Below are 56980 nucleotides of genomic sequence, written 5' to 3'. Positions count from 1 at the left end.
CGTGATGGAAATGTTAGGGGTGTCAGTGTGGGCAGGCTGTGGAAACCCAGCAGGGTGGGGCTGCTCTGAGCCCGAGCTGTGGTGGCCCTGGGGGTCAGCCTGGTGACACAGCGCAAACCAGGGCAGGGCAGTGCCAGGGTGGCAAGTGCCAGGGCAGCAGTGAAAGGCCTTCAGTGTGTGGGAGGAACAGCCCTGCAGGGATGGCTGCTCTGAGGAGCTGTCTGGGAGCCAGGGCTCAGCAGGGCAGCTGGAGGCACCTGGCAGGAGGACAGCTCTGAAATCTGGACTTTGTGCCTTTATGGCACTGGACAAGTGTTGCTTTCATCCCAGAAGTGTTCCTTCACACCTGTCTGACCTGTTGAGGTGAAGGGGAAGGAGGTCAGGACAGCCTAGGTTGTTTTGTAGGGACATGGGCTTAATAATATGCCAGAACCATCTGAACAGCCACCCAGCCCAGGCTGCCAAAGGAATGGGATAAATATAAACTGCTGTCTTGGTTTGGAAAGACAGGTGCCTGCTAAGGAAGGCAGGAGCCTCTCCTGAAATGGAGAATGTAAACCCCCCCCCACACCCCTCCCAATTGGTATAAATTTTAAATTAAGGGGCTCTCAGGCAAAAAAATATGGGAGCAGGAAATAACAGTTCTTTAATAGGGAAGAAAAATAAAAGGATAAAATAAACAATGCAGTACACTAGAACAACACTGACAGAGTCAGAACCCAACCTGACACGCTGTGGGTCAGGCTGTTGGTGGCAGTCCCATTGGAATTGTGGCTGCAGCCCTCCTGCAGTGTCAGGGGTGGTTCTGCTGGAGCAAGGGGGATCTGTAGAGAAGGGTGGAATCTTCCCCTGAAGATCCAGTGGCAGAGGCAGCTGGTGTTCCTCTGGGGAATCCAGTGGAGAAGCTGTGCTGGTGTTCCAGAATCTCCAGATTATATCCGGGTAGGAATGCTTGGCTCCTCCCTCTGGGCTCACATCTCCCAATGGGATGCTGTAGTTCTTTTCAGCCATGCAGTGACATTCAATAGCAGATGTCCCCCCAGAGAGAGGAGTGGGTGTGGAAGAGATAAAGCAAACTGCCCACTGAACAGAAGACAACTGCCATACAGTTGGCAAATAGAATACATCTTGGCTTGCAGTCTGGGACAACTGGATTTGTTTAATAATGGAAACAACCTGAAATACACGATGAGGTATAATATGATAGATACATTTGTATATGTTGGCGAGAAGGATCAGTGGATTTTGGCTGCAGAAGGAACTAAAAGAGGTACATGGCTCACCTGTCTTGCTGTACCAGTAACAACTAGGTGCTGGAGGGTGGAATGGAGGCACATTAATAACAACTGATTACATACACACTTTTACATATCTCTGTGACCTATGTGTTTAATGGAAACATAGAGTATAACTTTCTAAACCTAACAAAGAACTTGCTAGAGAAAAAGAGCAATACTTATCCCAATAGCCCAGAAGCTGTATTTTCTCTTTATGTTGCAGATATTGGGGTTTGTTCCCCTTTAGCATGTCTCTATCTGCAAGGGGTGGGTTGCCTGTGCTTGTTGAGTGCTGGCTTTGGGCTGTAGAAAGGCTTCCTGGAACTCCCTGGTGACAAAGTAGTAGCAGACACTATCGAGACAGCAGTTGGATGTGGCAATGCACCTCAAAATGGAGGAGAAGTTGTTCATGACACAGAGCAGGAAACAGGTAGCTCCAAAGCTCTCCATGATGAACCTGGCGAGCAGCCCAAGGAAGGCTGGCAGGAAACATATCATAAATACAATCAGATTTGCATAAATTATGTGTACAGCTTTATGGATCGATTTCTCCTCTGGTGAATTTGTGTTCAGATGTTTCTTGAGGTCCCTGATGACTTCTGTGGAGCAGAAGATCAAGATGGCAAATGGGAGAGTGAAAACAAAGAAAATGGCCAGCAGGCTGAGAGCAACAGGCAGGGTGTCGGTCTGGAAGCAGAGATCTGCATGTCTGTGGTGCATCAGCTGGATGGTGGCACTGACTATCACCAGGACCCACAGGAGCCCACAGAGGAGGGCAGCCTTTGACGGGGACCTGAAGGCCCTGGCTTTCAAAGGGTGCTTTATGGCAATGTATCGATCAATGGAGATGAATGAAACGATGTAGATGCTCACTAACATGTTGATAAAATACATTGTCTCTGTAAATTGGCAGAGCTCCCCGCGGGCTGATTTATTCCAGAGCAAATAAACCATGGAAGGCAAGGTGCAGATGACAGAGAAATCTGCAAAGACTAAATTCATCACATACACCCTGGTTTCTGTCCACTTCTTCATCTTGCAGGAGAACACCCAGAAGGCAAGGACATTAAATAGTGCTCCAAAAAAGAAAATGAAGCTATACAGAGCAAACTCAATGAGGCGAACATGGGGGTGAGGTTCTAGATTTGTGGTGCTGCAGTTGTTGGACACATTCATTGTCCTGAGTTACAGATGTTCTGAGACCTGAAATAGGAAAAGACATGGTAAGACCTCTTAGTGACTGTAAAAAAAAAAAAAAAAACACAAAACAAACCACATGTAAGTACTTATGTCCTTTGTTAAAAATGTGAATTTGAGCTTTCCAGAGCTGCCTTTCTCAGTCAGCCTGTGTCATTCTTTGGCATCCTTTGTCAAGTATTGTTTATGTCCATTCAGTTTATGAGTGTCTCAGGGTACATTTCCAAGGGAACATGGCAGACAGCATTTATTAAATAAGGAGATCTTGAAGTGTGTGTGGGCAGGAGGCAACATGGCACTCAGAAGAGCCCCCGCAGGTAGTGGGCACATCCTGTGACAATGTGAACACAAATTCCTTAAACCAGGCTGTGCAGATGATGTAAAATTACCCTTAGCTTGGTGTTGAGCTAGTGAGGGTTTGCAGCAATGAAAACTAAAGCCCAGCACAACCCATGAGTGAAAGCTCTTCTGTCAGATAGACTGGGTTTGGATTCAGACTGGGGGTGAAGGGGTGGGAGCGCATAGCAAATGTCACTTGATAGAAATTCTCATTCTCTGGTTCTATCTGGGAAGGTTTCTGAGCCTTTGCACCACCTTGTGAACCTGGAGCCCCTCCTCCAAGCTGAGGAAAAAAGCTGAATCTGTATTCCTGCTGTCCCAAGGGAGAGAGTGAGGTATGCTGCTCTCCACCTCGCCAGGAGGGGAAGGATTTACCTGATTTTAAGTCCCTTTGTTCCAGGAGAGAGTAGGAGTCTGCAGATGCAAAGCAGAAGGTCACATCTGGAAGAGGGAACACCACTGCAGAACAAGGGCTGAATTAGATGGCTCCTGCTCCAGGCAGGCAGCCAGCCACCCTCAGAAATCCATGTTGTGGGTAGTACCTGTTGAGCCTCTGTCACACTAGCTGCAAGATGCTTTGCAGGAGTATTAGTTGTGTGAAGAGTGTGAGTTCATGGGCTGATAAAAATCGTCTTTCAGCAGAGCCCTTCCTGTGCACCGTGGTTTCATGTGACAAGCACATGGAAAAATTCTCTGAACCGGTGATTCTCAGTATCTGTCACTTCTGCTTGCATCTAAATTCATTTCAGAAAAAACAAACAAACAAAAAAAACCCCTTTCAATGTAAAGTAAGTTTTTTACAGAGTGAAGTGGGCAGGGATCTGGTGAAATCTCACAGCTTTCAGAGACCTGGGAAGGGACATCACCTCTGCCTAGTTAAGCAGTTATGTGCCTCCACCAGCAATGCAGACCTTGTGGCCAGTGGGTAAGGGCACTGCCTGCAAATGAGAATTCAGTCCTGAAGTGACTGAAAAATACACAAATAACTCAGTTTTTGGAGGGATGTGTAAGTGTCTTGCAATAGCAGACACTAATGTGAATAGTTCTTGTATGCTCAGGCCTGGCTTTCCCAACAGAAGCTTGCTGCTCATTGCCCGTACCCTGCAGGGAAGGGGACACTTGTCCCCTGAGGAAAACATCTCTGCACTATGGGCAGTAGCAGCAGGGAACTGTCACTGTTTATGGTCACTGGTTATGGCACAAGGCAGAAATCTGACAGCTGCACTGGGGCCCAGGCTTCTTTTCACTGCCTTGGGATGCAGTGCCTGCAGCAGTGCAGGTCTGCAGTGCCTGCAGCAGTGCTGGTGTGCAGTGTCTGCAGCAGTGCAGGTCTGCAGTGCCTGCAGCAGTGCAGGTCTGCAGTGTCTGCAGCAGTGCAGGTCTTCAGTGCCTGCAGCAGTGCTGGTGTGCAGTGTCTGCAGCAGTGCAGGTCTGCAGTGCCTGCAGCAGTGCAGGTCTGCAGTGCCTGCAGCAGTGCAGGTCTGCAATGCCTGCAGCAGCCTCTGCAGAGGTACAGCACAGGCAAACCACACTGCTGGGCTCTGCAGCATCAAAGGGCTCTGGCCAGCTCTGCCTTTGGAGCTGGAGACCTGGCCCAGTGCAGTTCCCAGCAGCAGGGCTCACAAGTGCACCAGCCCACAGGGCAGTCCAGAGGCTGGGAGGAGGATGGAGGAAATGAGTAGAGGGTTTAAAGCAGTCCAAAAAGCACTGAGAGGGGATGAATGAGCAAAAAAAACCCCCCAAACCTCTAAAGAGGTTCAGCTTCACCAGCTAGCATATCCTGTGGCTGTGTGGAAATGCTTCATGTGGGGTAGATGAAATGCCTGCAGCATCAGAGGGGCCAGGCAGCAACTTACAGCTGTGACAAAAGGATGGAGACAGCTGTGAAACAGCATCTTGCTGCTGCTGGAAGACCAGCAATTGGCTGGGGCTCAACAGACAAGGTCACCAGTGCTGTGCAGGGTGTCCTGCTGTCCCCACCATAGGCTGGGCAGAGCTGGTCAGCAGCTGTTCCCCAGCCCAGAAGCTGGTGACCATCTGGGGAGGAAGGCCTGGGCTGGGCTTGTTTCCTCCAGCATCTCAAGAAGCAGGAGGCTTCTGCCAGACCCTGAACAGAGAGGCTGGAGGAAGAGATGCAAGGCAGAGGCTGAAGGCACAGGGGATGTTGCAGCAGCACTGTAGTGGCTGCATCCAGTGTTTTTCCAGCAGGAAAGCAGCTGCACTGAAGGGGGAGTCTTGCATGGAAAATTCTTCTCCATCCTTCTGGGAGAGCTCAAAAGTGGGCAGGCACCAAGGGCTGAAGGGTGAATATGGTGGGTGAAATAAAGGGTGAATTTGGTGGGTGAAATAAAGGGTGAATATGGTGGGTGAGGTGGATAAGGACAGCATGGGGGCCCTGGTGGGTGAGGGAAGGAACCTGGAACTGAGCAGAGGGAGAGCAAGAAGGGAAATGGGGGTGAAGTCAGGTACAGCACAGCATCTTGTGCATGAGCTGCCCTCAGACCTGCCACCTCCATGGCAACAGCCCTGACAGTCACCAGCAGTCCCACAAATGGAATGGGTGGCTCCCAGCAAATACTCAGTGAAGATGCAGCACAGGTGTGAGAACAGGGGCAGGGCAGCATCTCCCAGAGGTTTTAATGTACCCACAGCACTGCTGGCCTGCCCTGGGCAGGAGCTGGGCTGGGGGGAAGCATGGCCAGAAAGAGTGAGCAGCAAAGTGTCCCCAAAGCAGAGGAGACCCAGGTGAGGGCCCTGCCATGGTACTGAAGTGAGGAGCTTTCCCTCTCTGTTTCCAAATAGCATAAAGAAATCTGCAAACTGCCTGCTCCAGCCTTGCTGCTGGTGTTCACACCTCAAATGCATGGATCTAAGGCACAGCAATTTATTCTCTTCTTTTTGAAACTTGTGTTCTTTCTGGCTCATCTATCACTGCATCCCTTGAAAACTGTAATGTGGTCACCCTAACCATGATCTGCTTTGATAGATGCTGAAACGAGTTCTCCTAGACCAAAAAAAAAAACTCTTAGAATCACTCATTTCCCATATTGGGATGAATTAACTTCCAGTTCTCAGAGCTGTGATATTCCAGGTAAAGTACCCAGAGAATACCTTAGAGTAAGAACAGAACCTGGAAGGCTCAGAGATCACAGCCCACCCCAGGGCCCAGCAGAAACCACACTCAAAGCCTCCTCTGCTCCCCCAGGCACAGCAGGACCCTGCTCAGCAGTGTTCAGCCAGCAAGAGAGGAGAAACAAAGTGATGTTACCTGCAGATTTAAGGTGCCAGAGTCAGCAGCAGGTGCCACCCGAGGCAGGGCACGCAGGCTCTGTGCAGCCAGGCAGAGCAGGCTGGGCACAGGCTGCCAGTGCGGGGCAGGGGCCTGGCACCAGCAGCTCCCTGCTACTTGAGGCTTTCCACAGCACCTCCTCCTCCTGCGTAAGAGCAGATTTCACATCAGTTAGCTTTCGAATGCCAGCCTCCTGGCCAAATCAATGCTGGCACTACTTTACAGTGAGCTCTGGTGCCTCACCACTGTGGAGACCTTTGGGGGCATTCCCTTGTCTAGGAAGACACAAGAAGCTTCCTTCAAAAAGCTGTTAGATCCCATTGGCTCCTTCCCCTGTTCGTGTCTGTTCCTATGTCCCTGAGCCACTCCTTCCTTATTTCCTGATTGCCCTCATCTTTGTACTGCCCAAGACCAGGGTCAGCCCCCAGGCTTGACCCTCTCTGTGTGGCTGCTGGGACCTGCACATCTCACCACGCAGCTGAATAAACATCTGTGGATATTATGCAAAGGTCCTTTTTGCTTCCTTTCCCTGGACTGTGCTAGCAGCAATTCAGACTGCTACACACCACTCTGCAGTTTCTGAAACAGGGTGTTCTATGGCCAACAGAGATGTTCAGCAAGTGGGGGTTTGAAATGCTCACTAGTGCTGAAGTCTAAGCTAAGTAAAGCCAGGAAGGTGCAATACTTGGTCTGGATGGCCCCATGCAGCTCATGGTACACCTGAGTGTTGAGTTGTGTTTGCACAGCTCTGGATGTGAAGGTTGGCACAGGGAGCAGCTTGGCATGTAGTGTAGGAAAGCCTCCCCAGCCCTCCTCAAATGCTGCACTCAGATGGTGCCTGGGGCATGGATGGAGCAGGAGAGGGTCATGATGGGGCAGCATTAGGGCTCTGGCCTGCAGCCCTGTGTGAGCACAGGTACAGCCAAACCATGGGGAGCTTCAGCTGGCACCTAAAGCAAGGCCTCAGCATCTCACATGGGTGGCAATGAGCCTCACTTGTCAAACTCTGCATTAACAGAAGTGGAGGGGGCAGGCAGAGCTGTAAGCCCCAAAGGGCTCAGTAATGGGTTGTTAATTGGTGTCAGTAATCAGTTGCTAGTGGGGACTGCCTCGCTGCACACTCAGGCTTGGCACTGGCCAGCTGCTGCACTGCTGTGTTGCAGGGATGCTCTGATGCTTGGTGCCCTTCAATCAGCACCATGGGTGCTGTCCTGGCTGGGGGAGCTGTGAGAAAGGAAGAAGGTGGCTGGAGCCCGGCTGAGTGAAGGGTGGAAGGATGCCTAGCTCAGGAGCACTGGGTGGCACCAGGCAAAGGAAGCTCTGCAGCACAGCTGCCAAACAGGGCAGAGCTCCAGGCACAGGATCCTGAAGATAAGCCCCACTCGCTGTGCCCCACCACAAGGCTTCTGCAGCTCGCAGCCATCCCATAACCACAGAGATGTGCGTGCTGATCACAGCCCTCAGGGGGCAAACAGGCATCCAAAGTCCTGGGTGTGCCTGTCACAGGAGGAGCAGCCCGTGTGAAAGGCAGGAGCCATGTCAGATAGCTCAGAACCACAGGCTGATAAGACCCTTGGATAGTATCTGGCATTTGTAAGGTGCTGTGCAGGAGGGGGGCAGGGGAGCTGGGTGACACGAAATGCTGCAGTGGCTCTGTGGGTGACAGTGTGAAAAAGGGACAGGAGGGTCACTGCAGATGTCCAGGGATGGGAAAGACCTGTGTGAAGAGAGCCACAAAGCAAAGGTGGTGGGAGCTGTTTGCCTGTGGTAGCTACAGCTGCATTCCCCGGAGAGGCTGGTGATGTGAGTTATTTTTGAGTTAGAACCCATGGTGACGGCCTTGTTCACAACTGGGGCTGGAAGGAGCCTCCTTCCACCAAAAGGAGGTTTCCACCAACCCTTTGCCTAGAGCCATTGTCTGAGGCCATGTCCAGTTTGGTTTTGAATAGTTTGAAGGATAACTCCACACATTCTCTGGGCAACCTGTTCTAGTGTTTGATCATTCTGAGAGTAAACTTTTTTTTATGTTTTAACAGATTTTCCTATATTTCAGTCTGTGCCTTTTGCCTCTTGCCCTTTCAGCTGTGTCAGGGAGAGGGCAGGAGGCAAAAGGCACAAACTGAATTATAGGAAAGTCTGTTTAAACATAAAAAAAAATGTTTAGTCCCTGCCACTGGGTGTTTATACACATGGATCAGATCCTTGAGAGACTCCTCCAGGCTGACTAGTCCCAGCTTTTTCAAGAGATATTCCAGTCCCTTAATCATCTTTGTGGCCTTTCCCTAGACCTGCTCTGGTAAGTCCAGGTCTTTCTTGTACTGGGTACAGTCCCAGCAGTGCTGGGCAGAGGGGCAGGGCTCACCTCCCCTGAGCTGCTGGCACTGCTCATTCCCCAGCAGCCCCAGCTGCTGTTCCCTCTCCCTGCTGCCATGGCACACTGCTGCCTCTCCATCAGCTGCATTCCCTCCTGGAGCCAGGCTCTCCTCTGCCAGGCTGCTTTCCAGGGGTCAGCCCCAGCCTGCCCAGGGGTATGGAGTCATTCCTCCTCAGCTGAAGGAATTGCAAGCCCTGACTGTCCTGCTGCTCTCTGGATGCTCTTTCCTGGAGGGTGACATTTGAGGGACACAGCAGTGTTGAAGGGAAGAGCACACTGTGAGTGTCAGCTCACTGCAGGCCTGGCTGTAAAAGGTGAGGAGATGAGCAGCACTGGAAAATTACTTTGTGCCACCACGATCTGCAGGTACTACAGCTGATGGTGGGGACTAAAACTGCCAGTGTCAGGAGATGGAACTCAACCTGTGGAGTTCCAGCTGATTTGGAGGTGGTGATCTAGGAAAGAGCCCCAAAGAGGGGTGTAAAGCAGGAGGATGAGGTGGCTGGGGAGAGAAGACCATGGATGGGGGACAGGGATGGATAGAGGGTGGCCAAACTGGTGTCTGGACTGATGAACTCCACCACTGGAAGGAGCCAGGGAACACAGAGACATGGAGCAGATCTCCTCTGGGATGGTGGCAGCCAAGCAGCACTGGGGAAGGTCAGGCTGTGACAGTGGCACTGCCTGCAGCAGTGTCTAGCCTGGACAGAAGGATTCAGCCCCTCATGGAAGACAGCAAAAGTCTGCTCATGCTGGATCTGCTGAGCACCTGGCATTTTTTACCTCTCTTCTACCAAATCTCAGTGCTGGAAGATGCTGACCTGGTACAGATTACATCTGTTTGTGTTTGCTAAAATACAGTACACTAAGTAGGACTGAACAAAGTGGGTTTGGTTGTGGTGTGAAACAGGGGCAACACCAACATAGGATGCTGCAAATCTTCACAAGCCAGCCTGGGCAACCTTTGAAGGTACCACCTTTGCCATGACAGCAAGGCAAAAACACTCTTAAACTTGGTTTGGGTTTTTCCCCTTCCCCTCCCTCAGTCATGAACATCTCTTTCCTGTATAATCAGTTTGAAAGGTCACTTTGTTATGCAGTCCTTTGGGTTTGGAAGGTCTTCACCTTCATTAATATTCCAAATTCAAAGCCTAATTTATTTACAGTTTACATTCATATGTCCAAGAAGGAGGAAAACAAAGATGGGCTAAGGGTGGCAGTGTTTGCACAGCCAGCCATGCTTTATTCAGGATGGGCTGCAGCAATACCCACCTGTACAGTGCTGTACAAATACATCTCACAGGTTTGGAATTATTTTATACATGGAGCAAATCCTCAGTGCTCTTCAGGCTGCACTCCAGCCTATCCAGACTTGTTATGTTGATGCTAAAGACTCACATCATTGATTTCCTGAGATTAAAAACTCCCTTTTGCTCTCTCTCTCTCCCTCTCTAAGAATCATTTTGTTTCTGAGTGCCCTGTGTTTGAGTGGAGACCTCTAATGCTTCAAGAGCTCCACCAGATTTTTTTCATCACTCTCCCTCAACCACAAAACACTCAAAAAAAAATAAAAAGAAAAAGAAAAAAATGGGTTTTGCTAATGGGAAGCAACAGAGGAGAGTGGAAGTAGATCTGGTAATTGTAACCCATGCTCTGACCTTGTCTAGTCCCAGGAGAACAAATCAATTTATCCTTGGCTTTCACCAGAAGTCTGTAATTTGCCTGTAGTTATCCTCCCATTTCTGCATTTGCACAGAGGCACTTTCAGCCTGGAGAAGCATCACTCCTCCCATGTAGTAGTTATGAGTGTTAGAGGCTTTTGCTTATACTTTTGAACTTTGCCTATAGAAGTGCTTTGCTCTGAGTACTCTAGCACAGGCTAGGCTGAAATATGTGTATGCTGGTTTCCTGAAATAAAAGTGTACCTAAAACTCACTGGGTTCATCACCCTTCTTCCTCCTGCTTATTTTTCCACTTGCCTTCTAAACTCCATTCCATTTGTTTTTTCATAAATTTGGATGAGAATGAGCAGTTTAGCTCAGAGATTTTTAAACTGGGAAACTTTTGCTGTAGGAGGCAGGACAGCCATCAGAGGGTACGGGGAGGGAGAGTGCTCCATAAACATCCACTTTTCAGAAGGAAAATTACCCCAGCAGTCAAGAACTAGAAATAACCTGGCAAAGGAGAGGTGATTAATTAGATTCAAGTTGGTCTCACCTCATTTGGAAAGGTGATGATGAATCTGCACCAAAAATTCCCTGTTGCGTCAGATTGTTTCCATTTCCTGAAACTGAATGCAAATTTAGAAATACAGTTTAATAATAAATTTAATAAATGGAAATTTAGGAATAGTGATTTTGACAAGATCTGTCAATAGCACCAAAGCACTTGGGACAGGGGGCAACCAGATGATGATGACAAATGGGTTTTGCCTTCCTGTGCAAGCTACAGAGCATCAGCATAACAACATTGTGCCATTGCAGTGACAGTTTGGTGTTTTTGGGGTCCCCTGTGGCAGGAAGGAAATTATGAATCTGACTCCATGTTCTTAGAAGGCTAATTTATTATTTTATGTTATTATATTAAGGAATTCTATACTTAAACTATACTAAAGAATAGAGAAAAGATACTTACAGAAAGCTATCAAGAAATATAATGAATCTTGTGACTCTCTCCAGAGTCTGACACAGCTGGACTGTGATTGGTCATTGAGTCAAAACAATTCGTATGAAACCAATCAAACAATCACCTGTTGGATAAACAATGTCCAACCACATTCCAAAGCAGCAAAACACAGGAGAAGCAAATGAGATAATATTGTTTTCCTTTTTCCCTGAGGCTTCTCAGCTTCCCAGGAGAAGAATCCTGGGCAAGGGGATTTTTCAGAAAATATGATGGCGACATGACAGGGCTGAAAGCAATGACACCACCCTGATCCTGCTGGGTGCTGTGAGCCACTGATCTGCCTGTGAAGTTGTAGAAAATGTAAAGTGTCAGTGATGGGATGGAGTGGTAACCTTTGAAGGGCTGCCTTATGGACTAAAACAGTGAACTGGTAATGTTTGCTTTCCTTTCCAAGCCAGGGAGGCATATAAGCATATCTATCTATTAAAATATATATATATCTTAACCTTTCCCCTTTGCAGGGCTGTGCTGATACACCGTGCTCAGAGAATAAAACAGAAGAGCAAGGAACATGAACTTGGCTGAAGAACACGTTTGTGAGATGTGCATATTTCTCACTCGCACGGACAGGAAGCAAGGAAAATGTGGTTTGGTAAGGTCAGCTCCAGCCTCTGACACTGGAATTTAATTTTGAGCTTGGAAATCTTGGCTTTCAGCATCTCACAGTTAAAACACATGGGAATTTGTGCACTCTGGAGAGCCACTGATTTGCACCAAGGCGTTTTCACTGTTACTTAATCACGCTGTTATCCAACCACTCATCAAATGTAAGAAATCAACATAGCACGACACTTTCACCCCCTGGCCTCGTGTCAGACACATCCTTTTGCCCAGAACTTGACAACACTGACAGCTCTGCCAGCAAACACAGGCTTCCCATGGGCCTCCTGCTTCCAGACCTCCCTGCTGTCTAGGAAAATAAAAACCCAAAATTTGGGTGGGAAAATTGGCCCAAAAAGACCCCATATGGTGGTAGTGGCTGCTCCCCTTCCCAGCAGTGAGTGAGCAGGGGCTGTGCAGAACACTGAGCTCATCAAGGGAGCACGTGAAGAAGGGAAAACAAGAGCTGTGCTGGATCCCATTTCACTGCCAAGTTCACTTGGTGGCTGCTCTGCTCTGGTACTTTTCTCCTGTGTGATAGCCTTTATCACCACAGCCTGTGACTCAGCAGGCAGCAGATTTCCCCAGAGCCCCTTTGTGCAAATATCTGACCACAGTGCAGATTCCAGGTGTCATTGATATGGCCCCTGAGCCTGCACATAAACAACCCCGCACCTTCTCATGCCTGTTTAGAGCAGGGCTTCCCTTGGTGCTGGTCAGGGACACCAAACCTGCCCCAGCTTTGTGGCTGCAGTAGTGACAGCAGCCCCCTTACCCTTATCTGGGTCCCTGCCCTTTACCTCTCCCTAGCTTCAATGGCTGAAATACTTTCAGCGCTTTAAAATACTCATTTTTCACAGTATTGGTTGTTTTGGAGAAGAAAAGGCCTCCTGTGGGAGGTTGGTCCTCAAGAAGCAGCACAGATATCTCCTGACCTGCTTGTCCAGCAGAACACTGGAGCACAGTGATGGGACCAACTTGTGCAGCTGCTTCCAGAGCCGTGGGATGGGTTAGCCCCTATCATTGTGGCTGCTTTTAATGAAGGGGTGGGACCATTGTTGGGTTAAGAACGATTTATTGCTCAGATAAACATCAGCCTCAGAGGCTGTGAGGTTTTAGAGGAGCAAGCAGTCAGCCATAGCTCAAAGCAGTCACAAGTTCTTCATTACAAGGCAATATAAACCTTCTGATCCAATGGACAATTGCCACAGGGTTTATTTTGCTTTTCTAACATGTCACCTTTACTCACTTCTACTGCACTGTCGATACTTTGACCCCATGGGGTCCTACCACACATGCACACAAATGCTTTTATTATAACCTCTAAACTCTTAGCTGCTCTACACAATTACACCCCTACATTATAAACCCTTCACATCTTATCAATGCAGTTTCCCATTTACTTAAGGCATATTCTTCCTTACAACTATAGAAACACAAATTTATTAATTTTCTGCTTAATGTTTGTGTATTGTATTTTTACATCAATCCAGGCTTCTCCCAAGGCTGCAGATCAAACTCTCCTGTGTCTGTGGAAATTTCTACCTTTCCATTTCCCACATTCCCCTCTCCCAGCACACTAGTGCTCCCCACCTGAGAGAAAACATTTTGGGGTTATGTGCTTGGAGTCTCCATCTGCTGTGCATGGCACCATTGCTGCACACAGAGCAGGCCCTGAGAAAGCCCCACCTGCACCCTGAGGCTCCTGAGCCAATCTGCTGCTGCTGCCTGAAATGCACTGCTCAAAGTCACCTCCAATGCAGTTTGAGCAGGCTGTGACCCCTTGGGCCACGCTGGGCAGGAGCCTGTGGGGACACGTGTGCTGCTCTAAGTTGCTTATGTGACTTCAGGCAATTGCTTCATGCCAGCAGCCCCTAAAATGTGCATTATTTCTCTCACTGCATCAGTATCTTTTTGGCATTTCAACTGACATGTAAGTGACTACTCACCATGGCCTTGAGCACAGTGCAGTGTGTCCCACACACAAAGGAAACCTCTCACCTGGTGGTTCTCCTTTCCTCTCTGAAGTAAAAGGTCAGTGGAAAATCAGCCTCTACTGCTGGTATTACCAGAAAGCATAGGACACAAATGAGATGTGATGTTGATTTTTTGCCTCCTACATCCTTATATAGTCTGCAGAGAAATGCCCCGATGAGGGAAGGAATGATGCATCTGACTCCACTGATATCAGAGGGCTAATTAATCACTTCATTATTCTATATTATTCTATATTATATTAGACTGTGTTACATTACATCTAAACTGAATCTGCCAAGCACTCAACCCTGCACAGAACTACCCAGAATCTGGTGACTGTCACCCAACAGTCCTGACACACACACACACACACACACACCTGGCCCTGACAGGCCAAGGGAACAAAACCCCATCACTGTGGGTGAACAATCTCCACACTGCATTCTGCTTTGGCACAAACACAGGCACAGCAAATGACAAGAATTGTGTTTCCTTTCTCTGATGTTCAGAGAATGTGAAACCCAGAAATATTCTTGGGAAGAATTGTGCCTTGCTTTTCTCTGTGAAGAGGAATGTGGTGACGCCTCTAGGTTTAATAAACTTGCAGGCAGGGGAAGTAACCTCCCATTACGTACTTCCATTACATTTGAAAACAATTTCCCAGTTTGCTACAAGGTGACAGAGTTCTCTGTTGCTTTGTGGAAGTCCAGGGGTGCCTAAACCCCATTCCCATTAACCCTTTAGTGCCACAGGAAGGAGGGTGCTGATCCTGCATGCTGTGAGCACACAGCTGCCCACCTCAGCCCTGTGTGTGTGTGTGCAGGGAGATTCCCTCCAGCACACAGGGGGAATTTCCTTTCTGCTCCCTGTGCTGAGGGGCTGGAGCAGTGAATAAACCAGGGTGAGGATAGAGAGGGGCTGTGGTATTTTCTGGGGTGCCCGGTGGCAGGAAGGAATGAATCTGACTCCATGTTCTTAGAAGGCTAATTTATTATTTTATGATCTATATTATATTAAAGAATGCTATGCCAAACTATACTAAAGAATAAAGAAAGGATACTTAGAGAAGGTTTAACAAGATACTAATGAAAAACTCATGACTCTCTCCAGAGCCCTGACACAGTTGGGCTGTAATTGGCCAATAAGTAAAAACAATTCACATGTTGGATAAACAATCTCCAACCACATTCCAAAGCAGCACAACACAGGAGACGCGAATGAGATAATATTTTTTTCCTTTTTCTCTGAGGCTTCTCAGCTTCCCAGGAGAGAAATCCTGGGTGAGGGATTTTTCCAGAAAATGTGACCATGACAGGGGGCTCTGGAACAGCAGGATGGGGAGCTGGGCCAGGCACCTCCAGCACCCACCCTGCCCCAGCCTTCCTGTCCTCACACCCCCAGCTCTGTGAGCTGCTGCCCTATGGCTGTGTTCTGGTTCCTCTCACACCAACATAAACCCTCAGTGACAATTTATCAGCCATTTTATTTATTATTTATGTTTAAGGTGTAGGTCCTTTTTTATCAGATCCAATTTATTATTTGTTTTTAAGGAAAATTTATGATTCTAAGGAAATTTCCTGACACCACTGTTAAATTTGGCTGGGAAAACTGAGGATCAGTTTTTTTAAACCAATTTTTCAACACCAAGCTGTGGCGTAATTCAGGTTTCTATTTTGACCATTGGAGCTGGTTGTTAGAGAGCAGTGAGGGTGATGTCTCAAATTCAGGCTGCTCTGGTGACAGCAGGATCCACAGCACAGCAGGGACCTGGGACTGGGACATCACTTATCCAGAGCTGCTGAGGACATTTTAATTACGTGAAGCTAGACAAAACAAGGTGTAGATCCTTAAAAAGAAGTACCCAGGACTGGTAAATCCAAGCAAAACCACATCCTCTTAGGGAAAGAAACAGGCAGCAAGGAAGAAATTATTTGTTCACCTTGCTTACGTGTTTAATGAAACCAGTCATGGTTCCTCCTTTCTCTTCATTCAGTCACATCAATTTCACTGCAAACCTTTTATCTCAGGAAATCTCTGCTTGATTTGCTTTCCTGATTGCAGATCACTGTGTTGCTTTTCCTCTAAACAGAGATCAATCTCCTTTTTGCCCACAGCCAATTTGCAGTGGCTCTGCCAGGCTTTAATACTATTTTTCTTATCACCCTACTGGATGCTATAACATCTGAGGTGACCAGAAGGTTATAGTCAGGGGGAAATGGTGTCTGAACTAGGTGTCTAAAGGTAATTTTTAACTTTGTAGCATCATTTCCAGATAAGACAGTGCAGAAGTCCAAGGGTTTGCGCTCCAAAATTCAGATTAGCCCCACATTGCGTGGGCAGATCTTTGTGACAGTGATATTTCCTCTTGACATTTGAGCACTTGCAGCTCTCACAGCCTCAAGCCTCCATCCAGGGAAAGATCCCATCCCCGGGAGGGAGGCAGGCCCCTGTTCCAGTGCAGGAGCATCTCAAGCCCTAAACATGGTCCAGGCTGCTTTTGGGTGCTCCACCTTCATAGTAAAAGTAATTCCTGCCTGAAACAACTTCTGAAGACACTGGCATCACCAAGGTAAGTCAGAACACAGCCCAAGCAGCCCCTGTGAGCAGAGCTGTGCCTGCTGGGCTGGGTCCCTGCTGAACCCCAGCTTTGGTACCTTCAGTTAAAGTGCTTTGCTGACACCACTGTTAAATTTAGCTGGGAAAATTGATGATCAATTTGGTTTTCTTTTAAATGCAGCCAAAGAGAGGAAATGGGTTCATTTGTGGTGTTAAGGTCTGTCTAGCAGATGTCCCCACAATGCCACAAGAATCAGGTGTGAATAACACCAAGCTGTGGTGTAATTCAGGCTTCTATTTTGACCATTGGGAGCTGGTTATTTAGAGAGCAGTGAGGGTGATGTCTCAAATTCAGGCTGCTCTGGTGACACCAGGACCTAGGACTGGGACATCACTTACCCAGAGCTGCTGAGGACATTTAAAGTACTTGCAGCTGGCCAAAACAAAGTTGAATAATTCAGGAGGTCCACAATTATCCAGGGGGTCTGGCTGTGTGCAGCTGAGTGCCCCAGGACACCCTGGCTGTTCATCCCCTCCCTCATGGCCTTTGCTGTGGCACTTGTGCACCCTTCAAGGGGACAGGGGCAGCTGACACCAGGCTCAGCTTGTTCACCTGGGTTTTGCAGCCAGGTTTTGCAGCAGAGAGGTGAGTGATGGATCTGGTAACCTATTAAACCTTGTGTAGCTGGCTGCCACTCCAAAGGCAGTGGCCAGGAGCCAGCTGTGCTGCTCTCAGGGTGTTTTGCAGAGCTAATCAAAACTCCACAACTTTTGTGAAAGTTTGAAAGCCGGTATGTTTATTATTACAGTGCTGGATGCATGTGGGAATCGTTCCCCTAAAATGACATGCGTGCCTCTGGGAACTTCAGGTCTCGTTTTATCCCACTCCCAAATACATATCCATACAAGTTCACAATAGGTTCATACATATTCATTTTTACGAATTTCGCGTGACATTTGCAGCTAGTTCTTCTTTATCAGAAAGAATTCCTAGGTCAGGTTGACCTGCTCTCACAGCAGTCTCTGTCTCTCTCTATCACCCTCTTTCTTCCTCCCCCCTTTATCTCTGTCCTTCACTGAAGCAGTTTCTCTGAGCCTAGGTTCTGCAGCCAGGCTAAATAGCTCTGTTTTCTAAACACAGACTCAACTCAGAGATGTACATTTCACCTAAATCAAAATGGATTTCTACCCTGGAAAATTTCCACTCTGCCTCAAGGGCACCAGGGCACCCACAGCTGTGGCAGCAGGGCAGCTTCTGATGGCTGAGAGACTCCGCCTGTGTTTGCTCTTCCCCAGTTCTGAAAAAAAAAAAGAAAATTCTGGGAATGTCTGTACACGCGCAGAGCACAGGGACCTCTCTGGCTTTTAGCAGATCCCAGGAGCCTTAATAGGCCTTGAAAAGAGAGATGAGAAAAAGTCATTAAGATTTTTCTTTGTTTCCAGAGCTTATTATCTACCTTCTTCTTTGGCAACCTCTTTTGTGATCCAGCATAGAGCAAGTGGGGCTTGTATGTTTATGCCTCACAGCTCCTGCTGTGAGAAATGTATCCTAGGAAATTGGTCACTGACACCTCTGTTCAGAATTGTGGCTGTTTCAAGGTTAAAAACAGTTAATTCTTATTTTCTCCTGTGTTACAAACATATTTTATGAGAAATCTTTTTGCTAGGATTTTTTCTCCTGAGAAGCTAAGAAGCCTCAGGAACAAAATGTAAACAATGGTTATCTGCTGCTGTGGAATGCAACAGGTGCATCTGTGATTGGCTCATGTGGTTGTTTCTAATTAATGGCCAATCACAGCCAGCTGGCTCAGACTCTCTAGTCTAGTCACAAAATTTCATTCCATTCCTTTCTATTCCTTTCAAGCCTTCTGATGAAATCCTTTCTTCTATTCTTTTAGTATAGTTTTAATATATAATTTTCTTTTAATATAATACATATAATGAAATAATAAATCAGCCTTCTGAAACATGGAGTCAAAATTCTCCTCTCTTCCCTGGTCCTGGGACCCCTGTGAACTCCACCACATTTGGTGAGCCCTGAGTGAAGAACATTGCCACACTCCTGGGTTATTTATTTGTTTGTTTGTTTGTTTTTCTTGGTTTTCTTCTCTGCTCTGCTTCATAACCCCTCTGTAGCCTTTGAGCTCTGCTCCAGGAGCTTTACCTGCCATGCACCCTGGGATAGACGAGTAATGCAATGATTGACTCTCACAATTAACAGACAGATATCATGTATATAGGCTAAGAAAAGTTTTATAGATTTATAGTTATGTTGTACCCCCTCATGTGGTTATCAAGGGACATCTGGGAGGGCTGGCTTGTCACTGTGGAACACCTGAGCTCCAATCAGGGTTTGAGGAGGAGATCACCACTGGACAGCAAAGAAGGGACTGATGGACAGAACTTTGGGAGGGGTTAAAAAGTGTAACAGGGAAAATCTCTATTGTGAGGGGGCTGAGCACGTGGTGGGGAAAATCTTTTGCTCCCAGCACTGTAACTTTTTTCTTTATTCAGCCTTCTGTTGTATTTTTGATAAGGTTTAACAAACCCTTCTAAACTATGAAAAGTGAGTAGCTATTTCTCACACACCCACCTGCCTGGGTCACAGGGAGAGGGAAGAGGCCAGTGACAGCTCCAACGAGCCAAAGCCCTTCCCTTATTGCTCTGGAGATTCTCACACAGGGAATGCCCTGTTTCTGTACCAGGCTGTCTTTCACACAGACATTACTGACTTCAACATCCCAAGCAATACATTTATTTTGCTTTTTCTTTGCCTTTTTGGTGTCTATTTGCCCCAAGTGCTAAATTCCAATATTTTTTACAGTTTGGTGCCCATTATATTTAATTTCCAGGTTCTCTGAGACAATCAGACCTCTCCCCTGGCATGGAGGACCATGTTACCTTCTCCACAAGGACCACAGTGCTGTGCTCACCTGCTCCACCACACCCCATCTTTTGGGGAAGCTGAAAGGCTGGAGAGGAGCACAGACCACAGATCTGCACTAATAAACACCACAAGAACAACAGAGAGATCTAAATCCTTGTGTGATCCAGGCTGGGAGACCCAAGCCTGCAGCTCAGGGCCAGTGCATCTCTGAGACACTCTAGGGTTACAGCCCTACAAGGACATGATGATTTATAAAGATCTCTATTTTTTTTAAATAATCTTTAAGAAATAAAAAAACACAACCCCAACATTTGAAACAAGAATTACACTGATTTCTGAGAGCAGCAAGAGGAGCTGGCAGTGGGAGGCAGAGCTGTCACATCCTTTGGGACAGGTAACCCAAGCTTATTTTGAGTCAAAACCAACCAGAGTTTTGCTTTTACTGAATTTTCCAGTCTTTGTCCTGCAACATTTAATCCTCTGTGATTAATTACACCCTAATTTACTGAGATCAGAGTAGATAGGGCCACAGAGAGCCATGTACAAAATAATAATCATTATTTACATAAGCCTCTTAGTTCATGTAAATTGTAACTTTTCGAATGCTGGCAGAGTGACTTCTTTTCATTACCACAATTTCTGTGGCTGTAATTAGTCCTGTAGGAGGATGATTACTTCTCTTATCATTAGTAAGAGAGAAAAGATAATTTGTTACAACGGTGTTGGCTTCAGTGCCATTGTTGGCTGTGGCTGGTGGGATTTCCACATGGGGACAAGGGATTTACAGGACAGCACAACCCACAGAGTGCTGCCAGAAGGAATTATCTGTGTCTCCTTCCTGCCCCTTTCCAGCCATTATGGAAATATTGGTGTGGGAAATGGGTTCGGATGCTGGCTGGACTCTGACACTCAATAGCCAGCAGGGAGGCACAGCAGTGTGAAAGACGCCAATCACTTGTTTTTAAAATTTTAAAAGTTTAATAGTAAGAAAATGGTTATAAAAATAGTAATACAATTAGAGTAATAACAATTTGGACAATTTGAATTAGGACAATATGAGACAATGATGACAAAGAGTTATGGACATCCAGGTACTTTTTTCTGGGCAGCACAAGCCCAAAAAAGGAAAAAGGACACCCGTTAACAAAGGATTAACCCTTAAAAACAATAACCTGTTGCATATTCATACACCTCATCCATGATGCATAAATTCCATTCAAACACAGGATTCTGTCTGGTCGTCATCAACTTCTTCCTCTGAATCCTGACAGCACCTTTGAGGCAGAAAGAAGTTCATTTCTTCTGATAAGAGGGCAATAAATTATTTTTCTCTGAAAGATTCAGGTGTCCTGTGGCTGCTATCTCGCTGCAAGTCCTTTCTTTAAAAAAAGTCTCCTACAGAGCATAGTTTCTATTTTAACATTTTGTTATAACCTCAAACTATATTTAACACACTCCTTAAGAGAATCAATACAGCATTACTTTCTAACACAACACACATAATATTCATTTTAATATTTGCGAAAAGCCAGTCATAAAATACATGCATTTTTCACAGCAGCAGAGCTGCAGACACCGTGTTTAGCGCTGCCACCACTGGGAACACTGTCTCCTGTGGGGCTGACATCCTGCCCTATTGGTATCACCAATATTGTGGATGGGATGTGCCTGAGCTTGTCTGGCCCTGCTGCTGAACCAAATGGGGGCAACTCTGGTGTTTCACCCCAGAGACACCTTTGGCTGGCTGGGTGTGTGGTGTCTCACCCCACAGACACTTTTGGCTGGCTGGGTGTGTGGTGTTTCACCCCAGAGACACTTCTGGTCAGCTGGATGTGTTGTGTTTCACCCCACAGACACTTTTGGCTGGCTGGGTGTGTGGTGTTTCACCCCCAAAACACTTTTGGCTGGCTGGATGTGTGGTGTTTCACCCCACAGACACTTTTGGCCAGCTGAGTGTGTGGTGTTTCACCCCACAGACACTTTTGGCTGGCTGGGTGCTGCAGCTGGGCACTTGGAGACAAGTCCAGGCCTGCAGGAGCTCTGGTGGTGCTTCCCCTGTAACAGGGTCTGCTCCTTGGGTTTCCCTCTGTGGAGAAGCTTTAAGGCCATGGTGATGGAAAGGAGTCGGTTCTGATGGAGGGTTTGGATCCAGGGCTTTATTCTGGCCCACAGGCCTCTGAATCCAGCAACTGCTCCAACAGAACGCCCTGAACTGTCAACTGTGTGGTTGCTGCTCCTTTAACCCCGGGGAGAGGGGCAGGGAAGGGGCAGGGAGCCACCAAGCAGGGACAGGAGGGGAGGTCTCAAGGGACAAAGGACACCTGGATGGCCCAATGTCCCCCAGGGGTAGAGGGCATCCTGTGAATCTGCCAATCACTCGATGCCCTTCTGGAATTCTAGGACTGACAGCCAGTGCTCGGCAGGGGTCAGGGAGGGGAAAGGAGGCGCGACTGACACACCTGTAGGGAATCTTCAGGGGAGGGACCCGGGGCTCTGAGGTAAACCGTGAAATCACAACGCAGCAAAGCCCGGGCATCGCCCATGCTGCTGCCAGCCCTGGCCTGGTCCCCGCCTGTCCGGTCCCTGAGCTGCGGCCACCCCAGGACAGCCCGGGCCAGCACGGGCAGCTCCCAGGCCGGCAGGGAATCCACCCAGGCCGGCAGGGAATTGACCCAGCCTGGCAAGAATTTACCCAGCCTGGAAGGGAATTCACTCATCCCGGCAGGGAATTCACTCATCCTGGCAGGGAATTGACCCGGCCTGGCACTGAATTCCCCCAGCCCGGTGGGGAATTGACGCAGTCCGGCAGGGAATTGACCCAGCCAGGCAGGAATTGACCCAGGCCGGTGGGGAATTCACCCAGGCTGGAAGGGAATTCACACAGACGGTCATTAAATCCAACCAGCCCGGCAGGGAATTGACCCAGCCTGGAAGGGAATTCACCCAGCCCGGCAAGGAATTCACCCAGGCCATGAGGGAATTGACCCAGCCCAGTGGGGAATTGACCCAGCTCAGCAGGGAATTCACCCAGCCTGGAAAGAAATTCAGCCATCCCGGCAGGGAATTCATCCAGGCCGGCAGGGAATTCACCCATCCTGGCAGGGAATTCACTCATCCTGGCAGGGAATTGACCCAGGCCGGCAGGGAATTGACCCAGCCCGGTGGGAGCTGGGCCAAAGCAGAGCCCTCGGACAAGGCGTTTCTTTATCTGTAGATCACCTTCTCCCGGAGCCCCGAGCTGCTCTGGCAGAGCCAGGGCCACTCGGGTGCGGTCACCCTCGTCCGGCTGTCACACACATGGCTTGAGAGAGATCACCGTGTGCCCGCGGCTCATTTCCAGCCATGCCCAGCCAAGCCATGGCTCCAGGCACCTTGGAAATCCCTTTTCCCCAGGGATCCAGTCCCATCCTACTTGGAGCTGCCCTGTGCCATCTTGTGGCCATTGCTGAAATCGAGGGGAACGTCACTAAATCGCTTCGGATTCCACATTTGGGTTTAGGCAATTCCTATCCTTTTTTTTTTCTTTTTCAGAGGAGAAATTGCACACCAGCAGCTGTGCAATTCCAGCCAAGTTCCCAGATGATCAAGGAGACAGACGTGCTGCACCACAGCACCTTTCCCCCAAATGAGTTGGCAAGTCCTTTTGCCTCAACAAATAGTAAACGATAAAATTTTCCAGGTGACCAAACCAATTTTGCGTTATCAAAAGGACTTCTTGACATATTTTCGGGGTCTGAAACATCCCACAGCGTTCTCCTGGGAAAACTGGCAGCCCACAGCTTGGGCAGGCACATTCTTCACTGCATTAAAAACTACCTGGATGGATGCACTTCAAATCCTGTGCCCAGTTCTGGGCTCCTCGCTCCATGAACGACATTGAAGGGCATGTCCAGAGGAGGGCAACAAAGTTGGTGAAGGGTCTGTTTTTCCATCCTTATTTTTTATCTAAAGTGCAGAGTTTCAGGTGACTAACCTCTTGAGCTACCCTGCCCAGTTACATTCTTAGCCTTCAGAAATGCTGATAAATGATACAGCATCATGCTGGACCCTGTCCATCCCCTTAGCAGCCCAGAGGGAAGGCAAGAAGAAGCCAGCTTTCCCAAAGTGCAGGGGTTTTGTTTAAAAAAAACCTTGAAGGTCATTTCAAGCAGAAATACTCTGAAACTGCCTCCTCCCCATAATGAACAACTGAAAAAGAAAGAGGGGGGATACCGGGCTTCACACTCTCCCTTTCAGTACTAATTGCTCATAGCAACCAAGCTGCAGGAAATTGGACAAATTCACTTTTTATTTGCAAACACACAAAAAAAAATTCCCTTGTGAGTAGAACAGTGGGGGTATTTTTTCCCTCTAGGGTCACCACATCAATACATTAAAATGTCTGAGAGTGCTCTCCTTACTGGAGGATGGGATATGACCAGAACTTAGATTTTAAGGAACTTAACTGATAAATACTTTGCTCTGTAGCTGGTTGGTGTAGCCATGATATTTTCTTTCTAAACCCTTTCCTTAGGATTTTTCCTCCTGAGAAGCTGGGAGGCCTCAGGAACAAAATGTAAACAATGGTTATCTGCTGCTGTGGAATGCAACAGGTGCATCTGGGATTGGTCTCATGTGGTTGTTTCTAATTAATGGCCAATCACAGTCAGCTGGCTCGGACTGTGTCTGAGACACAAACCTTTGTTATCATTCCATTCCTTTTCTATTCTTAGTGTGAAAAACACCAATCACTGGTTTTTAGGATTTTAAAAGTTTAATAGTAATAAAATAGTTATAAAAATAGTAATACAATTAGAGTAATAACAATTTGGACAAATGAAATTAGGGTAATATGAGACAATAGAAACAAAGAGTTACAGACAGTCCAGGAACCTTTTTCTGGGCAGCACGAGCCTGAAAAATGACCCACCTTAACAGAGGATTAACCCTTAAAAACAACAGCCTGTTGCATATTCATACACCTCATACATGATGCATAAATTCCATTCAGACACAGGATTCTGTCTGGTCATCATCAGCTTCTTCCTCTGAATCCTGACAGGGCCTGTGAGGCAGGAAGAAGTTCGTTTCTTCTGATAATGGGGCAATAAATTCTTTTTCTCTGAAAGATTCAGATGTCCTGTTGCTGCTATCTCACTGCGAGTCCTTTCTTTAAAAAAAGTATCCTACATAGCATAGTTTCTATTTTTAACATTTTGTTATAACCTAAAACTATATTTAACACACTATTTAAGAGAATTAATACAGCACTACTTTCTAACACAACACATATCATATTCATTTTAATATTTGCGAAAAGCTGATCATAAAATACATGCATTTTTCACACATAGCTGATGAAATCTTTTCTTCTATTCTTTTAGTATAGTTTTAATATAATACATATCATAAAATCATAAATCAAGCCTTCTGAAACATGGAGTCAGATCCTCGTCTCTTCCCTCATCCTCACACTCCTGTGAACCCTGTCACAGGTTGGCAGCTCAAGCTTTACCTTTGCAGTGCTCTAGGACAGCCTGGCTCAGCTCTTTACTCTGAGAGCGCTGCGTGCCGAGCTGAGGCTCGCACATGGTCTGAAGCACATCCCGCTCGGTTCTGGACGGATTTAGCGCTCCGCTGGCTGCACAGCGAGCTCCGAGCCCGTGTGTGTCCGGGGCGCTCCGGGGGCAGCGGTGCCAGCCCGGGCACAGAGCGGCGCGGGGATGCGGGAGGCCGGAGCCGGCTGCGGGGACGGCCGGGCCGAGGCCGAGCCCTGCCTGGGCCCCGGGGGCAGGCTGGCGGCCGCCGTGTGCCTGGGCGCCGTGGGCAGCCTGGGCTTCTGCAGCAACCTGCTGGTGCTGCTGCTCTTCTGGCGCTTCCCGGCGCTGCGCTCCCCCATCAACCTGCTGCTGCTCAACATGGCCCTCAGCGACCTGCTGGGCTGCGCGCTGGGCACCCCGCTCGGGCTGGCCGCGGGCAACAGCGACAGCAACGACAGCAACAGCACCGCTGCCGGGGCCGCCTGCGCCTGGCACGGCTTCGCCACCGCCCTCTGCGGTGAGTGCCACCGGGCTGCGGGACACACAGCACCGGGAGGGACGGGACGGGACGGGACGGCTCCGGGAGGGGATGGGGCAGCTCCGGGGAGGGGAAGGGACAGCCCCGGGGAGGGGACGGGACAGCCCCGGGAGGGGAAGGGACGGGACAGCCCCGGGAGGGGACGGGGCAGCCCCGGGGAGGGACGGGAGGGGACGGGACAGCCCCGGGAGGGGACGGGGCAGCTCCGGCAGCTCCGTGAGGGAACGAGATGGGATAGGGACGCGGCAGCTCCTGGAGGGGATGGGACATCCCCGGCAGCTCCGGGGAGATAATGGGATAGCCTGGGCAGCTCCGGGGATGGGATGGGACGGGACGGGACAGCGCCGGCGGCTCCGGGGAGGGATGGAATGGGATAGTCCCGGGGAGGGATGGTAGGGACGGCAGCTCCGGAAGGGGATGGGACAGCTCCAGGGAGGGGACAGGACAGCCCCGGCAGCTCCAGGGAGAGAATGGCATAGCCTGGGCAGCTGTGGGGAGAGAATAAGATAGCCCCGGCAGCTCCGGGGAAAGAGCGGGACAGCCTGGGCAGCTCCAGGGGAGACTGGAATATCCTCGCATTTCTGGGGGGGGGGATGGGACAGCCTGGGCAGCTCCCGGGAGGGGAGGGGACAGCAGCAGCAGCTCTGGGGAGGGGATGGGACAACCCCGGCGCTCCGGGGAGAGAATGGGATAGCCTCGCATTTCTGGGGAGAGAACGGGACAGCCTGGGCAGCCCCGGGGTCCCGGGAGGGCAGAGCCAGCCCGCAACGGGTGCGGCCCCTGGGTGCGTGTCCGGGGCCGTGATGGAGCTCGGGCTATGCCTGGGGAGGGGACCCCGGGCACGCCAGGAGCACAGGGCTGGGGGAAACCTTCCCAGCTTGGGTGGTTGTTTCGCTGGGAAAAGCCCAGGCAGCGTTAGGCGTGAGTCCTCATTCAGGCTCCACAGCGTGTTCCCAGCGTCTGAGGAAGAGCTCTACAAACTTTCAAGGATGAAAGCGGGGATAGAATCAGCCTCGTTTAGGTTATAAAAGACCTCTAAGCTCTGCCGACGCTGGCACACATTGGTGGGGCTCTCCCCCAGCCAGCATTCCCATGGGGCAGAGGCTTTACCAGCAGAGCATCCCTCTGCTGTCAGAACAGACCTGAACCACCCCAGGAACACAGCTTAGCTGGCATCCAGGCTTCCCACAGCCACTTAAAGACACTGACACTGCTGATGCACACTCTAAAGGGATACTTGCAGCAGCTATTTGCTGCCATCTCTTTCCCTCATGAAATTACACAGGCTAAAAAGCCAAATTTGTGCATGTAAAACCTTTACTCGGCAAGGAAAGTTTAGCAGGAGTGTGTCAGCATCCAGCAACATCCCCTTGTACCTTCCAGCACCGATCCACAGTGCAGCCGGGGAAGTGTGCACGGAGGGAAACTGCAAACTCATATCAGCTTTAGAAATTACCTCCCCTCCAGCATTTCTGCATGCTAAAGAAGCCTTTGATTTGCTGCTGGTGGTTTTACTGCCCCCTTGGTGTCTGCTGGCAGTACCCCAACTGCAGGAGATCCATCACTGTCTCAGCAAAGGCTCAGGAGCTGCCTGCCCCCCTGAGAGGGGCTCTTGCTGGCACAGGGGGCTTCAGGACATGGCTTTGACCTACAGCTCTGCATTATGCACAGCATGAAATCCTCATGGGGCTGCACTTCCCCAAGGAGGGCTCAGAAGGTTGCACTTTAGAGCTGGCAGAGGAGCACCAGCTCAGGTCCACGCTTTGGGCAAATCTAGATACTAATCTCGAATTTTACAGGTGCAGCAAGAACCAGATCTGATGGAGAAGGCAGGGTTTTACTGCAGCTCATACACACACACACACACACACACACACACACACACACACACACACACACGTATCCATTCAGACAGGTGTGGTTAATTATTGATGAGCATTTATAACTGACTGCTTTGGCTGGATGTGTTTGCACACCCCCAGCTCCTGTGAGTGGGGCCAGGCTCTCAGCACCTCTCACCCTTAGGGGACACCTCAGTCCCACTCCTTGCCTGCCTTGTTTACAAAGCCAGTGCCTTCAGGCTCATCCAAAGCTTGAAATATTGTTTTGGGAGGCAGAGCAAAGCCTTCACTCATTGATTTTTTGCTGATACAAGGCTCTGGTTTGGCACAGGCATCATCTCCCTCATCTCCCTGGCCGTGCTCTCGTACGAGCGTTGCTGCACCATGACCAGGACAGCAGAGCCTGACACCACCAACTACAGGAAAGCCTGGGCAGCCATCATCCTGTCCTGGACATACTCCCTGCTCTGGACTGTGCCCCCACTGCTTGGCTGGAGTAGCTATGGGCCAGAAGGAGCAGGGATAACCTGCTCTGTGAACTGGCATTCCAGGGACCCCAACAACACCTCCTACATCATCTGTCTTTTCATCTTTTGCCTCGTGATCCCGTTTGCCATCATTGTCTATTCCTATGGGAGGCTGCTCTGTGCTGTCAGACAGGTAAGTTGGTTCCTCAGCTGCCTTTTCAGCGTCACCCCAAGCCCATGATGTCCATTTTCCACCTCTGGAACTCCTCTGCTTCCAGATGTGCTGCCAGCCCTGGAAGTGCCTCTCCTGGGGCTGTCCTGGGGACAGGCTCCAGCCTGCCAGGGCTTTGAAAGCCTTACCCAGGTGTTAGCAGCACCAAGTGTGGCATGGCAAATGTGCTGCCACTGGGCTGGAACAGGAGCCTCCTGTGAGCTTGTTAAAGTATTTGGATTCATTTTCATCTCTGATTTTAGCTGTGGCTCAGAGTGCTACAAGCATGCAGAGTGCTCTGTCAGTGCTGGTGCTGATGCCTTTGAAGGGCTACCTGGAATAGAGGCTGGACAAGATTTAGAGAATAAAGTGAGTATTTATTAAAGACCTTCAACAGCCACACCTTGGGCAGTCACAGCCTCCCAGAGGCTACACCCAAGCTGGACAACGGGCACCAGTTTTTCAGACAGTTATAAGTTTGCTCCATTTACATATCAGGGGTTAACTCTCCAATTACAGCTTCAGCTAATGAAGTCATTTACCCCCAGTTTGCTCCCCTCAATTCACTTTTGTTTGTGTTTTTTGAGGCCTGAGGCTGTGGGGTGTCCTTGGATCTCAGGCCCAGAGGGATTGTTGTGTCTGACCAAAGTGTGAGGACAGTAACTCATACTCTGTGTGGAGTTTGGAGCGATGCACTGATGCAGCACAGGATCTGAAAACACAAAAGCTGCTGAAATCCTAAGGCATCAGAGGCCCCTCTGTCAGCATCACAGATGAGAGAAGTTTGCCAGAGCACTCTAGATACTTCAAATTACCCCTAATTAAAACCAGGAAAGATTTACCTGCCTTGATGAGATTGATGCTAAGATTGAAATCTGCAGGAATGCAGTGGAGAGAGGTGAGCATCATCAGCAGCTCCAGCAGCTGCATGGTCAGTGCAGAGTGCGGGAGCAGGGATTTCTGGAGATCAGTGCTTCTCTTCTGAGAGCAGGAAAGTGAACCCTGCAAAAAAGGCTGCTAGGAAAAGAGTCACACATGACCAAGATGCTGGTGGGATCAGGCAAAGCAGGAGGATGGAACTTAACAAATTTGAACTGTAAGGCAGAGCCATGGCATGAGGCAGATAACCCTGGGCACAAAGCAAAGCCAGTCCATAAATGACCATTGTTGAGTCTTAACTTCTTTTTGCCAGGATCAGGATTAAATGCAGGAGATGGAATTTCTTGTTGGGACTCTGATGTCTGTTAGTTCTTATCTATGGTACAGTCTCACAAACCCTGAATTCTGCAGTACTTCACTCTAATAAACTAGAATGGAGTCCTATCTCTCTCCCTCCACAAGGCTTTTTAAGGATAAACTGTCTAATTAAGAAATGACACCGAAATTATTTTTACTTTTAACCCAATAACCAACCACCCTTGACCAGCAATGTGGACTTTTTTATCCAATTACATAAAACCACCCAAACCCATGGAGAAGGTGAAGAAGAAGGATCATGCTTGGCCCTAAATCCTAGTGTTCCCTAAAACCAAGGAGTACCCTTGGCCCTAAAACCCAGTGTTCCCTAAAACCTCCATCTTGCTTTATATATATTACTATATTCTAAACCCTTAAACTCTAAGTTTCCCACCCTGTGATATCACACACTTCTATTCAAACTCCACAGCCACAGTCCCAGTTCTGTCATTCCATTTTGGAAGCTTCTCCACCGGCTCAGGTCAATGCAGTGTTCTCCTGGGGGTCAGTGCCTGGCAGCACAGAAAGTCTGAAATTCTCAGTAACCAGGGTTCCAACAAGCTATGAGCTTTTTGGAAGATAAGGAATAGTAGCTCTAAATGTTGCTACCCCAGTGGATCATTTGGTACCAAACACCATCAGGGCAGCGCTGTCATGCAGCTGGAAGTTCCAGTGCAGAGGTTTTCCCTCCTGTGTGAAGAAATCTGCATTTAGCCAGGAGTGATGGACCAGCACTGGCTGCTCATGGCATGGAGAGGCTGGGAGAGATTGGAGAGCCCCCTTGGGGAGCCAGGACAGGCAAGGACTGTTCCAGCACAAAGGATCCTTCATCCCCAAACACCTCCACGCTGCACCCTGAGAGCCACCCCAGGCTGGCCCCAGCTCCATCAGTGCTGCCAGAGCTGGATTGGGCTCACCTCGTGCAGTAAGCAAGGAGGGAATTAGATAAAGATCACTCTGTGAACCACATTTGCAGATGTGAACTTTAATTTAAGCTTACTATTGCTCAGGGACTTTGGGCAGAAGCAAATTAAATCAGTGGAGATGTTTAAATTAATCCTCAATTAACCCCCCGCCCATTGTTTTGTTACAAATCCTTCATTCCCCACAAAAGCCAGCTCAGTCACCTCTGGCCACCTTGTGCTGGGAGCAGCTGCTGCTCCTGCACCACCATGGGGCACAGGCAAGGGCTGGGTTTCACAGGACTTCAGTGATTTTCCATCTTTTAAGGCTAAAAATCCTGTTTTAGAGGTGCTGCTTGTTACAAGCAGCTGGGGCTGGAGCAGGTCTTTTCCTCTCCAGAGTTCCTCCAAGGGCAAGAAACGACAATCAAACCTGCTTTGCTGTGAAGGTTGTGCTGTCTGATGTGTCAGAGTGACCCCAGAGCTGGGACTGCCCTCTCCAGGGCCAACAGAACATTTATTTATGCTGCAGCAGCACTGCAGGGGGATGGTTTTACACTAAATCCTCTTCCCACTGATGCAGCCATCACATGAAATGCTGTATTTGGGCTCAGGGGAGTGGACGGCTGTGGACATGGGGCAGGGGAGATGCAGCAGCAGAGCCCTGGTGACTGCAGGGAGCAATGGGATCTCTGCAGTGAAGGGACCAGAGTGGCTTGGAAAAGGGACAGGGTGGTGGCAGGGGCTGTCACCCTCCCTGTCAGATGGGTGACAACTCTAAATGTCAGGAGCTGTCTTTCCTTTGCTCCCTGGTGTCACAGACATCTTTTCATTAAAAATCCTTTTCTTAGGATTTTTCTTCCTGAGAAGCTGGGAGGCCTCAGGAACAAAATGTAAACAATGGTTATCTGCTGCTGTGGGATGCAACAGGTGCATCTGTGATTGGCCCATCTCAGATGTTTACAATTAATGGCCAATCCCAGCCCAGTTAGCTTGGACTCTCTGTTCGAGACACAAACCTTTATTATTCATTCCATTCTATTCTTAGCTTAGCCAGCCTTCTGAGATAAAACTTTTCCTTTTATTCTTTTTACTATGGTTACAATGTAATATATATATCATAAAATAATAAATCAAGCCTTCTGAAACATGGAATCAACATTCTCATCTCTTCCCTCACCTGAAAGCCCCTGTGAACACCATCGCACCCAGGTCCTGCAGAAACCCCCAAACAAGGGAAAATAAAATGAAAATTGTTCAGTCTGGATCGAAATGATCCTTTCAGGAAAGGGGATTTTCACAAAGAGGGACAGTCAGAAGGGGATGGTGCTGTGAGTGCACCTGGGCTCCTTTGGGAAGGCAGGAGGGAGGGGTGGGCAGGGGCAGAGCCTCCCTGCTGCCTCCCATGCCCTGTGCCATCCCTGCAATTCCTGACCCAGGCTGCTGCCCAGCATCCCCAGGGCAGCGAGGTGCAGAAGCAGCAAAATCCCTCATGTGTGTGTGAGAGAGGAGAAAAAAAAAAAAAAAAAGCTTCACATGCCAGCTTAATATTTAAGGAACTGAACAACAGACATTTGTGCTTTTAGTGGATTTAAATTACAGGCAGCACTGTGTAAGCCTTTAATGGTGCCTTCAGCTCCTGCCATGGATATCTGCTGTAAGTGAGATTATCTGCACCACTTACAGGAGCAAAACTGTGGTTTACAGGGTGCTTGGTTTCAGCCAGGCATGAAAAATTGTATCCTTTCGCTTGACATTTGTGTTTTCATGCTCTGATTTCTGACCTGATTGTCACCACGGGAGATTTGCAGGGAGGCTTAAGCTCTGGGAGATCAGTCCAGGCTCCCACTCCCACTGTATTGCTTCAAGGTCACACAGATTCCTTAAATTTGAAGAGAATTTCCACCTCTAAGAGCAGCTCTGCTTTTCCTCCCATGCCCTGTTTGAGACTGCCAGGGAATGGCCAGAGGGAAGGGATTGCTCTGAGCAGTTTAAAATGAGCAGCACAGGAACTGGGATGATCACAGCACACTGCCAACCATGAATTTGAATTCTGAAAACAGCCACTAGAAAATGGTTATCTAGGTTTATCTAGATAACCATTAGAGGGTTATCTAGGTCTCCAATCCCACTGAGCTTTAGTGTTAATGATGTAATTTCTCAGAAGTGTTTCTGCTTTGATTGAGGTTTCACAGCTCTCCTGAAGGCCTGTGCAGGGCCCAGGCAGAAGCCCAGAGAAGGCTGCAACTTTCCTGGGGGTGCAGGGGCACCATGCAGGTGTGCCCTGGCACACAGCTGGGTCAGGGGGTCCATGTCTGCTTCCCTGGCTTCAGCACAGTGCCCCAGGGATGCCAGGGAGTGCCTGTAGGACTGACGGGGATAGCACAGTGGGGACGGATGGAGAGCAGACATCTCTGGAGCCAGGTCAGGAACTTGGGGTTTATTGCAAAGGGCCTGGGTGCAGGGCCCTGCTGGGATTTGGGGTTCATTGCAAAGGGCCTGGGTGCAGGGCCCTGCTGGGATTTGGGGTTCATTGCAAAGGGCCTGGGTGCAGGGCCCTGCTGGGATTTGGGGTTTATTGCAAAGGGCCTGGGTGCAGGGCCCTGCTGGGATTTGGGGTTTATTGCAAAGGGCCTGGGGGCAGGGCCCTGCTGGGATTTGGGGTTTATTGCAAAGGGCCTGGGTGCAGGGCCCTGCTGGGATTTGGGGTTTATTGCAAAGGGCCTGGGGGCAGGGCCCTGCTGGGAGCTGCAGCCACAGCTCAGAGCAGGCCTGAGAGAAGAGAGGGGGAGAAAGGATGAGAGGGTAAGAGAGCAAAAGCATAAGAGAGTAAAAGGGGTAAGAGCATAGAAAAGTAAGAGCTAAGAGGCAAGAGCTAAGAGAGCGAAGTTCCCATTACAATACCATAAATCTTCTTCTGTGTTGAATATTCTGATTCTCACTAACCAATCTAGTACACTATACAAATCCTATACCATTTCCATACAACCTATAAGAATTACCACATTACCATACTGTGTTACATTTTAAACCCTAAAAACGCCTCTTTGGGCCCCTTCTGCCAAGCTAGTGGGGTCTGCTCTGACCCTTGGGCCTGTCTGCAAGCAGAGGGTGTTGTTCCATCAAAAGGGAATTACCTTCAGCCAGCCACACCATTGTTTTCCAGTTGTTCAGTAACTGAGGCATCTCAAAGCTTGCTTTCATTTCAATCTCGCTTATAGTTTCCATATTCTCAAAATCTTTTGCCAGGCAATCATATTTATAAGGCTTTCCTGTTTCATCTTCCCCAACAGGTGCCTGTGCCCCCATGTCCAGTCCCATCCCTGAAAGGCAGAAATCTGCCAACTGGGTTTGCTGCAGGGAGCAATGTGCAGAGAGCAGGGTTGCTTTAGGATGGCCTTGGTTCTGTCAGCAGGGCCTGGAGAGTGGGTTGGTGCTCCACAGCTGAGTGTACAGCTCCAGAACAGCTCACAGCACCCATGGCCCAGCAGAGGAGCTGTGATACCCCAGCTCAGGTCACTGCAGGAGAATGACAGAGTCCATCAAGGTTTGGAAATGACAGAAGTGAGGCAGAGCCTGGGAGGCTGAGCCAGCTGTGAGGAGCAGAACAGCAAATCTGCCCCTTGTTCTGCAGAGCCCTTGGAGGGCCTGGCAGGCAGAGCAGGGGCAGAGGCTGTGGGGTGACCTGGTCCAGGGCAAACCTACCACGGACATCTTTTATGAAAAATCCTTTCCTTAGGATTTTTCCTCCTGAGAAGCTGACACGCCTCAGGAACAAAATGTAAACAATGGTTATCTGCTGCTGTGGAATGCAATAGGTGCATCTGTGATTGGTCTCATGTGGTTGTTTCTAATTAATGGCCAATCACAGCCAGCTGGCTCAGACTCTCTGTCCCAGCCACAAGCTTTTGTTATTCATTCCTTCTTTTTCTATTCTTAGCTAGCCTTCTGATGAAATCCTTTCTTCTATTCTTTTAGTATAGTTTTAATGTAATATATATCATAAAATAATAAATCAAGCCTTCTGAAACATGGAGTCAGATCCTCGTCTCTTCCTTCATCCTCAGACCCCTGTGAACACAATCACACAAACCCTGTGAGACCGGCAACTGGCAGTGCAGGGAGGCTGGATTCATCCTCACTCAAAACCTCCTGGCTGCTTGGAGAAGCTTGGTAGTGTCTGTAACTTCTGCAAGCCCCCCCAGCCTCCCCAGTGCACATGGACCCCCAAAGACAGCTCCTGTTATCCAATCTCTTACGCTAACCAGGTCCAAAGTCCATCATCTGTCTTGTGAATATCTCAATATCTGTTTGTGCAAAGCACCTGGTCAGGATCAGCATCCCAGATTCAGCTGGAACAGCCAGCTCACTGCAAGCAGCACACAGGCACAATCCATGAATTCTGCAGCAGCCAACCATCCTGCTCCCAGCTCTTGGAACAGCAAGTGCAACCTTAAAAATGCTTGCTGGAAACAGATAAATCATTTTGTGAGCTCAGGGGTTAGACAGTCACTAGTCAGAGTCATTGACAAGTCCTCTCACATGACTTGTCACAATGCAAATCCAATCAATCCCAGCCTTTGTGTCACTGTGTTACACTGTGCATTGGGATTTGTCAAAGACATCCTTTATGAAAAATCTTTCTTTTAAGATTTTTTCCTCTTGAGAAGCTGAGAGGCTTCAAGAACAAAATATAAACAATGGTTATCTGCTGCTGTAGAATGGAACAGGTAGATCTTTGATTAGCCCATGTTAGTTGTGTCTAATTATTGGCTAATCAAAGTGAGCTGGCTCAGACAGAGAGTCTGAGCCACAAGCCTTTGTTATCATTCTTTCTTTTTCTATTCTTAGCTAGCCTTCTGATGAAATCTTATCTTCTATTATTTTAGTATAGTTTTAACATAATATATATCATAAATAATAAATCAAGCTTTCTGAAACATGGAGTCAGATCCTTGTCTCTTCTCTCATCTTTGGCCCCCTGTGAACATGGTCACAGGGATTTTCCCTTTAATTCACAAACAGCCTACTCTTCTATTATCTCCTTGACAAATGAATCTGAGGGCCTGCCTTCAAATTATCCATCCAAGCACACCAGTGCAAGGCTCAATATTCTGCATTTCTGCACAGACTCCTGCCCTGAGTCACATCAGGGTAAATCTGCCTGGAGCAGCAGTCACAGGCAGGGCAGGAAAAGCCAACACCTTGGCGTGGTTCCTGCCAGCCCTCTGCCCTCCTGGTGCCTCATGTGTTATGGAAAAGACAAAAAAGTGCAGCAAAGAGGCCTTTGATGTGTTCCATGTTCATTTCCCTATGTCAATTAGGAAGTGCAGCAGTTTCCAATGCAGGAAACAGCTTGGTCCAGCACGGGCAGGAGAAACTGGGGGAGAACAGCTCTGTGTTCAGCAATTCCCTTCCTGGCAGGAAGGGGAAAGGGTGATCACACTGCTCCTCCAGCATCCCTCAGCAAAGTCTGAAACAAACAGGGCAGGAGACCTTTCTCCTTTGTCATGCCTTTATTAAAAGTGATCAGCTCGGGTGGGGAGAACCAACAGGTCCGCATGGCTGCTCACACTGCTGCTGCTCCCAGGAGTGACTCGGAGGAGGAGGCAGACAGCAGCTGTGTCTGCTGGTCTGTGGGCAGAGCTGAGGGTTCCGTCCTCAAGAGAGCTTCACGAGATTCCCTCAGTTTTTGGTTCAACATTTGAGGTCCTCTGTCTAGCTGACATCTGTTAGGTTAGGGTGAGGGGTTAAAAGGGCCTTGGCGGATACTGGATTCTGTTCTTCATGTCTAGACATTGCTTGAATCGTCAATTTTGTGTTGGCTCGTTGTTTTTGGGGGTTTTTGGCTAGGTTTGGTGAGGAGTCCCTCCCGTTGCATGCTGGTTCCGATGTCATTTCCATGCCAAATCAATGTCCCTTCCCCTTCACTGTCTGGGTGCCATCCTCCAGGAAGCACTGGACAAAAGGGGGAATTCTTAACTATCAACGACAGGTAGTTATTGAAAACGACAGGTGATTGCAATAACAAACAGTTAGAACCCCACCCTGGCAGCAACTGGCCCAACCTGTGAACTCTGTAACTTTTTAAAAAATGGGCAGCTGTTCTACTCATAACAGCCTGAATAGCCACTGAACTGGGCTGAACTGGGCCTCATGGGAGACAGACACATTCCCAAAGGCAGGAATCCTGACAGCTGCAACACCTCAGCCACCAGGGAAGGGAAAATCAGTCTTGAGACAGCTGAGCCCAGGCCATGCAGAGGCCTTGCAGGTCAGTGATCCACGAGGGAAATCATCTCGGGTCAGTCCACCCACGCTCAGGAAAAGCAAGAATTGGTTTCCTGGCTGCAGCTGAGCTCAGTCCCAGGGACAATGAGGTGGGGATGTTTCTGTATTTCCCCTCTTGGACGGCAGCAGGAGCTCTGCCCATGCAGGATGCTCGTGGTTATCTCTGCTCAGAGCTGCAGGAAGGGGTCTTCCATCTGTGGGCGGTGGAGGATCTGATCCCTACCTGTGATGCCTCGTGGGGCTATCTAAAACAGAGGCCAGACAGAATTAAGGCAATAAAAAGCAGTTCTATTTATTGAAGGGCCTTCAGGTACATTCGGGGCAGACAAAGCGCCCCAGGGGCTACACCCAAAAATGGACCATGGGTCACAGGTTTGCACACTTTTATAAGTTTTGGTCTATTTGGGGGTTAATCTTCCAATTCCAGCTTCAGGTAATGAAGCCATGTACCCCAAGTTTGCTCCCCCCAACTCCCTTTTGTGTCCATCTCTCAGGGCCTGAGGCAGTGAGGTGTCCTTGATTGCCAGGCCTGGATAGGAATTGTTGTGTCTGCCCAAAATGGGAAAGCAGCAGCTCACACTGTGTGTGGAGTTTAGAGTTATACACTAAAGAACTGCAGGATTACAAATACATGGAATATATACAAATCCTAAAATCCCAAGGCATCATGTGGATACAAAGCACAGGTGCAAGGAGGGCCAGATTCCAGGTGCTGCTCTGGAACAACAGGAGACCCTTGCCTCCTTTGGGATACTGGGATTCCCTGGAGGATTTGCTCAGAGGGGCTCTGCCTGTCCAGAGAGCTGCAGGGGAGATAACCTCTGCTGGGTGTACCACAGCATGACCTGTCCAACAGCACCCACCCACCTATGAGCACACTGAGGGTTTTTCTGATTGAAAACAAGCCAGCTGTGGTATTTTTTTCCTCCTGTAGCACCAATATTTTCCCTCAGGTGCTTCCAAACCTTGAAAGTGTCCGAGCACAGGCAGTGAGGGAGGCAGAGCCTGCAGGGACAGCAGGAGCAGCCCTGCCCTGCAGGCTGAGCTCCACTGCCCTGGCTCTCCCTGGTGCTCTGCTGTGTGTCCCAGACAACAACAACTGAGAACAGCTCCATCCTCAGTGAGATGGAGCTGTTCTCATTACACCAGTCATTACTAATTAAAGAATCAGTGCAAGGTGCAGGAGGAAGGGAACCAAACCAGTGAGAGCATCAGTGGTGCTGAGATGTTGTAGCAGCCATTCTCCCTGACAAATGGGCTGTGCAGATCCGGAACCCCAGAGGACATCCCTGCACAGGGAGCCCCCAGCCTGGAAGCTCCCTGGCTGTGTTACAGGGAGCTCAGGGTGCCTGGATTTGGACAGGAATCTGCTAAGGAAGGTAGGAGCCTCCCCTGAAATGGAGAATGTAAACCCTCCCCACCCCTCCCAATTGCTATAAATTTTAAATTAAGGGGCTCTCAAGCAAAAATATGGGAGCAGGCAATAACAGTTCTTTTATAGGGAAAGGAAAAAAATAAAAGGATAAAATAAACAATGTAGTACACTAGAACAGCACTGACAGAGTCAGAACCCAACCTGACACCCTGTGGGTCAGGGTGTTGGTGGCAGTCCCATTGGAATTGTGGCTCAGCCCTCCTGCAGTGTCAGGGGTGGTTCTGCTGGAGCAGGGATCCTGTAGAGAAGGATGTATTCTTCCTCTGAAGATCCAGTGGAAGGAGAGGCAGCTGCTGTTCCTCTGGGGAATCCAGTGGAGAAGCCGTGCTGGTGTCTCAAAACCTCTGGATTATATCTGGGTAGGAATGCTTGGCTCCTCCCCCTGGGCTCACATCTCCCAATGGGATGTTATAGTTCTTATCAGCCATGCAGTGACATTCAATAGCTGTTATCAGCAGATGTCCCCTCCCCAGGGAGGTGTGAATGTGGTCACTCAAAGAGAGAGATAAGGCAAACTGCCCACTTGACAAAGGTAATCTGCCATACAGCTGGTAATGGAAAACATCTTGCCTTGCAATCTGGAACAAGCAGGAGGCTGCCCTGAAATGGAAAATGCAAACCCCCTCCCTCTGAATTGTTATAATTTTGAAATTAAAGGGCTCTCAGGCAAAGATACGGGAGCAGGAATAACAGTTCTTTATTAGGGAAGAAAATAAAAATAAAATAAAAATGCAGTAGTACAAACCAACCCTGCCAGAGTCAGATCATGCCCTGCCCCCTGTGTGCCAGGGCGGTGTCCCAGCCCCATGCCATGGGGGCTCAGCCCTCCTGCAGTGCCAGCTGTGGCTCTGCTGCAGCAGGGATCCTGCACAAGGGGGGAGTTTTCCTCTGCAGCTCCAGGGCTGCTGCAGATGGGCCTGGGCTCCCTCTGGCCATGCAGGGCAGCAGAAAGCTGCTCCTCTGGCAATGCAGGGGGCAAAGGCTGCTGTGCTGGGCCAGGCTCAGATTGGATCCAGGTAGGAATGCTTGGCTCCTCCCCTGGGCGGGGCATCTCCCCATGGGATGCTGGGATTGGATCAGCCCTGCAGGGACACTCGGTGGCCATGGACAGCAGAGATCTCCTGGAGGGAGGGTTGGCTGGGGGAGAGAGAGAGAAAGAACTGCCCCATGGACAGCAGAGAATTGCCCCAGCTCTGACAGATGGGGATAGAACACACACCCCAGCCACATCTTGAATTTTCCAGTCTCAGACAGAGAGACTCGTAAGAATGAGGCCACACCTGGAACCCAGCAGTGCTGCATGGTCCCACACTTGGTGCTCCAGACTTTGAAAACAACAACCAGGATGAATTATTCTAATGTTCTGGCATTTGAAATTAAACGTTAACCCATTTTAGCGACTACAAGACCTCTCCTTACAGCCCTCTACATCTATAACAGCAACTGAGAGACTGAATTGAAATTTAAATTTTGATCTTATATCATGAAGTGCACCCTTGAGAGGACAGAGGTGGGTGTGAGAGGATGCTGTGAGCACTTCAAAGGGTACCTGAGCCAGAGAGCTCCTCCCTTGCAGCCCACAGGGCACTCAATGACTCCTCCAGCACTTCCCAAGCCCTCTCAAAAATGAGAAAAATTACTGCTGCAGAGGTGAAAGGCATCAGCCCAGCAGAAGGAAATTGATTTCTTCTCTCTCTCCTCACGTCCCCAGCAGCTCTGGCAGAGCTCTGTGTTAATCCTGGAACAGCAGAGAGCCATCAGGAGTGACTGGTCCCTGCATGGGCTCTGTGATCCCCTGCCAGCCTGAGACCACCTGCCTTTCTCAGAGCCAGCTTTAAGAGCTTTTGGCCAAATTTCCACAGCACCAATCTCATTAATTCACTTACCACAGGAGATTTTCCACAGCCTTCATTTCCAAGAAAAGAAAAGATGATTTTCAGAGGCAAATCCTCCCCCAGCTCTTGCTCATAGGGCACCACAAAAGGTTTCTCTTTCACTCAGACACAGGAATTTGGGTTTTGCCATCAGTGATGAAGCTTAGCCTGATGATATGTCAGTTAACCAGACTGTGCAGCAGAAGCTCCCAGTGACAAACCAGCAGTGCAGCTGCTTTTGGCCTCGTGTCACTTTGGGTCCCCAGCTCTGCTGTGGCCCATCTGTGCTGTCCTGCAGGCTGCTCTGCTGGCTCAGGGCTGTTCCATCCCTGTTTTGGGGTACAGCCCCAGGTCTGTCAGTGACGCCGGCCGGGGTCTCTGTACAAATCACCAGCAGGACAGGGCTGCTGGGAACGTGCCTTGAGCTGTTTGATTTTCCAGCATCACTCTCATTACATGGTTATGGCAATGGGAAGATGCCAGCAGCTCACATCCCAGGCAGCAGACACAGAACTTAATGTTACAATATACTTTATAAGTTTTTGACCAATCACACAAAGCAAAAGCACATTGACAGCAGTTCTGTCCAACTACTATAAGCACAGGTACCTTTGGTTAAACAATGCTTGCTTATTTCAAATACAATACCTGCTTGTGAGTCTTAAAGCACAATGCACAGAGCTCCATTATTAAGCTTCAACCTTCCTAATATCTTGCTAGATAAACCTTCTGTATCTTAGAGAGGTATTCAGACAAGCGTTAATCCACAGACCATTGTTCCATTTGCCCTTTTCTACATTTTACATAATTTTTCTGCTGACCAATCTCATGGCTGCTGCTTACCTCCAATCACAGTTCTGCTGTCTCTCTGCCTTTTGCAGCTTTCCCAAGACCTTCTGATTTTGTGGATTCCCACATGTCAGGAGCAGAGCTCTCCTCACACACACAGCATTAAAACAGACAGGGAACAGAGCTGGCACTTGCTCTCCCCACTCTCATCCTCATGGCAAGGCCCTGAGTGATGGGGTTGTGAGAAAGGCAGTGCTCCACTGTGAGTGCAGATAAGGAGTTTCTAGCTTTCATCACTGTACTTAGAGGCTTTTAACATAATTCAAAGGTCTGAATGTTAGCAGGGATGGAAGAAAAGCTTCCTTAGAAATAAAATAAAATAAAATAAAATAAAATAAAATAAAATAAAATAAAATAAAATAAAATATTTTTATTTAAAATAAAATAAACAAACAAACAAAAAAAAAAAAAAACCCAAACCCAAAACAAACAAAAAAACCCCACCAAAACAAAAAAACCCTCATTCTTGCAACATTTCTTCATGGGAGTGCCAGCCATTTATTTCTTCTCCAAGCAAAGCATTTTTTTGGTTTTTAATTAGCTAAAATTAGTATTTTACTAATTAAAGTATTAGTTTAATTAGTTAAAATGCTAATTAGTATTTTAATAATTAGTATTAGGACAGATCATGAAATATTGTTAAACCAGCACTGTTAAACCAGAACTTCAAGGAAATTCTCAATAATCATTGAATGGGTTGTGTTGGGTTTGAAGGGACCTTAAAGATCCTCTAATCCCAGCCCCAAATAGAGGAGGCATCCAATTCAGCTCCCTACATTTATCAATTATTAGAAGCAAGGCATGTGCTGATGGGCAGGGGCACCAGGAGCTCTCACATCCTCCTCAGAAGGAACCAGGCTGACCTGCAATGCCCAGGCTGTGCAGTTTAATCCCATCTCCACTGGGTTACAGCCTGGTTCCTCAGTCCATGCTCAAACAGCCCCAGCCAGGAACTCTCTGTGTCTGGTTTCAGAGCTCTTGGGCTCCCTTTGAGCAGGCAGTGATGCCTGAGATGCTCAGGGCTGCCTGTGCTGCCTCTTCTGTCCCTGCTTTGCCCACAGGGCTCAGCTGGCACCTGTAGGAATGTGCCTCATGATCATGGAGTGACAAAATTATCCTTTGTCTCCTTAAAAAGGAAACAAGCCCAGAAGTTCCTCTCCTCAATTGAAAAAGACATCTCGTAGGACCTGGGGGACTTCACCTCAAACTTAAGGATAGCTAACTGGACAGGAGCCAAAAAGTCTCACCTAAGCAATTCACTAGAAAAAGAAGAGAACAAAAGGAAATAATCACTTCTGTGGGGTGTTTTACCAGGAGCAGGAGGGGCTCTTACACCTGGATTTGTTTTTCTCTGTTAAGAGCTTTGTTATTTTGCCTTTTTTGAAACTTTTTTTCTTTCCAACACTGCCACAGAAGCCATCCTGCTGATTTTATGCCGTCTGAGGTGGCTGAGATGCCTCAGGTGTGCTATAGATCTGTCACAGACATCTTTTCATGAAAAATCCTTTCCTTAGGATTTTTCCCTTCTGAGAAGCTGAGAGGCCACAGGAACAAAATGTAAGCAATGGTTATCTGCTGCTGTGGAATGCAACGGGTGCATCTGTGATTGGTCTTGTGTGGATGTTTGGAATTAATGGCCAATCACGGCAGAGCTGGCTCTCTCTGTCGGAGCCACAGACCTTTGTTTATTCATTCTTTTCTGTTCTTAGCCAGCCTTCTGATGAGAACTTTTTCTTCTATTCTTTTAGTATAGTTTTAATGTAATATATATCATAAAATAATAAATCAGGCCTTCTGAAACATGGAGTCAGATCCTCATTTCTTCCCTCATCCTCAGACCCCTGTGCACACCATCACATTGATCTCCAAGAGCTTATCAGACCTGGCTCAAGGAGACCCCAATATCAGGCACCTTCAGGCCTGTGCATGCACACGTTGGTTGAGGTTTTTTCCCCTTTATCTCCATTATTCTGACATTTCTCATCCTCTCACTCCCATGAGTGCTGCAGTCAATTCTCCAGGCTCTATAGAGTGTGGTGGTTTCACAGAAAGGCAGAGAGAGCACAGTCAGGCCCTCAGCTGAGGTTCTCAGGTAACCCTGTGGATCCAAGGCTCCTCACAGGGGGATTTTGTGCCTGAGCCCCTCAGGTGCCTCAGCTGTGCCCTCCAGGCCTGGATGTGGCTGAGCAATTTCCACCCCCAGTGCTGAAACCACGGATTTTGCTTTCCTGGTGAAGTGCTGACTGTGTTCTTCCTGCACAGAGTCAGCAGCCCCAGCCAGGGATGTGCTGTGTCCACAGTGACCTCTGTTTAAACCTGTCCTCATTGTTTGCTGCATTATTCCCTCACCCACAGCTCCTGTCTGTGCCACCCCACACAAACACCATTGGTGAGCATTTCTGCTCCTGCACTGGGAGGGTGGCTCTGTACAATCCCAATTGTGGTCAGTGAGATTTTTAAAAAGGCAAATTAATCGCTTCTGCAGGCTGAATCACCACCTTGAGGTGCTTCTCTGCAGGAGAAAACACAAAGAAACTCAGCCAGTAAAAAATCAACAGCCATGGGAAGCAAAAGGAAAAAAACTGTAAGAGCAAGATGGGGCCAGGGCTTGTAGCTCCCCAGTCCTGCTAACATGGATTTCTCCCTTCCTATCCCAAAATCTTTCCCTTCTCTTTGCTAAAATAAACAAAACTGGCAGTGGAATGCAGAACCTCTCGTGGGCTCCTCAGCACCATCCCTGAAGCAGCAGAATTCATCCTGCTCTGGCAGGAACTGGGGAACCTGGGAAGAAACCCAAGATCAGGAATCATCCCAAGTCCTGCCTGACCTGGCAGAGCTCCCAGTCGTGCCTTGAAAAGGCTGGCATGGAACAGAGGATGGATGGAGATAAAGAATAAAGTAGGGATTTATTAAAAGGATCTATCAATGGATCCACCTTGGGCAGCTCACACTGGGACACACATGCAACACTGAACCTGTGATACAGAGGCAAAATTAATTTTAATAAACTGAAAAGATAATTTTAGAAGGAACAGAGACTCAATTTCCACTGAAGAAAATATGAAGGCTATAAAAGCACATTTTTCACAGCTGTTTTCTATACCAAACCCTACAGAAACAGTGAGATTTTAAAAACAAATTTCTTGCAGAGCAGATTGAAGTTTAGATTTTTGACCAAGCCAGAAGCAGAGGAGAGTGCACAGTCAGGGTTCCCCTGTGCTGAACTCCTGCTGCTGCTGAGCCAGGAGCAGCCTGGGCTGAATTCCACCCTCCATGGGCCAGAACCAAGGGCAGGCACAGGCCAGACCTGTGCTCTTGGATCTCCTGGAAGTTATTGAGACTGTGGGAAATTGAAAGGCAGAAACTTCCACACACACATGAGGGTTTGATCTGCAGTCTTGGGAGAAGCCTGGATTGATGTAAAAATACAATACACAGACATTAAGCAGAAAAATAATAAATTTATGTTTCTATAGTTGTAAGGAAGAGTATGCCTTAAGTAAGTGAGAAACTGCATTGATAAGGTGGTAGAGGGTTTATAGTGTAGTAATGTAGTTGTATAGAGCAAGTTAAGAGTTTAGATGTTGCAATAGAAGCACTTGTGTGTATGTGTGATAATAGCCCATTGGATAACAGTATCTGCAGTGCAGTAGAAGTGAGTAAAGGTGATAGGTTAGAAAAGCAAAATAAACCCTGTGGCAACTGTCCATTGGATCAGAAGGTTTATATTGCCTTGTAATGAAGAACTTGTGACTGCTTTGAGCTATGGCTGACTGCTTGCTCCTCTAAAACCTCACAGCCTCTGAGACTGATGTTTATCTGAGCAGTAAATCATAGCCCCAAAATAGCCCCACCCCTTTAATTAATGCAGTGATAATAAAAAAGACGAAATTAAACTAGAAGCCCACGGCACCATTCAGCAGCATCACTTTAGCAGAGCTCTTTGCTTTGCCCACCTCCAGAGGGTGATCTGGTGCCAGGCACAGCCCACAGCCAAGTCTCCATCTGCTGATGGGGGGCAGCACATTTCAAGGTTGATGGGTTTGATTTGGTTTTGCAGAAGTTTTCTGCATGTGTGCTAAATATGGATATCTCAGGTTTCCTTGGCTGACCAGGGGAGCCTTGTAGTCAAAAGCAAAAAATGCTTCAAGGAGAGTTACAGAAGTGGGAGGATATTCAAAATTTCTTGTGGAAACCCAGGGCACCACAGGGAATATTCCTGTGTCTGCTCTGGGTGCCCTGACCCCCAGGGCAGCACTGACTCTGACCCTCATCCATGGAGAAAGTTTCCCAGACTTCAAGATAGACTGGAACCCACAAAAGTGTGCGATAGATTATAGAGAGCAGTGCAGGTGCATCACTGGGTGAGAAATTGAGGGTTTGGGGTTTTTAGTGTGTTGTGGATGGCAGCAAGATGGAGGGCAGAGGGTGCTGTCCTGGGTTTCTTCTTCAGCTTCTTCTTCCTCCTTCTCCATGGGTTTGGGTGGCATTTTGTAATTGGGCAGAACAGTCTGCACTGTGGGCTCTGTGGGATCAGTTATTGGGTTAAAAGGGAAAATAATCCAGGTGTCATAGTTAATGGATAGTTTAGTCTTAATTGGATAGTTTAGTCTTAATTGGATAGTTTAGTCTTAGGACACCTTGTACCAAGAGATTGTTGGCCATTTTGTGCCTTCTAATGAAAAGCTGCTGAACTCACAGCAGTGAGACTGTTTTACTGACAAGGAATAATAAACACCTGAGTCCCAACATGAAACTACTGTCCAGCTAGAACACACCAGTAAAACATTTGTCCTCTCTGGCCTTACCAGAAGGAACAGGTGGTTGGGTTTCCTTTTCTGGAACTGATGGAAATCAATAAAACCAAAGGGAGCTTTTGGTTTTCCTTGAGGTGCTCCACAGGCAAACCCTCACCAACCACCTCCCCTGGTGTTTGCTGGCATGGGGTGGGTAGGAGGACCTCAGGAAGGCTCAGAGGAACTGGGATTAGTGTGGGGATGCAGGGCTGAGATTGGTGTGGGGATCGATAGATGGGATTGGTGTGGAGATGCAGGGCTGGGATTGGTGTGGGGATGGATAGATGGGATTTGTGTGGGAATGCAGAGCTGGCATTGGTGTGGGGATGCAGAGCTGGCATTGGTGTGGGGATGCAGAGCTGGGATTTGTGTGGGGATGCAGGACTGGGATTTCTGTGGGGATGCAGAGCTGGGATCTGTGTGGGGATGCAGAGCTGGGATCTGTGTGGGGATGCAGGGCTGGGATCTGTTTGGGGATGCAGAGCCCTGGCAGCTGGTGCTGATGCCTTGCAGTGCCTCTCCTCAGGAGCCTCACAAACCAAACCAAGCACACAGTATGGAAATTCAGCCCCTCTCTGGTCTCCAGCCCTGCTCCCACCCCAGTCCAGCTGTCTGGACTTCATCACACAGCCTGGGTGAAGTTTTATACCAAGGCATGACAGACTCTCAAGAAATCCACACCAATGAAATGTGGAGTGCAAAATTCTTATCAGCTCCATGAGATACAATGGAAGAAGATAAATGTGAGTTTTGTCTGAGATGGCTGTGAATGAATCTGAGCTACTGATGCCTGTGGGTGGCTCTGAATGAAATATTCACTTCTTGCTAATGGAAATATTTTGATTAACAACTTTATTTGCCTAGCAGCAAATGCCACTTTTTTTTTCCTTTTAAATCACAGACAAGTGTCATAAAATATTTCATTTGCACATTAACAAGATATTTATAAAGTACTTGATATTTGAGTTCCCTCAGCAGGCAATTACAGATATGTTCTATTTTTTGAACAGTTTTGGTTGGGTATTTTAATTAGTCTCAAGGTGACTTCCAACACTCAAATACATCCTGGGGATTCCCCATAAAACTGCTTGTAATAATGAGTTCCTTGTGCTTATTGCAGCACTTCTGAGTGCAGGCATGACACAGCAGCCACTGAAAACTCTGGTTTTCCAAGCACACAGACAACAGCAAAGCAGGCCAGCATGGCTTCATGCAGTGGGATTTAGTCTCAGGTTTGTGAGCCCCGAGCCCAGAGGAGGAGCCTGATGTAAATCACTTTCATTCAGGTGCTGCCTTTTGCCACGGGTCCAGGGAAGGGATTCCCTCAGCCCCAGTGCTGTGGGTGCAAGCACATCCATCCTGCCTGGGCATCTCCTGCAGGACTGGGCACAGGCTCTGGGGCTCTGGGAGCTGCTGCCTCTGCTCACACCAGGCTCATTCCCCTCCTTGCCTCCTGCCCAGGACACTCCTGCTAAAATCTGGGGTTTGCAGGGAGCTGGAGGGGGCTGTGGTAGGTGCTGAGCACTTGTGCTGGTCATGCTGATGCCTTGGGATTTCAGCTTGTGTGTTCTTCATGTATTTGTAATCCTGCAGTTCTTTAGTGTATAACTCTTTATGCTCTTCCCAGGGAGTTGGCAGAATCACCATCTCTGGATGTGTTTACAGAAAGTCTGCACATGGTACTGGGTGCTATAGTCTGGTTGAGGTGTTGGGGCACAGGTTGGACTCACTGATCTTAGACGTCTCTTCCAACCTCATTGTTCTGTGATTCCGTGATTCTAAACTCCACACACAGTGTGAGCTGCTGCTTTCCCATTTTGGGCAGACACAATTCCTCTCCAGGCCTGGCAATCAAGGACACCTCACTGCCTCAGACCCCAGAGATGGACACAAAAGTGAGTTGGGGGGAGCAAACTGGGGGTACATGGCTTCACTACCTGAAGCTGGAATTGGCAGATGAACCCCCAATATGCAAATGGATCAAACTCATAAAAGTGTGAAAACCTGTGAGCCATGGTCCATTTTTGGGTGTAACCCCTGTGGGGCTTTGTCTGCCCTAAATGAACCTGAAGGCCCTTCAATAAATAGAACTGCTCTTTATTCTCTTAATTTTGTCTGGCCTCTGTTTTTAGGTAGCCCCAAAAGGCATCACAGCCATGCTGTCAGGAGCAGACTCAGCACTGACCACCCCACCCCTGCCCTTAGTGCAGCCACCCCAGGAGCTCCCAGGTGTGGGAAATAGTAAAGGTAAGAAGATTTTCAGAAAAAAAAGGGAAAGAAAACCTTAGAAACAGCAGAGGAACTTAAAATCAGCTGTAGCTGCAAAGTGTGGAGGTAGAAAAAGTTGCAATGATAGAACAAGCAAGGACAAAAAACAATAGCTTGAGTCTTAGGCTTTGCTAAGATGGACCTTAAGACTGCAGGAAAATGTGCTTAGCAAGATGGTAGAAGGTTTTAAGCTTAATAATGTTGTATTGTGTATTGTTAATAGAAAGCAGACAAGCAAACGTGGGAAGCAGGTGTACATGTGCTTTTAGTAACTGGCTAGAACAACTGTCTGTAAGCTTTAGCAATGTGCCATTGGCTAGAAAGGCTTTTAAGATGCTCTGTATCAAAGCCACCTCTGGCTGCTGCTGGCTGTACCTGCGCTTTGCCATCCTCCCCCTGCCTCAGCCATGTCCCGAGGCTGATGCTGCAGTAAAGCTCAAGGAAGGTTCCCCAGCAGTGCTGCCCTGTTTGTGCAATACCCAATGGACACAGCAGCACCCTCCCTGTGCCCGTGCCAGCAGGGTGACCCTGGCTGTGCTCTGTCCCAGGTGAGCAGCCTGCCCCGGGGGCCGGGCCGGGGCCGGGAGCAGCGCGTCCTGCTCATGGTGATGGTGATGGTGCTGTGCTTCCTCCTCTGCTGGCTGCCCTACGCAGCTGTGGCACTGCTGGCCACCTTCGGGCAGCCTGGCCTCATCAGCCCTGCAGCCAGCATCGTCCCAGCCATCCTTGCCAAGAGCAGCACTGTCTACAACCCCATCATCTACGTGTTTCTGAACAAACAGGTCAGTGAAATGCTTCCCTTCCCTTCCCTTCCCTTCCCTTCCCTTCCCTTCCCTTCCCTCCAGATTCCATCTGTGCAAGGAGGGACAAAATAACGAGGGGAGATTGGCACTGTCATGTTTTATAAAAAACCTTCACCAGGATTTTCTCCTGAGAAGCCTCAGAAAAGAAATGTAAACAATATTATCTGATTGCTTGGTATGTGGTATGGAAGTTGCTCACCAACAGGTGCATCTTTGATTGGTTCCATGTGAATTGTTTTTAATTAATTACCAATCAATTACCAGTCCAGCTGTGTCAGACTCTGGTCAGTCAGGGGTTTTTATTATTCATTCCTTTCTAGCCTTCTGATGTCTCCTTTCTCTTTGTTTAGTATAGTTTTGGTATATCATAAATATAATATAATATAATATAATATAATATAATATAATATAATATAATATAATATAATATAATATAATATAATATAATCTCAGCCTTCTGAGAACTTGGAGTCAATTCTCATCTCTCACCTCGTCCTGGGACCCACAACACCACAACAATTAATAACCACAGGAGATAAAGAGAGCATCAGTGACATCACCCAGATCCATGAGAGGGAAGCTCTGAAAAACAGCTCCAAGGAGCAAATCTATTCAACAAATCTGCATTTTTGGCAGTTGGACAAGCAGCTCCCCACATGTGCAAATAGCAAATGATTTTTTGGTCCTTCCTTTCTATTGCCCAATTCACCAAAAAGAGAAGAAATCCATGTTCTGGCAAGAGTGGAAGCACCAGGCATTGTCTGAGGTGTCTCAGATGTGTGAAGTGTTGTGAGGAGTTGAGCCCTTGCTGCCCCACACCCAGCCCAGCACATTGCCCACAGCAACTCCTCCTCCTCACAAGCCCAGCTCTCTGATTTACTCCTGGTTTACTCTTTTAACCGCCCTGAAATCCTTCAGGCACTCTTTGTCCTGCTCTCCCCTCCAGGAGCTGGTGAGGATCTGCAGTGCCAGAGAAGCTGGGCTGGCCCCTGGCACAGGGACTGACAATGAAAGTGAGGATGAGCAGAGATCTGCAGAGAAAACCAGAGAGCATCAGAGCTCCTCCAATCCCTCAGGCAGCTCCAGCTCCACCAGCCCATTGCACTGATCTCTGCAATGCTGGGATTACAGCAGGTGGATCATTTGTTTCCCTGGGTCCAGCAAATTGTCCACTTGAAATGGTTTTTGGAAGCTGTTAGGAAGCACAGACAGTAAATTGCTCGCTCTCTCTTGGAAACGAACGATGATGGTAAAAGATTGATTTAAGTCTGGCTCGAATTAGCTGTGGGTATTTTTCCTGGGACATGAGAAATTGCCAGGGAGTGAAAGTTTCCATGACACCATCCCTCATCCCCACAGCATCCATCATCTATCTCCTCAGCATCCACCAGCTCCACTCAGTGCCACAAACAGCCCAGGTGGTGCAGAATTCCCTGACACCTTCCCTGGGATAGGAGCCCTTCTTTCCCTTCTCCTCTATAATTTAGCTTTTGAATAAGCTCTCTGATAAAACCCCTGCAGTGTTGGGGAGCTGCTGCCATCCCCTGCCAGGGAAAGCCCAGCACATAAAAGGTAATTCTGCCTCACTCCCAACACCCCCAGCCCTGCTCGCCCCCAGAGAGGCAGCTCAGAAATCCCAGAATGATCTGAACGTGTGCATGGCTGCAAAGAGCCCTCCAAAACAACACAGACTGTGCACAGGAGTCTTCTACAGACAATTCTAAATTAATCTTTTTACTGAATAGCTTGCTGACACAAACAGCAGCTAGACACAAATTAAACTGGGTTTGTCCATGTCAGACTCCTGAAGTTCACCATGAACTTTTACTCCAGGCGCTCCACACACGCTTCATTTTGTTTGTGGAGGGGGTTTTGAGGTTGGGTTTTTAAAATTTTTCTTCAGTTCCACTTGGTTTGCATTGCTCAGTTGGTATTTCAGCAGCAATCAGTGCTCAGGGTTCTATACTCAGTGCAGAATGAGAAGTCAATAGTTTGGGTTTGCCTGCACTCAGGAGAGAACCTCAGGCCAGAAGATGCTGCAGCCACCCAGGAGTGCCAGGCATGGGAAAGCAGGAGCTGTTGTTGTGGTGTTAATTAATTGTTGTGGTGTTTCAGGTGTAAATTAATTGTTGTGGTGTTTCAGGTCACCCAGAAAACCACATTGAACACCAACAGCATACTTGAGGCCGTGGGCATCTGCCTTGAGAGCTCCCACAGCGACACTGCCCTCTGATTCTGGGCTATTCCTAAAACAATTCTGTGTCCAGGCTCCCCCCCTGCTCTGGTCAATGCTCAGAAATCTAGATAAAATCTGAGAACAGGCCAGATAAAATAACATTCACATGCAGGAAATGCATCCAGGCAAGGACCAGGTGAAGGTTAAGCAGATTGAGGAGACTCTCCAGTGAAACAGGAATTCACTGGGGATTAAACAGCTGCAGAAAGGTACCTGGGAAGAGCCATGTGAGCTTGACCAGGAGGGGAAGAGGCAAAGAAAAAAATATAAAATAGACAGTACTGCCCATGAGTTTTGAAGCTGCTTAATATTTCAATGCTGATGAAAAAATTCTGATTATTACAAAGTAAGTTTTTAGTCCTGACAAAATGCAGTTTCTCATTGAAAAAAAAGGAACCTCAGCTGATACAAAAATTGTGTAAAACTTTTAAAAAGCCACTTTGCCCAGCAAGCAAGGCTGCTGATGAAAAACCAGCATGATTTTTCACTTGGCTGTTGATAACAAGAATTGTCAGAGCTCGTTGCTAGAAGCTGTGTTGTAAAAAGAATTACCAATAACGTTGTTTTGGATTCTTGAGTGTAGAGGTCAGTTACCAGCCTTTGACCCTGCAGCCTTGGGGAGGCCATGCACACAATCCACACCACCTTAAATCCCCATTTTTTCAGCTACAGGCAATTTCCTTGTCCTCATGCTTTGCACATTCCCTCTGCTCTCAGATCCACAGAATGTTCTGCTGTGCAACTGAAAAAATCCCTCCAGTTATGGGTATTGAACCAGCCCCTCCTGAGAGCTTAAACATCTCGTCTTTTCCCTGGTCAGACCCAAACCAAAGCAGCCAGCAGTTTGATTGGTAACTCAATTAATTCAATCCATTCCCCACTCTGAGCAAGGGGATGTATCCACACCCTGATGGAGGCAGCAGGAGTGACTCTCAGCTCCCCAAAATCCCTGTGCACAGCAGGGTTTGCTGCCAGTGACAGATCCTGCAGGCCGGGGAAGCTTTAGTCCCTTCTATTCTCTGCATTGCACAAACTCAGTAATGTCTGTGATCAATAAAACACAGGGCAGCTGCTGGAGGCCTGCGACCTGTCCCAGAACTTTGTTCAAGGCTCTCTCCCCTCTGTGCTGCTCTGCTGAGCACAAGGACTCTTGGCACAAGGACATGTGTGACATTCACATTCTCTGGACAGAGAGACACACAATTCTCTCTCCCAGGATTTTCCTGGAGAAGCACAGAGAGAAGAAGAGAAAACAAATCCTATCTCTATTCTCTGCTCCTGTTGTTGTTGCACGTTGCACATGTGGAGTGTGTTATGGAGATTGTTCACCTGAGAGGATTTGTCAGTTGGATTCTGCTGAGGATTGTTTTGTTTCCTTGGCCAGTTGGCTCAATGTGACCGTGTTCACAGGGGCTCTTTGACTGGGGAAGAGATGAGGATCTGACTCCATGTTTCAGAAGGCCTGATTTATTATTTTATTATATATCCTATATTAAAACTATACTAAAAGAATAGAAGAAAAGGTTTCATCAGAAGGCTGGCTAAGAATAGAAAAGAAAGGAATGATAACAAAGGTTTGTGGCTTGGGCTCTGTGTCCAAGCCAGCTGGGCTGTGATTGGCCATTAATTAGAAACAACCACATGAGACCAATCCCAGATGCACCTGTTGCATTCCACAGCAGCAGATAATCAATGTTTGCATTTTGTTCCTGAGGCTTCCCAGCTTCTCAGGAGGAAAAATCCTAAGGAAAGGATTTTTCATAAAAGATATCTGTGACAGCTCAAAGCTGTGTCCAGGCTGTCTCAGTCACAGTTTTTTCTTTAGTCTCTTTTGTATAGTATAGCATCTCTTTAGTATAGTTATAATATAGCATTAATGTAATGTAGTATAGCTTAATAAAGCAATTGTTCAGCATTCTGAATCATGGAGTCAGATGCCAATCATTCCCTGCATCAAGGGCTCCCTGCATTCAATAGATATGTTTTATTTGACAAAATTTCAACCTTCAATACAAAATATTGTCACACCCATGCTGTTCCAGAGCTATCCCAGGAACTTAATTAACACCAAATCATGAGATAAAGCCCGGCTTATAAAACCTGAGCTGCATTAAACTCCTGCTGACTTGCTGTTCTCTTTGTGTGCCAGTTTCACAGGTGCTTTGTGGAGCTCCTGAGGTGCAACAAATCCCCCCAGAGCTCCTTGCCCAGGCTGAAACAGCAAGAACAAACCCCAGGTTCTGAAGAGCTTCTGCCAAAGCCCAGCCAAGCCCAAAGGAGAGATCCAGAGTGTGGTGCTGTGGGAGGGCTCCAAGAAACAAGCTGCATGTGAGGAGAGGGGCACAAGGCTCTCCAGGAGGGAATGGCCAGCCTGCAGATGGTCCCTATCTCCCTGGCTTGGATTATCTCCTCCAAAAAGTCTCACGTTGCTTTTCAATACAAACCCAAACAGATCATGATGAACTATGCAGTTTCAGGGTAAAGCTCTACTAAAATTTAAAGTGCATGTATTGGTTATGCTTCAAACTTTAGAAATTGCAGCTGAAGCTTAGGAAAATATGTATTTTAGGGATCTTTTAATTGTCAGCTTACAAAGTTAGTGCAGCAAAAGATAACTTCCTCCAGCACTCAGTGAAGGAGCAGCTCTGAATGCTCAGCCCTCAGCTGGGCAAAGCCCCTGTCTCTGGAATCTCTGGAAATGCCACTTGGTGAGCATTAGGGACAAAGCAGAGTGATCCTTTGGGCAGGGGGGCTCTGGGGGCACCTATGGGGCCAAGGGGAGCCAGGGAGGCTGAGAGTGCAGGGCAGCCCTGGGAGCAAAGCTGGGAAACAATTCTGCTGAACAATGTCAGGACCCAGGACATCCCTCTGTCTGTCCTGAGCAGCCAAGACCCCTGTTTGGGGGCTCAGAGACCCTGGCACAGAGCCCAAGATGCCTGTGGGTTTGATTGTGACCCATGGAGCAAGTTACCAACCTTGGGTGAAGATCTGCAAGCCATGACAAATTAAGTAGAATAATAGTGAAGTTATCACAGGGTGGAAAAGTAGATTTTGGGGTTTTTGGTATGGGGGTTCAGGAGGCAAGATGGAGGGAACTGGGCATGTCCAGCCTTTCTCCTTCTTCTTCTTCTTGGCCTCCATCTTCTGCTGTGATGGTGGCACTTACAGATTGGTTTAGAGTAGAAGCTCACTGTCTAACACAGGTGATAGGTATTGGGAAGTAATTGTAAACATTGTACATGTAGTTTTTAGTATAAAGACATAACACTGCCCTGGGGCAGGCAGAGTGCCTGGAACTGTCCTGCTGGATGGACCTGGGCAGGGCAGGAGAAACAATTTTATAGATAAGATACAATAAACAACCTTGAGACCGAGAAATGAAGAGCTCTGACTGCTTCTTCAAGTGCCAGGCTGGGAAAAGAGACTTTGGAACTCTTCTCGGGGTCCCTCTGACCAGATAGAAATCCCGACAAAACAATTCTGCTGAAACGATTCTGCTGAAATGATTCTGCTTAGACAACAATTCTGCTTAAACAACAACTCTCCACCCAGAGCTGTCCCTGTTTCCCCCCAGGGATCCTCCTGCAGGATCCTCCTCCTGGGCATCTCTGGGGAAGGAGGGACAGTGGTGCCTCCTACAAACAGAAAAGCATTGGGAAGCCCCAGAAGGGCAGCTGGAGGAAAAATGATAAACAAACAAAGAGGGAACAACCTTCTCCCTCATCAACTCTGAGCGCAATCTCAATATTTTGACATATTTGAAAATATTTGAAAATATTTTCATCCCAGATTGGAAGGAAAACATGAAATGGCACTATTCTGTAAAGAATTCCTTTTCAAGCCCCAAACTCCATGGGAATGCCTTCTTTCAGAGGAGTTTCACACAGAAGCAAATCCACAGCCCTGCCAACACAGCTGTCAAACACTTGTACCACAGTGCTGTAATTACCATAATTAGCCAGCACAGGGGTTTGGGGAGTGAACACTGTGCATATCATTACCAGGGTACCTGTTCCAAAAGGATATTTTTGATTTTCCAAATGATCAAAGCTGTCTTTTTCTTCCAGGGATGTGGGTTTGTTTTTCTTTGCAATATTAACAAAATCTTCATTGTAGTCACAACATTATTTCACAGCCTATTTATTTTTTTATTCATAAACCACGATTGTGCTAATAACCTAAATAACACCAAATGTTTTTAAATACAGAAGCAGAAGCCATGAATTGAGGTTTTTACTGAGGTGATATTAGTGGATGAAATATAAGCAGTATATGCACTTACTGTTAAGCAATACTAATCAATTATTTATTCCCAAGCCCATATTTTTAAAGAGCAGTTTGTTATTTTCAGATTAGAAATCATGCCAGGAAAATTTCAGTTCATCTTTTCCCTTGATATTGTCTCTAGGTGGATTGTTAAATTCCAGTATGAATTTCTACATTAATAGCAGTATTGCAGCTCTGTGACTGGTGGGTTTTGTACATGTAAGGATTCATTCTTCGAGCATTAAATCTGGTGTTGGTAGGTGTCTTGGAGACTTTAAGTAATTCATGGTTTGTGATAAAAATGTGTGTTTTCAGCACAAATTGTTGTTTTCTGTTCCATTCCCTGTAACCTGCTGCAAACCCCACCTGAGAGCAGCTTGTACCTGCCCTGCTTGGAAACATGCAGGATGTTGTAGCTGTAAATAAAAATATTCTCCTGTGGCACCTCCCCAGCCTCCTCTCCTGATCAGCTCAGCACCACAGCCCTCACCCATCCCCACATCTGGCACCAGGGACAGCAGCTGCACCTGGCCTGGGCTGCCCAGCAGCTCCTCTGGCCAAACTGATGGATAACACCCTTTAGGTGACAACAAATTTATGAAAAACACACAGAAAAGGTCACACACACAGCAGCACAAGCAAAACAACACCAGAATCCCCAGATTTCAATTTACACTTTTACTGGAGAAGAAGGTACAGCTCCCATTTGTTTCAATGACTGTACAGCTCTCTACTTTCTGAGGTTTATAAGCAGCTTGTAATTTCATTTCAGCAGGCAGGTTTGCTGCCATTAACAGAGATGATCATTTCATAACCATTTATCTGGATTTTTGTAAAACCAAGCACTGTGTAACCAGCAGTATCACAGGGCGTTCAGCAAGAGTCAAACCTTCCCTTACCTGTTTTTCAGCATCTTCAATATATGAAAAATGAGCTAAATGACTGAAATTCACCTCTTGCACTACTTTGCATCCTTTTTTTTTTGGATAAGTAAAATCTATTTGGCTTTGAATGAATCATGTCACTGCATGCAGACCCAATGCCCAGAGAACACCCCAAGGGAGACTTTGCTGAATTTTCAGATACAAACACAAGAACTGGGTTTAGAGTCAAGCAAACTGATAACAGCAAGGAAATGAACATTAACAGTTCAAACAGCCCCGTGTCCTTCAGAGCTCTCCCTTCTCAGCATCACAAAAGGACCAAAGGATGATGAGGGCTCAGGCACCACTCACAGGGAGGAGGGAACCTTGCACATCCCTTGGGACTCATCAGATGTGAGATGTCACCAGACGTCACCTCCCAGAGGCACAGACCCCCTTGTACCCATCACAGGAAAAGCTTCCAAGAGCTCTTCCACTTTTTCCTTTTCTGCCTGGATTGTGGTGGCCCCGTTCCAGGAAGGGATGAGGAAAAGTCCCTCCAGGCAATGGGAGCTTTCTCACCACTGTAACAGCACTTCAGGCCCACAGGCTGAAACTTCATTTAAAGCAAATCAGTTCTCAGTGCCCCTGTGCCTCACCTTGAATTGAACAGAAATACCAGCTCAGCTGTAAAAGGCCAAGGCCCCAGATTAGAAGAGAACAAGCCCAAGTCCTGCAGGAGAAGGAGCAGCACCCTCTGGAGCTGCAGGGAGCTCAATCCCAAGGAATTTGGGGTTCCTGCCACCTGGGGACAGCCAGCACTCATTGTGGAGTTACCCTGCAGAGTTTCTGTCAGCTCTGGGGCCAGGACAGCCCCAGCCAGGTAGGAAGCTGACACACAGGTTATTTTTACAGAGTACAGGGGAACTAAACTTAGTGTGATGAACAATGACTGCAGTTGCTATAGTGACTGATTTTATTTGCCTTCTACATGGGCTAGATGGCTTTTTCTCCCCTAATCCCTAGAGAATATTGACCAAAAAAGTGGGCAACACCAGTCACACCACTGACAACGGAATGACATCCAGCACCCAGAAAGTGCTTTTGTGTTTATTGGGTTTCCCATCAAACTCTGAGCAAGTTCAATAACAGATTAATTAATTACACCAGAATGACACCAGTAGTGTCACAGACATGTTTTAGGAAAAATCCTTTCCTTAGGATTTTTCCTCCTGAGAAGCTGGGAGGCCTCAGGAACAAAATGTAACCAATGGTTATCTGCTGCTGTGGAATGCAACAGGTGCATCTGGGATTGGTCTCATGTGGTTGTTTCTAATTAATGGCCAATCACAGTCAGCTGGCTCGGACAGAGAGCCAAGCCACAAAGCTTTGTTATCATTCCTT

At 47.9% G+C, this 56980-nt stretch overlaps 2 protein-coding genes across 2 annotated transcripts; one reads left to right on the top strand and one right to left on the bottom strand.

The window, feature by feature from the left end:
* Positions 1–1520: 1520 nt before the first annotated feature.
* LOC128940689 (G-protein coupled receptor 35-like) lies at positions 1521–2453 on the bottom strand. The gene has a single exon (XM_054282298.1). It carries the CDS (start codon positions 2451–2453, stop codon positions 1521–1523), a length of 933 nt encoding a protein of 310 aa, XP_054138273.1.
* A 22430-nt stretch (positions 2454–24883) lies between these two features.
* Positions 24884–52779, top strand: LOC128941062 (pinopsin-like). Its single transcript, XM_054282985.1, has 4 exons — positions 24884–25217; positions 27411–27739; positions 47957–48190; positions 52597–52779. Exons 1-4 carry the CDS (start codon positions 24884–24886, stop codon positions 52777–52779), a joined length of 1080 nt encoding a protein of 359 aa, XP_054138960.1.
* Positions 52780–56980: the final 4201 nt, after the last annotated feature.

The sequence above is a fragment of the Melozone crissalis genome, unplaced genomic scaffold (genome assembly GCF_028551555.1).
Source record: "Melozone crissalis strain CALT ecotype California unplaced genomic scaffold, PUWL_Pcris_2 ptg000034l_1, whole genome shotgun sequence".
Lineage (NCBI taxonomy): Eukaryota > Metazoa > Chordata > Aves > Passeriformes > Passerellidae > Melozone > Melozone crissalis.
Note: the sequence above shows the minus strand (reverse complement) of the source record. Positions and strands in the feature narration are given on the sequence as shown.

Coding starts and splice junctions, on each gene's coding strand:
- LOC128940689 (XM_054282298.1), bottom strand. CDS start 2,453: ATGAATGTGTCCAACAACTGCAGCACCACAAATCTAGAACCTCACCCC.
- LOC128941062 (XM_054282985.1), top strand. CDS start 24,884: ATGCGGGAGGCCGGAGCCGGCTGCGGGGACGGCCGGGCCGAGGCCGAG. Junction 27,740..47,956: donor TGCTCTGTGCTGTCAGACAG/GTAAGTTGGTTC, acceptor GCTCTGTCCCAG/GTGAGCAGCCTGCCCCGGGG. Junction 48,191..52,596: donor ACGTGTTTCTGAACAAACAG/GTCAGTGAAATG, acceptor TTTGTGTGCCAG/TTTCACAGGTGCTTTGTGGA.